The sequence below is a fragment of the Oryzias latipes genome, chromosome 10, assembly GCF_053564925.1.
Source record: "Oryzias latipes strain Hd-rR chromosome 10, Olatipes_Hd-rR_3.1".
Classification (NCBI taxonomy): Eukaryota; Metazoa; Chordata; class Actinopteri; order Beloniformes; family Adrianichthyidae; genus Oryzias; species Oryzias latipes.
This window is the reverse complement of record NC_136246.1, coordinates 8,457,719-8,528,756: the sequence shown is the minus strand read 5'-3', so window position 1 is coordinate 8,528,756 and position 71,038 is coordinate 8,457,719. Positions and strand designations below refer to the sequence as shown.

The 71,038-nt window shown below is 40.8% G+C and overlaps 4 protein-coding genes across 12 annotated transcripts in view; 1 reads left to right on the top strand and 3 right to left on the bottom strand.

Annotated features, from left to right (window-relative positions):
• The window catches only part of fgfrl1a (fibroblast growth factor receptor like 1a), an 85,893-nt gene extending 69,137 nt beyond the window's left edge, over positions 1-16,756 (top strand). For both annotated transcript variants that reach the window (XM_023958961.2, XM_078953496.1), the window contains exons 4-8: positions 2,389-2,466; positions 8,432-8,725; positions 12,271-12,443; positions 12,522-12,702; positions 13,249-16,756. In XM_023958961.2, the coding sequence (XP_023814729.1) occupies positions 2,389-2,466; positions 8,432-8,725; positions 12,271-12,443; positions 12,522-12,702; positions 13,249-13,673 (1,151 nt within the window). In that variant the 3' untranslated portion in view covers positions 13,674-16,756. The remainder of the gene's footprint in view (positions 1-2,388; positions 2,467-8,431; positions 8,726-12,270; positions 12,444-12,521; positions 12,703-13,248) is intronic.
• Positions 16,757-27,044: 10,288 nt separating this feature from the next.
• rnf212 (ring finger protein 212) lies at positions 27,045-38,110 on the bottom strand. 7 transcript variants are annotated; one of them, XM_078953501.1, is made up of 13 exons: positions 38,032-38,110; positions 37,120-37,236; positions 35,922-35,983; positions 35,733-35,807; positions 35,513-35,569; positions 35,301-35,359; positions 35,157-35,216; positions 34,422-34,486; positions 30,930-30,990; positions 30,372-30,414; positions 30,197-30,251; positions 28,521-28,590; positions 27,045-27,386 (listed from the first exon to the last, which is right to left on the bottom strand). In XM_078953501.1, exons 2-13 carry the CDS (start codon positions 37,226-37,228, stop codon positions 27,254-27,256), a joined length of 849 nt encoding a protein of 282 aa, XP_078809627.1. In that variant the 5' UTR covers positions 37,229-37,236; positions 38,032-38,110; the 3' UTR covers positions 27,045-27,253. The 7 variants fall into 7 exon arrangements, with proteins under 7 accessions (XP_078809627.1, XP_020562050.1, XP_011478143.1 ...); XM_020706391.3 differs by having other exon boundaries at positions 37,970-38,083; XM_011479841.4 differs by lacking the exon at positions 38,032-38,110 and adding an exon at positions 37,656-37,824.
• A 1,037-nt stretch (positions 38,111-39,147) lies between these two features.
• LOC101164569 (transmembrane emp24 domain-containing protein 11) lies at positions 39,148-41,980 on the bottom strand. Its single transcript, XM_004073018.5, has 5 exons — positions 41,767-41,980; positions 41,410-41,501; positions 40,308-40,433; positions 40,057-40,203; positions 39,148-39,380 (listed from the first exon to the last, which is right to left on the bottom strand). Exons 1-5 carry the CDS (start codon positions 41,894-41,896, stop codon positions 39,231-39,233), a joined length of 645 nt encoding a protein of 214 aa, XP_004073066.1. The 5' UTR covers positions 41,897-41,980; the 3' UTR covers positions 39,148-39,230.
• A 3,743-nt stretch (positions 41,981-45,723) lies between these two features.
• spon2b (spondin 2b, extracellular matrix protein) lies at positions 45,724-59,089 on the bottom strand. Of its 2 annotated transcripts, none has more exons than XM_004073017.5 (6): positions 58,906-59,089; positions 56,903-57,172; positions 56,006-56,229; positions 52,103-52,294; positions 51,335-51,521; positions 45,724-46,554 (listed from the first exon to the last, which is right to left on the bottom strand). In XM_004073017.5, exons 2-6 carry the CDS (start codon positions 57,135-57,137, stop codon positions 46,376-46,378), a joined length of 1,017 nt encoding a protein of 338 aa, XP_004073065.1. In that variant the 5' UTR covers positions 57,138-57,172; positions 58,906-59,089; the 3' UTR covers positions 45,724-46,375. The 2 variants fall into 2 exon arrangements, with proteins under 2 accessions (XP_004073065.1, XP_020562049.1); XM_020706390.3 differs by having other exon boundaries at positions 56,903-57,193; positions 58,906-59,021.
• Between the last annotated feature and the right edge of the window lie 11,949 nt (positions 59,090-71,038).

Sequence of the window (71,038 nt, the reverse complement as noted above, 5' to 3'; positions counted from 1 at the left end):
ACTTGGTGGTTCAGAGCTCTGGGGGCTGTTTTTATCCAGCCTAAAGCAACAAGATCAGCAGGGTTTATTCAAGAGATAAATGGAGGTGTTTAGATGCTCCATAATGCTGGTTTCTAATCATGTTTTTTCAACCCTGTTAGGACTTTGCACTGGTTTCTGAATCAAGGGTTGATGGGAACATGGTGGGTTTTGACCCACCTTTAGGTATAGTTAGGGTGAGGGGCTAAAAATGAGTAGCAAAGTTCTAAAAAAAAAGTGTAAGTAATCAATTTTATTTGATTAAAATCACCAAGTTACACTATAGTTTTTTGTTTAAACTTCATTTTTGTTCCCAGATTTCAGAAAAGTCTTCTGTTTGGGATCTTCTGCAAGCCATTGGGGCGGGTTCACTTTCCACTAAAGAAAATGCTTAACCTGACCCCCGCCCTGCTTTCAGATCAGAGTCCTATAGCGCTCGGCTTCAAACAGCCTTTTCTCAGAACTGAATGCATAGTCGCAGGGATGAAGGGGGGGGGGGGGGGGGGGGGGGTCCGAAGGAGGATTCTGGTTTGACAGGAACACCTCAAGTTACAGTTTAGGCAAATAATGCCAGACTACATGCACCCACACATGCAGCGACACACCCACGCAGGAATTCACATCACGCACACGACCTGCACCCCATGGCCTGCTGGGATACTATTAATATAACTACTTATAATGCAGATCGGGCCTCATATTTTGCATCTCACATGCATGTTTTATTATTATTATAATTAAAAACTCAACTGTCAGGTGGTCCTGCAAAAAATAGGTGGCCAAAAATAGGAAAAGAGCATTATTTGAAGAAGGAAATCATTAGAAAGTAGTTAAATTATCTGTTAATGCAACAAGTCTACTATACAAGATAAATAATAAAAATATATTAGAATTTAGAAACACAAGCATTCATAAAGGAAAAAATTACTATTATAGAATTACTTCAGAATCAATGTTAAACAGTCCAGTAGTATTTCTTAGCTAGTTTGAATCAAATAGTTAGTATTTTCAAGTTTTAATGTTCATAATTGTGGTTTATTTGAAATACAGTGATCAAAAAAACTAGTGTAATAAGTAGAGATGACTCTTTTTCGAACAGAATGTGAACAAAATCAGAATGGGATCTTAGTACAAGTTAACACATTTTAATAAATCCTCATAACATCTAAAATTAACAGTTATTCTTGGAATATTTTTCCAAATTTAGTGTCAGTCTATGTTGTCATTATTTATTATACTGTAAAATAACATCTTTAAAATTTAACCAAAACTTCAAGTGAAATTTGAGGTTTTTGAAGTCTTCAACCCAGTTTTGCTTTCGTCAAGAGTTTGGGGCAAAACGATTTTGACTTTAATAATCATTTCTAGATCCTAGCTTTTAATGAGACAACAATTCTCAACTGTGCTGATTCAGAGAAAAGCTTGGAAAAGTGAAAAGCAAAGAGAAGTTAAAACGACCTGGTAAAATATGTTGAACATCTCAGAACAAAGTTTTGAATTTTTTCTGGGATCAAATAGTTTGCGGTGTCAATTCCAACAAACATGGGTTTAAGCCCACAATCTAAAGATCTGTTAACTAAAACACCCACAAGCTTTCTTCAGGGGGTCCGTGGGCATTTGATGCCTCATTTATTTTTCCTAAAGCTCTGTCGGGTAGGACTTGAGCCAAATTTATGGCACAGATTTTGAATTATGAACTGCATTTTTTCCAACATTTACTCTTTTTTTTTTCAGTGTGCAGCTGAACACAGACAGCAGCCTAAAATGTCATGAGTCCTTTTTCTTTCAGAAAATATTTTGCTGTTCAGAGTAAACTAGAGACTCTCACACCTTTTAATCGTCAAGCTTTCATGGTCCATCCATTACCCTGTGATGGGATTCTCTAACTTCTGATGTTCCTATTTGAATACTTTTATTCCTTTTTTGACCAAAAAATGCATAAATGTTATCCATCCAACTTTAGTGTCCAGCTTCTGAAGTTTCCAACTTGAAATAAATGTGAGAGTACAAAGATCACAGGCTGATTTTCTTTTTAAACTGAAACTAACCTAACTTCTATTTCAAAAGGCTTCAACTACATCTTAGATAGAACTTCCATGGATCCCACAAAAGGGACATTGATTTGTTACCATATATTCAAAAACAATAAAAAATACAACAGATAAATACAATATATAACACAATGAAGTGTCCAGTGTCTCTGAGGCCTCTGTCTCTCTATCTTCTGCTAGGTGTCAAGACAGACAACATGTGTTTTTGTTCTATTTGTGACATTTCTCATATTTATCTGGTAGGTTTTCATCCGTTGACAGATCGGTCTCTGATTTGCTTGTGTTCACTAACGCCACTGTTATGTCTTTCTCTGATCAGATGACTCCAGCTCTCGAAATGGAGCCGGGCCGGTTCCCGCTGACGGCGAGGACACTCTGGAGCTGGCCGGGAAGCTGGGTGAGCGCTCGCCGCTTCTCCACCCCGTCTCAGAATAGAGACACCTGGTAGTGACACTTGGAAAAGCTGAGGTAGCATTTCAAAAGAAGCAGTAGCAGACGGAACAAACAAGCTGTCAGCGTAGAGAAGCGGAGGATTTATGACCACACACAGACACAGATATGTCGGGACGCCCGTCGCAGCGTGTGTTTGTGTAAGTAATGGCCTCTGACAGAGCAGAGGGCGGTCGGTGTGTGTGAGGTGGGATCTGGACGGACGCATTCCTTCACTTCCTGCCATTCCAGGACCACCTCCACGTGTTGCTTCACCTTTATCCCTTTGCTTGTTATGAAGTCCAGTTTTAGTTTAGCTCAAAGAACAGCAGTTTTTAACTTGATTGCTGCTCTTTTGCCCACACCGACTAAACTCCTCTGTTAGGAGCTTTGAGTTCAGAATCCACTTGCTAGCCTGTATTTTAGGTTTTTTATCACACAATTGTACCAAAATATGGGAAATTTAAATAGGTGCTTCCTAAAATACTTTTCAGACCCGCTTCCTGCCTGTCATAAACTCTAAAATAAGATGTTCATGTAGTATTTATTCAATTAAAGTTCACTCAGCTGGGCTTATAGACCTTTTAATTTAAACTGGTTTTAGATTACAACAAAATTAAACATTTAGCAGTAAAATTGTTACTTCTACATCTAGCTTATTAAGGCATTAGTCAAGACTGCCCTTACGGGGTGGAGACAGGCTGTCTACCAGCTAACCTGCAGGGGCAGATATGCGAGGGAAATATCCAAAAATATCAAGTTAACAGACCGCTCAGTGAGCTCTGTGACGGACTGGACTTTAAACTTCTTCAAGCTTACCCTAAACACAAAAAAAGCTCAGTCCTGTTCAGTGTCAGTCAAGCAGACATAGTTGCTTTACTTTAGGAAACTAATCCAAATATTTTTCCTTCATGATTTTCTTTACGGATGTCTGAAAAGTGTACAATCAGAGGTTTTCTGTCCAGCTGTAATTCTACATTTTCTATCATTATAATTTAAATGTCTGAGGCTTTTTCTTGTGTTTGTACCTCTGATGGCTTTTATTTCGGTGAAAAACACACATCAACAGCTGTTCACAGTTTGAACTGTGACGAAATCCTCTGTTGAATTTAGTAATATTATGCTTCTGATCTAAGCCAACTTCCTTTCTGGTGTTTGATTTGAAACATCAACAACATAGCTTAAAAAAGAACAAAAAAACTTGCAAAATTGTAAATGTCTTTCGGCCCCACAGTTTGTACTTTCAGGGCTTCCGTATAAACATATTAAACAGCTTGAATACAAAAGGCTTGTTTCAGATGTTATGTTTGACTGTCCCGCGCAGTTCCAGAGGCCTGACAAAGAATAGCTGTGAAGGAGTTTTAAAAATGTCTCCAAAGATTAGTGGGTTTTTAGTTGCTGCAAAGCCTCACTCTCCTGTTAATCAACATTTAAACATTTTAAAATAAAGGTAGCTCAAAAATATTCTTGTATTTATGCAGGTGTCCTAGTTTCTTGATTTAGGAAAGTTCATAAAACATGGTGTTTGCTGCTCACTGGGCTGGAGCAGCTCCAAAATGATGATGGCAGTTTTGTGCGCCCCAAATCTCCTAAAAAATGTATTTTTTATGATTTACAAACTCCTTAACATGACTTATACCACTACCTTTCAATCAAAGCATTTATAGCCATAAACTAATCTCGGTTTGTTTGTGTCTGAAAAGATGAAGTCACTTTTTTCAAAGGGCACCAGCCCTCTGAAACCAAACCGACATCAACATTCTAGACGCGCAAACGTCACAAAACATCCATTTGAAAACCAGACACACTTCAGCTCTGATTTTCTGCAGCTTTCACACAATTCAGACAAACTCCAGCCAGATTTCTCACCAATTTGCAGAGTATATCATCATTTTTGAAAAGATTTGGGAGCTTTTAAAATTTGTGTTGTGGCCCTTTAGTCCCAATATACTTACAAATAAACGCATGTGAGTCCTTGGATTTTCTTGACAAGGTGAGCTGCATTTATCTGGATCAAAAAGACTAACACAAGATAGGAAAAAAAAAATATTTCATTGTTTTTTTGTACTGTAGGGCGCACTGGACTATTTTCATAACTTTGTCATATATAAGGCGCCAAGCTAGAAGACGCTTTAAGCGAGAAGAGTCAGAGAAAAGTCAGTCAGTCAGACTTTATTACCTGCATTCTCCAGAACTCTAGAACCTGTTTGTAAAACGCCACACATTAAGTTTGCAGCATGTGAGAAACAGAGTGATACTACTAAAACTACAATTACTGTGACTACGCTAACTCCCAACCTGAACATATAAAAAGAAAAACACTGTCCAACACCAGCGCGTTTGCACTAACACTCAACCTTCTTTGCAACACGTGAAAAACAGACTGATACTACTGAAACAAAAGTTACCATGACAACGCTAACTCCCAAACCCTGTTAGTAACGTGTCCATCGCCGCTACACTTTACATTTGGACAAAGTGCCGTCTGCCTCTCAAAATTGTTTCAACGTCAGGAAACACAACCAGAGATAATCCCGTCGTTCCCTGAAAAAAAAAAAATTGGGCTTTTGAGTGCGCCTTATGGGGCGGTAAATATGGTAAATAAAGAATTTTGATGGATGGTGTCACCACAAAGTCAGTTGAAAAGTCAATTTGTGGACCATGTTTTGAGATGCGTATTGCGTCATGTGAGGAGAAAAGTGACACACCCCAAATATGAAGCCAAATATGGAAACATTTAGGAACTCTCTTGACCTCCGTTCAAAAAGATTCAAAGAGACTTAGAGCACAAAAGTTAACCCTATCAAACGCCATCCGGTGATTGGATCCTGACTGAAATCTTACCTTACAGAACAACTGGAATCCAGATTATTTCATAAGTACCCTGCACTGAAGTGCTCGTGTTAACACAAACTAAAATTAGCTTGGCGGTAAAACTCTCTACTATCTTAGTATGTTAAATCCATGCCGGATTTCTGACGGCCCTCTCAGTAATGCAGCCTCTCCCTCTGGCACAGCGTCTGATCAAAGGCATCAGTCAGAGGGTCAGCAGTATTTTTACACCGTGAAGTGTGGCGTTGAAGTGGCCCCGGAGACCCAGAACAAGCCTGCCCTTTCACTCGCTCTGGCTCCCCTCTTTCGCCACTCTTTTTCTGTTTTCTTTGTGTGTCCTCTCTTTTACCTTCACCCTTATTTTGTACTTGATATCAATCCCTCTTTCAAGATTTCTGCACTCCTTTAGTTCTTTGAGTCCATCATAATTGTGACGCACACGCCTTCTTTTCATGTTAAGGCTGAAAGTCTCCAGTCACCCCTCCTCCATTTCATTTATTCCTGCGTTTTCCTCCTTTTCTCTCCATCAGAGGCATGGACTTTGTCTCGTCACACTTCGCCTGAAGTCCGGTAGCTTTTCCTCAGACTCGGAGGGCAAAAAGGCGAGACTTAAAAGCTTTTTGGCTCTGTTTGTTTTGTCACCCTGCCCAGCTTCCCTCCTATCAGCAGACAGCTATATTCCACCCAGTCATGCAGCTGCAGCGAAATCTCCCCGTTTGAGCACACAAAGCTGTCACATAAGTCTTCTCCCCATTTGTTTACCCAGAGCTAGAATAATAACTGTGTCTGAAGAGAGAGATGCAACTGTTGTATTTCAGGGTGATTTATCGGCCTGGCTGATGGCTATCTGCTGCGGCTGGAACACCAGGGCTATAAAACCAGGCGCTCCTGTGAATGATTTCCTCTCTTCCCTCCCGACTGGGGAGGCTTTTTTTTTGCCTGCTTTGAAAGTTTTCACTGATTTCTGCGCTTTAGAAAAGAAGTGGATATGTGTGGATTTAGATTAGATTGAGTTAGATTGGATCAGGTTAGTTTTTCTTCATTAGAGAGGAGGGAGATGTGATTTTGAGAGGCTGGAAGGAGTTAAGTCCCACATCTGCTTGAATGGTGCGGATGTTTGTGCAGTTAACTAAGCTTTCTGCTGTAAAAACACAGACTTAATCATTTAGAAGGCCAATTCCTAACCTCCATGTAGGTTTTCACATTTTAAAAGGACAATGCAAGAAATTGTCAACAGGACGAAGGGATCCACCGTTTTTCTTATATTGATTTGGATTTGCTTAAGCGGTTAATGCCTTAGTCACAACTGCCCTTACGGGTGGATGTGGGCCATCTGAGGGTGAAAAATTGGCAAACTTGTACGCAGGTGATCCACAGGAAACGTCAAGATCGCAGGCCGCTCGGCATGCTGCAGGCAACAGATCACAGAATGCTTAAAGTCCCACTCCAACTATATTTTTTTCTATTGTAAAATCGTTCCCAGTGGTCTTTTGATTATGATTGAAAACCTGTGTGGATTTGTAAGACATATTTTCTGCACCTCGGCAGATACGCTTTTGGGTTGTGGGCAGGACTGTTGTGCGCTGAAGTTAGCTTAGATCATTTCCCAGCATGCTTTTGTTTACACTCTCTCCCGCTAGCAATGAGCACCTCATAAGCCCAAGCTAACATCAGCATATCTAAAATACGGCGAGCAATATATGAGCCTCGTGGCAGCTCAGAATGAAAACTTGCAGGGATCTCTTTGTCTGCAAATGGATGATTTAGAGTTGGAGCAGAGAAAGCCAGACATTGGCCCCATCATGGCAGTGGCTGCCTCATAAGTCTGAGCTTTTTCAAGCAGCCCGTTTTTATCTGCTCCCGATCCAACATGATTTGAATAAAGAAATACTCCAAAATGCAGTTTTAATCCTTAATTCTTTTATACATGTTCTTTATTATGAGAAAAAGAACATGTTTAAAACATCAACAGCACTATTTTCATTGGGTTTGGTCTTTAAACAACACAAAAGAGTAAATAAGGATATAGGAGCAGGTGCATTGTTCATTATTTTAACCCTGTTAAACGCTGCGCACTACACAAGGATCCCGTTATTGCTGTTCAAATATAATAAGTGCATGCTCCTGGCTGTTAAAAAGGATGAAATTAATCAGGGCTTAGATTGTGTGGGCGTCCTAAAGGGCATCCTGCAGGTGTCCTACAGGCACCTATGTATCACCTGCACACCCTGTGCGAGCAGCATTTGAGGGGCCAGTCCTGGCACCTGACTAACGCCTAGAGTTTGGTGTAAGGACACCAAATGACATCCTTACTCATACATCACAAATGTGCAACTTGCAGTATACCTACAAATACGTCAGGGCACACTTACCACACACACACAACAATGGTACGTTCCATTTTATCGATCAGCTGATTCCCGTTGAACGGTTGAAGAGTTACAGTCAGTAAAGCATCAGACAGACACTTTTTCCTAGCAGCCATACTTGTGCTTGTTTGATGATTCACATTGTTTTATGGTGACTGATGAAAAATAAGGCACCATTAATTGAAATTCAGTTCAAATTTGATTTGATTCGATTTGAAATGGTTTATTTAAAGCAAGAATAATGCAAAAAAAACAATACAATCAGCATTCATGCATTCATTCAAAGACCTGTCAAACTTAGGATAATAATCAAAGATTGCTTGAAAGGGACATCACTGCAGATGTCAGCATTCCTGAACAAAGCTTTCCATCAACAAAGATGTTGGGTTTAATTCCAAAAGAAGAGGGCCTCTCAGATTGCAGTCACACAGTACAAACCAAAGAAGTGACCATTTTCTTACCAAAATGCACTTACCTTATCTACTTAAAAAAACAACATATTATCAGCGTGTTTCATAAACTGTTGACCTGTACTAACCGTTGTTTTCCTCCCCACTTGCTGCTGAATGAAGCACACAGGGTATACATCTTTTTCTACTTACCGGTACATTGTTTTAGCCTACCTCTCTATCCTGTAAGACTATTAAAAGAATTTATAACAAACCTTTGAGTCCCAGGGGTGCGTCTACTCACTGTTTCCCTTCAACCTCTCCGTCTTCTCCACACCTGCAGTTCGTCCACGTTTCACCGAGCCAGCAAAGATGAGGAAGCGCGTGATTGCGCGGCCCGAGGGCAGTTCTGTGCGGCTGAAGTGCACGGCGAGCGGCAACCCTCGTCCGGACATCGTCTGGCTGAAGGACAGCAGGCCCCTGGTTGACGAGGACAGTGGAGCGGGAGGCGAGGGCAGGAAGAAGAAGTGGACTCTGATCCTGAAGAACCTGTTGCCCGAACACAGTGGGAAGTACACCTGCCAGGTGTCCAACAGAGCCGGGGAGATCAACGCCACCTACAAGGTGGAAGTCATCCGTGAGTGACCAGAACTATGGCCTCAAACCTTCAACCTTTAAGCATGTTTTGTTTTAATAAGCTAAAACCATCCATGCAAGAAATCAACATTGAGTATTAAAATCTTGATTCTAATGCAGTAGATGTAGTTTTGACAGTGTTTTATGCAGAGGGGCTGTTTTTACTGGAAACCAAGCATTTAAACTGCATCATGTAAATAAGGAAACTCCTCAGTCACAAATTGTGTTTACACGCGATTCATTATTTGTGCGATTCATTATTTATGAATTAAACCACTTTCCTCCGCCGCCGCAGAGCAAGGTCGGTGCATGCTCTGTAGCCGTTACCATGACAACTCGTCTTTCTGCGTATCAAATAATTCCTTTTTTGGGAAATGTATTAAAACTTGGACATACTACATGAGTAAAGTACTAATATTTGACTTAGTATTTATTTCTTTTGTAAGTGACCATTTTATAAGCGGGACAAGGAACTTTGAGGTGTCCATTATCAGAAATTAACGGACTTTGTGAAATGAACTGTCTGAGGCCTCAGCTTCGTCCTTTAAGTTCTGATAACCGACACCTTGATGGGCATTATCCCTTCATAATAGTTAAAAAATAAAGTGCAGCTTTTCAGAATTGGAGCGCCAACAGTTTCACTCACCCAGTAAATATTATTTGAATAAAAATGAGATAAACACGATTTAAAAAAATAAGACACTAATTTGTCTGTGATTAATTTAATGAAATAAATTGTTAGCTCTAGTCAGAAATATTAACTGTGTAAGTGAAACTGTTGGCGGCCCAATGTCTTATTTTGAAAAGCTGCTGTTACATTTTCCTTCATGATTTTAGGTTGGCTTTCATGTCACACTAAAACAGTTGCTACTCAAAGTTATACTTTGTGGAAATTTAAGTGACTCCATGTTTTCGTTTTTTAAATGTAAAATTCTACATTTTTTTACAATCATATGTCCAATTGGTAAGCAAAATCAAAAACGACGACAAAGAAATAGCTAAATCGACTTTCACGTAATTTAATTGATAATAGATCTATTGATAATTTAAATGTACTTCTGCCGTCTGGAGTAAAAACAAGAAACTATAAGCGTTTCTTTGTCTCTGTTTCTGGCTACAAACGTAGCAGAATCAGCTCATTGTGATTTCTAAACGTGCCACCTGAGCTGCACATTGCCCCTGTGGCCTGAAAGACTGATAAAGACGTGGTTCACAGCAGCTGCTGCCTGGGGGTGGGGGGGACACAAAAATCATCTGAATGTTCAATGATTTAGCTCATGCATTTACATGAAACAAAAGGAAAACAATAATGAGGCTGTGAACCATATGCTTTATTCAATTCCAGCCCCACTCTATCAATTTCATGCTGTTGCAATGCCACATGTTAAAATTCTCTAAAGAGGTCATTATTAAATGATAATACACACTCTTGTGTATATTATAAGTTAATAGGTAGCAGGCACAAGCGTTTTTAGATCGGTTAGGACCGCTCACTCTCATGATTATTTTAAATGCATTTCTTTTTCTTTGCCATTAAAAGCCCTCAACTGATGTCCCATCAGAGTAAATCTCTGGTATTGAGCAAATCTTTGCTTGAAACTAAAGGAAAAGGAAAAAAAATTGTGAAAGAACAAAGGAGAATCTGAATTTGAGTTGGGGGCCTTAGAACATTTTAGAAAATTGGGAACTGACAAGGATGAGAAAACAGGAAGAAAGGAGCAATAGTTGAAGTAAATGGAGCATTTTGAAAATGCTCAAAACGAATCAAGCAAAGAAGAAAATAAGGCAGAAAATGTGGTAATTTAGGGAAGGAAATAAAAAAGGAAAGCGTAATTTAATTAGATCAGCAATGGAGAAATATGTAGGTAAAACTGTATTTAAGTTTATTTCTGTTTTGTATAAAGAGAGTGTTATATCTGGACCTGATCTTCTGTCTCCTGCCCCTGTTCGCCTGCCTCGACCTATGTCTGGATTTTGACCATCTTATCTCTTCTCTGATGAACGTATTGCCCGTCATCAACTCCTGCCTGCTCACCCTGATTTGGCTTTGTGGACTTTTAGCTGACCTAATGAACCTGCTGCTTTTGGATCCAACCATCTGCCTGTTCTTGTAACAATTTTCATGAAATAGCTCATTTGCATTTAATATTATATGGTTTCAAAGAATGCAGTTGGCCTTCACACACATTCACCTCATCTAATCCGGCCCTCTTTGCAAACTGGACACCCCTGAGTGAGACTGTTGGAAGCCTTAGTTCAGCTACATTTATTGACCATAGTGGGTGAGGTATGCTGTGATAGTGAGCGAGCCAGCGGTTTTAGGTTTTAAGTGGTGCGCGCTGTTATAAGCTGTGAGTGGTAGTGCATTTGTAAGGCTGAATAACGTCTTATTCAGGTTAGGTGAAGAGTTTGTGTTAAATTTGTGTTCATGCACAAAGCTGTTAAAGCAGATGTTCTGGCTCCACCCGCCTCATCTGCTCCATCTTACACCACAGCTGTAGTTTCACCCACTGTCAATCACAGTTGTGCACATCCTCCCAAACGGAGAAGACATCACGCTCAAGCTGGCTCTTGTTAGGAATTTTTTTTCTTATCAGCAGATGTTCAGCATGTTGTCAATCTTTCACAGCTATTTGGAAAAAAAGCCATAAAAAATATCGTAGCTCAGAAAATAATGGAAGATAAAGTTAGTTAAAAGATTATAGTGTTAATAGTAAAAAATCATTTGGGAGTGTTGAGTTCTTGGAGCAGGAGTTTAAATAATATTATACCATGGTCCGGGTGAATACTCGATTCTGATTGGCTGCTGGGAGTGCATTAAAAAGTGATAACCACACACCCCAAAAAGAAGTAGCTTAAATCTTCTGTATCACTGCGCCGGCTTCTTTAAAACAACCCTTAGCTTCATCATCTGGACAAAAACAAGCAGTAAGAGGTGAACTTTCTCTCTGAACGGATGCTTTATTCAATCCATCGGGATGATCAGCATATATATAATGGCTTTATATCGCCTGCAGCCTTTACTGCAGTGGTGGTGCGGCCGCACCACGTAATAAATAGTCTGCTTTTTGTGAAAAGTGCAATCCAAATCGGGGAAAAAACAAGATTTAAGGACTAAAAACTGGTTAATATTTATTTTAAGTGAGCATGGTATAAGCGGGTTAATGATCTTCGAAGTATGCATCATCACTTTTGGTCATTATCCCTTACTTAATGTTTAGAAGCACTACATTTTTATTATTTTATTTTTAAAGTGCAACCTTTGATGTAAAAAAAAACTTACTTTAAAGATAATACAAGCATTTAATATCACAAAAATAAAAAAAAGTTGCTTGTTCAAAGATGTGTAGATTCTGCTCAACTTTTTTTTTATTTTATTCTTTTATATTTTTTACAAAGATTTCCACTGAATGTTTGTAACAAAAAATAAACTAAAACTTGCCAATAAATGTTTACCAGAAGCCAGACATTTTTCTTTAATTATAAAAAAAAATAGAAAAAGGAATAAATCCTGGTTTGATTGTGTTTGTCTATACCTTTCGACAGAGCGTACCAACTGTAAACCCATCCTGACTGGCACTCACCCCGTCAACACTACCGTGGACTACGGAGGAAGCACGTCCTTTCAGTGCAAAGTCCGTAGCGACGTCAAGCCGGTGATCCAGTGGCTGAAACGCCTGGACCCTGGTGATGAGAACAAATTTAACTCCACCCTAGAGGTACAGCTGTGAAGACACAGTTCCCTAAAATGAGTGGCATTTACAGTCATTTGTAACGTTGTACTGCTTCATCTGTAGGTCGGAGATGATCGTTTTGTAGTGTTGCCTGCAGGAGAAGTTTGGTCCAGACCTGACGGCTCCTACCTCAACAAGCTGCTGATAACCAGAGCCAAGGAGGACGATGCTGGCATGTACATCTGCCTGGGTGCCAACACAATGGGCTACAACTTCAGGAGTGCTTTCCTTACAGTTCTACCAGGTCAGAGACAACACTGAGTTCACAGAAGTTAGGCTCAAACATGCATGTGTCGGTGTGAACAACACAAAACAATGCAGAACAGATTCCCTTTCTGCTTTAGGTAAAGCAGGGAAATTAAGGCCAGTTGATGTCATCCTAAACTGATGCAGAGCTCCATAAGTGTTCTCTTATTTTGTTGATGTCAACTTTCACGTTTGTTCAAACTAAAAGCCTACTGCAAAGTTCTTTTGGTTGTGTGAAGTCATTGTAAACTGTGAAAATAGAAAAAAAGTAAAAACTCAATGTTTTGCACAGCTTGGAGGAGATGAAAGAGCAAGTGTGCAAGTGTTTCAAGGAATTTACATTTCTTGCAAATTTACTCCAAAGCTAGATGGTGAACTCTGATGTCCAGTTTAAACTCAGCAAAAGGTTGATCATTTTGTGCTGCCTGTACTAAAGATGTCTTCATTCCCTAAGTCCAGAAACTCAAGAAATGATTCTAGAATGTAAAAGTTCAAATGAAAGCGGATTTACTCGTGCTCTCCTGTTGTCCTGTCTCCAATCCAGATCGAAAGACACTGCTGGACTTTGTACCTGCCGCGCCGCCACCGAGCCTTCTCTGGCCTGTCATCATCGGAATACCAGCAGGAGTGGCCTTCATCCTGTGCACTGCCCTCCTCTGGTTCTGTAGATCGAAGCGCAGCTGCTCCTCCTCCTCATCGTCTTCGTCTGCCCTGCCTGCCGCTCAGCGTCTGCCTGTGGCCAGTCGTGAGCGAGCCTGCCCCGCTCTCCCTCCTCCGTCAGCCAACGGGGACAAGGATTGCCACTCATACGAGGACTACGTTGCCCACCAGCAGCTGCTTCTAGCTCAGGCAGGCACCGGATTGGCCACCAAGGTCTACCCAAAGATCTACACGGACATCCACACACACACACATTCACACGTGGATGGCAAGGTGCACCAGCATCAGCACATTCACTACCAGTGTTAGCGGAGAGGTGAGCAGGTTTTGGAGAATCGCATCTAGTTCTTTCATGGACACGGCCCTTCAGCACAGCCTTCATCCCTAAAGCTGATGTACAGAGGAGAGAACCTCCAAACCACTCTGCAAACTCATGAAGCCGGACATTGCTCGTATGTGCTGCAGCCACGTGCTTGCAAACAGACTCCTTCCAGGTATGAGTTAAAAGGAACGTCAAGAGAAGAAGTTTTCATTTCAGTGATTTGGACGGCAGTGCAGCAGGATATATGAGAGGAAAATCTCTGAATAGTTTCAACTTTTATTACACGCGTAAAAAAGAACATCTGTCTCCAACCCCCCTTTAGACTTCAGTGAGTTAGTGTTAGTGTATGAACTGTTTGTCTGAGGTTCATTTCAGAGTTCATCTCAGGCATCAGCTCAACTGAGCCATAACACCAATCCCATCTCTGCTGCTGTTTGCTTTTAGCACCTATCCGCTTTCTGGGTGTGAAACCGCCAAAGGCCTGACCTCAGTGTCAGATCTGGGCTCCTAAAAAACTCTTCTGTTTTTTTTTTTTTACCAAATCTTTACCGACTTTTGGTTTTGCTGTCTTAAGCTGCGTTCACACCAACTGTACTTTCTGCGGTGGAAACAAGTAGTTTTAATGTTAAGTCAATTTACAGACAAGATCAGAGGTCCTGAGGCACAACGGCCTGCCAACACAACAATTCACGCGGCGCAACAACGTAGCAAAAATTCTTGCGTGCAGGGAATATTTGACCACGTGAATTCAAAAATCTGAAATTTGGTAAAGAATTTCCATCTTGTTAACTAATCAGGAACTCACCTCAGGAGCTTTGGCCCCTGAGGTGTTGATGACACGATCAGTGGGTGGAGTCCAAAACCAACAAGGAGGAAAATCTGATCGCTCTCCTCCTGACCTTTAAGACATTTTCCTTAGTGCAACGAGCCAATAATAAAAAAAGATCTTCAAATTTTATTGTTGTCTTTATTTTTCCTCCTTGGACTAATGTGGGACAGCAAACTGGGTCACAGAGGGACAGAAGTACTCTATGGTGAACCTCACTGTACTGGGAAACTTCTGAATGTTCTCATGAATCCCGACATGGAGACGTGGTTACCGATAAACCTGATCTCTCCACACAATCTGTATCTTCCATCCATTGTAAATGAGATATACAGTTAATGTCTCCATGTTCTGATGAGGCTAAAGACTTTGGACAGTAGCTCCTCCCACTCGCGTCAAAGCCATCTAGTTTACGGACATTTTCAGACAAGCGTCCAGCAGCAAATTCGCAGTGCGTCTAAACCGAGGCAGAATATTGCCGCACAAATTGCGTTTGGTGTGAACGCAGACCATTCTACTCAGCAGCTACTGTTAACCAGTCAGAAAATAAGCAAAAATAAGGTTTATCAATAAGCTCACTTGTGCTGAAGAATTTTGTTAATAACACATTGTTATGAAACAGTAACTGCGAAAGTAACATAATCACCTTTTTAAAGTGAGATTTTCTTTTTTAGAAACTGAATTTTTTGTCTTGTATTTCATAATTTAGATGAGGGATTTTCCGCTTCAGTCTAGATTTTGATGTTTTCCAGGTTACTCTGCTAAACCCACCTGATCTGACTCATCATTGATCATAAAGCAGAGAAACAGAGAAAATACAAGTACTGTTACAGACCGCTTTGTTTGTTATGTCTCTTTTTATGCATTGGAACATTTGAGCTTTATTTGCTCCTGCTGCATGATGGGATGTTTTCTAACTTCATGATGTGAATCAAACGATAAAAGCAGATGCAGCAGAGCTCCACACAGGCCTTTTTTTTTTTTTCTTTTCAAAGTTCATGCCTCTGTGTGTGCTCATGAATCTGAGCAAACATTCAGGAAAAAGATTTGGGATGGGATAGAAGATGGATGAGGTTTTAGCTTGTTTCCATGACAGCGCTCCCTTCGAATGGCCTGTTTGGTCATTTATGTCAGGAGCACAGGGACAGATTTTTCCAGGTTTAGACATAAAATGTAAAATCTGTCAAACGTTTTGATGTGAAAAACGAATCAGACTCAACAGGAACTTGACAAGCGTCTCCATGCATCCCTTCCTGTGACAGGAAGCAGTGATGGAAATCATCTGGCAACGTTTAGTTTTTGTTTTTTTTTACATTTATTTTGCACATAAATCTTTAAACTAGAGAAGGACTATGTATGAATATATTTTTATAAAGAAGTTCTGTACTCCTTTTATTGTCATGCTAATCCCTGGTTACTGCATCAGCTCGTGGATGCAGGGCAGAAAAGGTTAAGCCTTGACTTGTTTGAGTTCTAACCCTGTGGAGTTTTTCTGTCCCACTGATTCAGCTGAGATAAAAACATCGTGGTCAGCAATTACTGAAAACACCCTCCTGTGATCCTCTCTACAATTACACTCAGAGTTAGATGTTATTCTGCCGTTTTAATGATTGTGGTGCTCTTTGCCTGCAAGAGTCGGGAAAAATTTCTTTTTTTTTTCTATACATTTTTCTTTTCTCAAGTCATCTTCTTGGAAAGTGTATTCCTTGTACTAAAAATTTTTTCAGGGTTTGAAGAATGAATTTTCTTTTTAGGGAAAGTTGTTTCTCATCAGGATAGGCCTTTTTATTTTTCCTATCAAAGCTAACAGACTGCCATTAAAGAAACTGTGTATTTGTGCACCAACCACTCGTATGTTCATAAAGTGACATTATCGTTGTAGGATGTCATAAAGTCAGAGTGTTTTGGACCATACGCAAGCTCTAACACAAAAACCTTGTAAATGCATACATTTTATTGAGTGAAATAAAAGGTGTGTTTCTAATTTATTTTATTTCTTACATGTTTATTTTTTCCATATAATTGGGCATTAAACTGCATGAATTAATTTGGTGTTACAGTCATGTTGTAATCTATGTAGCAAATGTCATGTATGATATTGTATATGTGCTGTCCAAACATACAAATCTTATCAGTTATCTGTGTCGACAATCTTGTACAGTCTGTCTTCATTTAGATTTTTTTTTTGAATGTCTCCTTTTTTGTAGACATATTATCAGTGCCATTAAAAAGGACAAATGTGAATTATGGAGTGTTTGTTCCAAATGATTTGCTATCATCGATGCTTAGATGAATCCAGATGAATTCTTTCTAGTGGTACCTTATTTCGTTTGGCACAAACCACATGATGCTCTGCTTTTTTCTGGGAAATCTAACACAAATACCGTACAAGGTCATTCCTCTAGGAACATCACATATTTAAAACAGTTTTTAGCACATCTTGCTATATTTGAGCAGTTTTAACACCTTAGCAGATTCAAACTAGCTCCAAAATACAATTAATAAAAAGTAAACTCATATTTGATACACTTCATATTTATTGGATTAAATGTGTATTCATCATACTTATTCATTATATGCATACAAGTACAAATATGTCTTTATGATTAGTAATTATGACAATTTATATACATATGTGGATGTATATATACGTATATACATATAAATATGCTATGTGTTTATTTTCACATAGCATATTTATATATATATATTTTTTTTTTCCAATGAAGTTATGATTGATCATCCAACGTTTGATGTGTACTTTTGCAATCACCGGCCTTTTATTATTAGATAAATTTTGCAATAACCGGGTTGGACCCCCTTTTGCTTTCAGATCTGCCTTAATTCTTGGATGCATTGATTCAACAAGGAAACATTCCTCAGAGTTTGGTTCATATTGACATGATAGCATCACACAGTTGATGCAGATTCGTCGCTGAACATTCATGATGCCAATCTCCAGCACATCCCAAAGGTGATCTATTGGGTTGAGATCTGGTGACTGTGGAGGCCATTTGAGGACAGTGAACTCATTGTCATGTTCAAGAAATCAGTCTGAGATGATTCCAGCTTTATGGCATGGTGCCTTATCCTGCTGGAAGGAGACATGAGAAGATGCTACACTGAGGTCGTAAAGGGATGGACATGGTCACCAACAATACTTAGGTATGCTGGTGTTGGAACCATGCTTACTTGGTACTAAGGGGCCCAAAGTGTGCCAAGAAAATATCCCCACACCATTACATCACCACCACCCACCTGAACCATTGATAAAAGGCAGGATGGATCCATGCTTTCGTGTTGCTGACACTAAATTCTGACTCTACCATCTAAATGGCAGCAGAAATGGAGACTCATCAGACCAGACAATGTTTTTAAAATCTTGTCCAGTTTTGGTGAATCTGTGTGAATTGTAGCTTCAGTTTCCTGTTTTTAGCCAACAGGAGTGGCACCAGGTGTGGTGTCCTGCTGCTGTAGTCCATCTGCATCAAGGTTGGATGTGTTGTACATTCAGAGATGATATTCTGCAGACCTCAGTTGTAACCAGTGGTTATTGAGTTCCTGTTGCCTTTCAATCAGCTGGAACCAGTCTGGACATTCTCATCTGACCTCTGGCATCAACAAGACATTTCAGGCCACAGAACTCACTCCACTCCCTTGGACATTTTTTCTTTTTCATTCTCTTTAAACCCTTGAGATGGTTGTGGGTGAAAATCCCCATAGATCAGCATTTTCTGAAACACTCAGACCAGCCCGTCGACAGCAACAACCATGCTGCGTTCAGTCACTTCATTCACCTTTCTTCCTCATTGTGATGCTCGGTTTGAACTGCAGCAGATCTTCTTGACCATGTCTACAAACCTAAATGCATTAGGTTGCTGCCATGTGATTGGCTAATTAGGAATTTGAGTTAACGAGCTGTTGGACAGGCGTGCTTAATGAAGTTGCCGGTGAGAACATCTCCTTTATGTGTCGTCTTTAGAATTTTTTAAAATATTTTTACCGTTTTAAATAAAACCTATTTTAAATCCAATCAAACTTATTCAAAATATGAATATGTTTTTTCCAGAATTAGATTCATGTTTCTTTTATTCACTATTCAAGAGCTGGGAAAAAAGAATGCTCTAGCAGTACAAAAACTGAATAAGAAATTAGGGAAATGTGTGCATCAACCAAGTTAGTCTCTAAAGTTTTTTCTAATTGTTTTTGAGTAGCAGCCGTAGATCTGTGACTTTTGAACATTTTTGCAGTTCTGCTCCCTATTTGTGAAAATCAGAATTCTGATTAAACCAGCTTTACTCGATAAAACAAGTGGGAAGCAGAGTTAAACCTAGCTAATTAGTCATTCACCCCTAATTTAATAATTAATTAACGTATTTGTCTTATTTGTGGGCTTTTTTGAATAAAGTTTGATCTTTTTTTACTCATGTTCAATTAAATGTTGTATGCAGTGTACCAAGGGATCATGGGCCCCCTTTTGCGGTGTCGAGCCAGCTTGGAACTTCCTCTTTTAGGGGAACAAACCTGGAGAGAGGAGGACAAGCTTGAGTGGAGGGCAGCTCCCTGCAGCAGCGTTACTTTGTGAACTCTTCTCTAAATAGTGCTTTCATTGAGGGAGCTGCAGTCAGCGTTTCATCTGTCAGCGAGCCTTTCGGCAAGGATGACAGATGGACAAGCGTTGCGTGCAGATGGAGGGTGTGAAGGCACAATGTCTCTCTTCTCTCTGACTCATTTAGGAGAGAAAGATGACGAAAGAAAGCACTAGAAAGGACAGGCCATTGCCAGAAGGTTTAAAGGCAGGTTACAGGCTAGGAGCAGGATGGTACAAAAAGCTCCAACTGACCAAATACTTTTCAAATATACTCATGTGGATGGGTTTTTTTTGGTCATATCTTCTTTTTAAGTGAAGATGTTCTTCAAATTAACTGAAATGTCTCACTTGTCTACGGTGGCAAAGGAGGACAAATCACTCAAAGCAAAAGCATTTAAAAGATCGCAACGACAATTAAAAAAGCAAAATAATTTTTAAAACGGTTACATTTTACAATTGAAAACACAATTCCTGAAGCTATTTCCAAAAATAAATATTAAAAAAAAACCACACAACTAAAAGAAAAGATATAAATAAAAAGGAAAGATTGGAAACAATGATCAACTTTATGCCAAAGAGTTGTGGCACTGCAGGAGGCAAATAGTGATCCCACCAGATTCTGCCCAGTTTTCTGAGTCCACAGACACAGACACCTCACAGGTGGGATAGATTATCTCAGCAAAAGAGAAGTGCTCTCTATCACAGATTTAAGAACAATATTTAAAAGAAATGGTTATTTTGTGTTTGAAGAAAATGTTTCAGCTCTTCCATTGTCTCTATACCCGCATATATTTAGATCCTAACCCTAATTACGTGCGAATATTCACTTCCTACATTTTTTTTGCTTTCTCTCAAGGGTGTAACCCTTGTGCTATCTTATGGTTAATGCAAGGGTTAATGCTTTAAAAGTCCAGTTTTTGCCAATTTGTGAACTGATTTCAACATGTTATTGAGGAGAATGTGAGTTTTGCTGCTCTAAATCTACTACATCTATATCTGTGGCCCATGCCCGGTGCTTTGGTCACTGCCCTGTGCTCTCTGCTGGAGGGGGGTTGGGGTTCTGCTGTGTTTAGTTGGCTGGTTAAAAGGGTGTGAACCAATTGGAAGAGATTCCTGTGCGCTTAAGTCAACAGCAGCTGTGGTTGGTGATGAAGAGAAGCTGTCCAAAAGGATTTTTTTTTTTACCATCAACTCCCTTTTCAGTGAGAAAGAAGCACTCAGGTGAAAGAAGTCAGTGACCATGAAGGGCTCAACACACACAAACGCACACACGCACGCACACACACACACCTGCAAGAGGACGTAAACACATGAGTTCAGAGAAAGCAGAAAAACACATGCCAGTAATCACCAGGATAAGAGATATTTCAATTAACTGCACGTGCAACAGTGCAGTTATTGGGCACCAAAACACACATGCATGCATGACACGTTCCAGAACACAACACCTGCACTGTAGCACTCTCTGCATCTCCTTCTTTTCCTTCTTCACACAGCATCAAAGACATTAAAACTAAGGAAACAAAACACACAAACAGGGGCAACAGGCGGCTTCCATCTTTCTTCCACTCTTCCTCCAAAAGCTCTGCAGCAAATGTTTACCTTACCCTCGTGAGAAGAGAGGGATGTGGACAGACAGGGTGAGAAAAGAAAGAAACCTGGCTTCAGGGAAGGGAACTAAAGTCTCTAAAGTCTGCAACAGAGCCGTGACAAAAGCCTCATAATCTCAGTGTTGTCTTTCTGTGATATTTTTCTTCCTGCATCGCCTGCCAAGTTTGTGTCTGGATGTACAGACTGACAGGAAGAAATGCTCTTCAAAGACTACAATGAAAATTGTGTTTTTAATATGTTCTTGTGGCATTTTTCTGAAGATCATAGAAGACGTATGTAAAGTAAAAATCAAGATTAAAACTGCATTTCTGAGTATTTCTGTAGTCAAATCTTTGGTAATACAGGCGGCGACAAAAAGCTTGCACTTGTTACGTAAAAACTACAATCAGCAAGCCACAAGCTTCCTGCTCGCTCTGTTCTGATGCATCCACTGTCAGACAAATAGATCCATGTACGTCTTTGTTATCCTCATCTGAGCTGGAACCTGGATCGAAACTGTACGGCTGGATAGCTTCAATGTTGCTCGCCATCTTTATTGCACCGGTAATGTTAGCTTCGGTGTGAGGAGCAGGAGGGAGTGTAAAAAAAAGCATGATGGGAAATGAGTGAAAGCTTACTCCCCACCACAACTTTGAGGAATGAACTCCTGCTCTGCAGGAACTATGTCCTGACAGGGTGGTACGTGCTTGAATGGGATTGGGTCTGATAAGGAGGTGAGCGTGCGCGACAGGAAAGAAATCTTTCCACAGCTGAGCTGACTTCACTCAGACTTAAGGGAGGAAGACCCCTTTTCAAAGGCTGAGGCCTGCCATCACATGTGGGACGCCTGTGTTTTTGTGTGTTGAAGGAATCTGCGAGAGCTCAGGTCACCGATCCTCACCTGTTCCTCTTTGACTCACAAGCCGCCCCCATTCTGCTCTGTCCCACTGAGCTGCTACAAAACCACCTTGAGTGGTGTTTGCTGGTGCAGGTATGTGCACGCGCGCCTCAACTGCATCCTTTTCACGCTCTACAAAAGCAAAGCATTTGAACAGGTGTGCGTGAAGTGAGACAGACATTAGGTACACAGTCACACTAAGAGGCTGACTTGAATCTTTGGGAATATTCCCCTGCATTTGGGCAGTCCACTCCACTATTATGGCAATCCTTCGAATTGTTTGAGAAATGACATTTATTGTTTTTTATTTTGGACCCTCTTTCCCAAAAAGCGTGCTCAGAAAATTATATTTATGAATGTAAGACAGGGCTGCACTGTAAGGTAGTGGCTAGCACTCACAGTGAAAAGGCTCTGGTTCAAATCCCAGCTGGCTCCGTTCTGTGTAGAGTCTGCATGTTCTCCACATGCATATGTGAGTTTTCTCTGGGCAATCTGGTTTCCATGCTTCATTGGTTAATTAGTGATTCCAAATTACCCCTAGGTGGGGTGGGTGTGTGAGTGTCATTGTGCGATCCTGTGGTGGACTGGCAACCTGTTCCTGGTTCCTTCACCAAAGTTACCCAAGAGATTCATTCAGTGGGTTCAGAAGATGGCTGGATGGATAGGTAAATGTAAGACATAACAGGTCTTGCACTTATTGAATTTGCACTTTTTTAAAAATAAATGTATATGATCGATACCTACTGTACCTGACTCATTCATTTGAGCTACTTTTGTTTTCCGAATGCAGTTTAATCACCTCAGATTCCATCATTAAATGTTTGTGACATACACCTAGAGGGTGGCTTGTGGTTTGGATGGTTTCTGTGACCTGCTACTGGCTGCTGTTTTCATCATTTTTTCTTTTTTGTGAAGACCTTTTTATGCTACAGATATCAAGTGCAGTGTAAACACAGTCATGAACTAATCTTGCGGCTCTGCTACCGCTCTTATGATAAAAAAAGAATATTTTTGCAGAAGTCGAACGTAGTTGTCAACAATTTTAAATTGATTGCCTGTATATGAGAACTGGACTGAGTGACCCCTCCCTCTTGGCGTTCCAAACAGGAGGTATCCGCTGGCTCCAAAAGACAAAATCCCATAGACTTCTATAGAGAAATAAACAGCTGTTACTCAGTCATTCTATTGGTCAGGAAAACCATTTGTCCTCTGATACATTTTTATTAACATGTTCTTGATAATCCTCTTTTTTTTGTCACGATAATTTTTTTCTTCTTTATAGCAAGTTTTTTAAGTCATAGACTGACTAATCACATGCTTCAACAAAAGCAGGTTGTCTTACGCCAAACGTTCGAAATGTTTGATTGACAGATTCTCCTTTAAACTGGCTTTTAAGAAGTAGGGGTGTGGACTTCCAATAAGCTCATTCCTGATTTGTAAGTGTTGTTGGCATAGTAACGACTGATTTGGACCAATCTATGCTGACTGATGTAATCTGGTTTCAACACGGTGGCGTCCGTATTTGATAAAAGTAGTAACTGAATTGACTTCATTTTGTTGAAGCTAAAAGAAAGCCATTTTCTATGGGTGATGTCACACTCACTGGCTCCACTTGTCTTATACAGTCAATTGTTGAACTTGAAAGATTTTTAAAGCTTAAATCAAACCCTTTCACTGAGATCTCATAACTAATCAGGTAAATGGAAAGAATAACTTATTGTCTAAGAATTTAGTCAAATGTTGTATCCTGTGAAATTTGGTTGAAAGAGATTATTTATTATTTTATTTTTCTGTGTGGAGTTTGCATGTTCTCCCCGTGCATGCGTGGGTTTTCTCCGGGATCTCCGGCTTCCTCCCACTGTCCAAAAAACATGCTTCGTAGGTTGATTGGCAACTCTAAATTGTCCAATAAGTGTGAGTGTGAGAGTGAATGGATGTGTGATTGAGGATATTCTACCCTGCGACAGACTGGCGACCAGTCCAGGGCATCCCTTGCCTACGCCCAAGTGGCCGGGATAGGCTCCGGCAACCCTGTGACCCCGAAAGGGAATAAACGGTCAAGAAGATGAATGACTGAATGAATGAGATTATTTATTTAGTTTGTTTTTAAGGAAGTGGTTTGGTTTTAGTTTGTGAAAACATCTACATCTTGAGGTGACAGTCCATGGGAGCGTTCGAAAAACGCGTCGAGCTGCTGCAAAGAGTAAAAGTGATGGGGATCACAGGTTGGGCCTCATGGGCGTAAGAACCAAACGCGTTTTGTTCGCCTCGGAAAGACAAATAGCTCTGGCGTGAAATCATTTAGCTCATGTCATGTCTTGCCTAAAGGGGATTACAGTAACAGCACCAAAGGTACAAGTCTAAAATACGGAGTGACAAAGTGTGAAGTCTGGATCAGATTAAGCGAGAAGCTTTTCCTTCTCTTAAACACACACATGCACGCACACACAAAGGACGGATGGGCATGAAGGGGCTGGGAGAGCAGGGAGGGGTGGACAGTCTGGTGAGTAATTACCGCTGACATAAAAATAGTTTTCTTCAGCTCTCTGAAGTGGCAGAGCTCATTTGTACAGCCTAGAGGCATTCAGAAATGTGCGAGTGCAAAAGAGGAAGCATGAGAATTTACAGTATATGCAGCAACATTTGCACATCAATACCTTCCTTGTTAAAGTGTCAGAGTAACAGCTCAAGCTTTGACCTGGTGTGCATCTTCATTTGTGCATAAGGGAGAGATTACGCTGATTTAGTCTTCTCCCTGTCAGCGTGTGACACCATGACAGCCCAGGCTGCCCCAGGCAGTCGTTTCTCTCTAAGTGGGCCTTAAAAGACAGGAAACGACTTTAAATCCCGCTGGAGCAAAGGAGAGGATCAGGCCCACTGGCTTCGCACAAAACCTCACACATGCACGCACACAATGCCTTGGCACAGGCCCTTTCAGGGTCTGGGTGTTGCGTGCACAGGCCAGGGGAGCAGGCAGTCCCACCTGAGCCCTCTCAAACATACATTATTCAGCACCCTGACAACCGCTGACAATAGAGGCAGAAACGCAGGCCTGCAAAGAAAGAAGCGGCCTGTCTGAACACATCGGGCGTCCTCGCTGCCCGCTTCACTGCAGGAGCTTCTTCTTGCTGAGATGACTTCAGATGATATCATGTTGCTTTCTGGATACACTAGTCTATGCCTTCACTTGCAGCTGTTTTGTAACAGATTTGAGGGTGAAATAACAAGTCGTGCAACTGAAGTTCCATCGGAAAGGGCGGAGACGTAGGAGCAGATGTCCAAAGTTAACAGTTTTGCTTTAAGTGTTTTGTTATCGGGGCATCTTCCCCGTCTTCTTTATGTCCGGTCCTGTATGAGCCAGTAAATCAAGGCGTTCTTTTATCCCACATTATCCCGGCTTATCTTTGTGAATGTAAAAGGTGTTGTTGCAGAGCAACCAGTGCAGACCTTTGAAATCCCAAGGACACTTGCGCCATAACTCAGCGTGAGCTCTGAGCTCCTGTTTAGATAAGGAATCCACAAAGAATGTAATAAAAGGCATCCGTTTATGTACAGTTTTGGATTCTTTTGTCGTTGTGTCTCTGCACTGTTGAAGAAACCTTCCATGCTGAAGGTCACAGATCCGTGCAGAGCAATGAAGTGGTTCTTTATAAAGCACTATTTATCGACAAAATCACAAAGTGTTTCACAACGTACAAATAAAATGTATAAATCCAACAAAATAAGTAAGATACAATAACATTTTCAAACAAAGACAAGGCAGGTACAGTAGTTGCAAAATGAACTAGCTTGTCTGGATAGGATTGTTTTAGGAACCCTTGTGCTATCCTAGGCACTTTAACGTTGGGAGTTGGGTCATCTAGACCCACTAGACAGTGCTCTGAACCTTTTTTCTTCAATGATTTGTGATCTTCACTGGTGTCCATAGATTACATGAAATCTTTCCACCTTTATCCACCTTTGTCATGGTAGGGAGAACACGTCAATGTAAGGGTGGGGTCATCTGAGATAGCACAAGGGTTACAGGCAGGGCAGAGGGAGTCTAACCGTGACACTGCTTGGAAGGACAGAACCTTTAAACAGGGTTCTCAGGAGGTACTCGCCCGACGACTGTTAGAAGCGACCAGAGGTGTAGGAAGTCAGCAATTCTGAATTATATTTGGGGGCCCTGTCCATTTAAAGCTCTATAAGTTCAAGCTAAAATGCTGAAATGAATTCTAAACGTGTCCTGTAGCCAATGCGAAGAGAAGGAAACTGGAGTGATATGTGCCCTGTGTGCCCTGTGTGCCCTGTGTGCCCTGTGAGCCCTGTGAGGACGTAAACTTGATGTCAACGGTAAATGGTGTAAACCTCTTGTTACCAACAGGCAGGCAGACGGCTGGATCCAAGTGCAGCAGCTTTACTGGACAGATGGGTTGACAGAGCAGGCGTCAAACACAACTATGCCTCCATAGAGCTAAGGCAGGGTCAAACACAAGCATAGGGGTTTCAGAGGTCAGGCTTTGGTTATTGAGGGTCAGGCCGTAGACAATCAGAGTCAAGGTAGAATCAGGGTCAGGTAAATCCACATAGAAACACTCAATAACGTAGGCTGAAAGACACAAACAATACTTCTGCGCAGGTGGATAATTGTCAATGGGATTCAGGTGAACAGCATCCGGGGACTACGCGCTGAGGCGGCTGGGAGATGTAGTCAGTCAATAGTCTGGGGGTGGCTTCCGTTGGCGACCAGAGGGGGACACAGAGCTCTGACTCCTGACACTTCTATAACACTTTTCTACCTTCCTTTAAGGCCCAAAGTCCTTCACACTGACCGATGCACAAACACAATGATGGCAGCTCCACTGCTGGACACTGGTGCCAACCTAAAACCACCAGGAGCCATGTGGAGTTTAGTGTCTTGCCCAAGGACACTGTGACTCGGGAAGGCAAGGCAGGAACCGAGCCTTCAGTCCCTCCATTAGGTGGTTGACTGATCATGTGCATCTGAATTTGCAGTTTAAACTAATACTAACTTGTTTTTCTAGTTTACAACAATGAATAGCTTTATTAGAATATTTGGTTGTAAACTATTATTATTACTATCAATATTTTAGAAAAAATTCTACCCCATCTCTAAAAACAAATAACAGAACAGCAAATAAAGTCAAGTATTAAGCTTTCAGTAGTTGAACTGGTGTGTTGGCGCACATCTTGAATAGTACAATGACTCAAACTCATAGGGAGTGAGAGTCTCTGTGTGTTCTGTATTGTGATCAATTGTGACAGAGCACTTTGAAGTCAGAATACCTGCTCGCCATTACAGAGGCGCTCGGGTTGGCAGGTCCGGACACATCAGGATGGGCCTTTAGCTAACAGCTTGTAGAGCTTTGTGTTTCAAAGCCACTTGGTTTCTGTGGATTACTGGAGGACTTGCCCTGGATTTTAGAAAGCAAACTTTACAAAGAACTTGATCTTTCTCCATCAAATAATCATTTAATTAGAAATAATTCTTCTCAGAATATATGCAGACTGGTATAATACATTCATAGACAGTGCTTTGACCATACATTTCAGGGGTCTAGCTGAACACGTTAAAGGGAGATTAGGACCAACACACAGACGGAGAATGGGGGGAAAATCATGAACATCTGCAAACCTCCTGACAGTTACTGAGTGTTTGTCAGGGAGATGGACAGACTAGAGACGACATGGAGCCTCTGAAGGAGGATGAAGGCTTGAAGATGGGAGACGTCCATGCAGACCTGTGGTTGAATGCTGACAGCTCTGGGGTTAAAGGGGCTCCCTGAAAGCGACTGAGAGAGGACATCTGTTGCAAATATGACTGACACTGACAATCACAAGAGAATAAATGCTAACCTCTACCGAAAAATACATATCAGTTTTGTGTACTAACCTTTTGATTTGAGACGATTATTAAACATTCTCCAGAAAACAAGTGAATTAAATATAAAAGTATAAATATTTATGAAAAAGCCTAAAGATGCCTTAAAATCCTGTTCATTGATGGTGCTTCCATGTGTTGGAGCAACATTTGTGTTGTGTTTATGTCTCTCAGCATCTACTGAATAATTCCTTAGTGTCAGAGGATGTTCGGGACCATTGACTACATATGAGAACTGGAGTGAATGAGTGTGACATCATCCAGAGAAAAAGACTCACTTCCAGTTCCAACGAAATTAAGTCAATTCAGTTGCCATTTTTCCACATTACAAACGACCCCCCCTGTTGGAACCAGTAAGTAGTGAGTGGTCTAATTTGGTCTGTGTCACAGTTTCTATAAAATACACTCCCACCAATCAGGAGTGAGCTTGTTAAAAGTACCCCCCCCCCCTACAACTTGAAAGCTGGCTTGGGACAATTGGTCATACGGTTTAAAACATTCAACCTGGCAACCTGAGAACTTCAAATGAGGCATCTGATTGGCCAGGTTATAAATTGGACAACTTGCAACAAAGAAAAAATGTTATGTGAGAAATTAAAATTAGCAAGAAAGTGTTAAAAAAAAAGTATCAGATCAAGATTGTTCTTTTTTATAAAAAATAGAATGATTGAGTAATAGCTGTTTAATTCTCAATAGAAGTCGATGGGATTTTGGCTTCTTGGAGCCAGCGGGTACTTCCTGTTTGGAACACCAGGGGAAGGGGTCACTCAGTCCAGTTCTTCTATACAGTCAATGGTAGTTGACTGTTGCTCAGTCAGAGAAGTTACCAGCCACTCTTTCCTGCATTACGTTGCTTTTCACAAGCTCAAATCTTCTAAATCAAACCACATCTTTTTGTCAGTATCGAGTTTACTGAACTGTATGAAAAGGATATTTTCTGTCCAAGGCCATGTCTTCCTTGAGACACGATGGGAATATTAGCTAGCTAGCATGTAAGTGTAATCAGTCCTACGTCTTTAAAAACGAGGTAAAAAGAGTTTGTCACCTGACTGAGGGGGATTGGCTGCTGTGGAAGCCCGGCATGTTTTGGCTGGACGGTCTGCTGGAGACGGCGCCTGGGCAAAAACATCAGATGAATCCATGTTTACGTTTAACACAAGTAAAAAATCATACAGACATAACCTTACATCTTTTATTAACATATTCTACAATAATGTCACAGCTAAATGTCAAGTGCTTACAAAAAGCTACAGATGTTTATATTTTAGCTATGAATAAAACCACCTGATCACAAAAGAACTGTTTCGTTTAAGAGTTTAAAAAAACAAAAACTCATGCAGCTCTATCAGGTCCATCAAAACAAATAAAAGCATCTAACTTTTTAAAAATCAAACTTTGATGAAAACATTGTTTTAATGGCAGCTGTTCATCTGACTGCACATTCAGAAACACTAACATGCATCGATCAAATCTGGACCTGTACAGTTTGATGAAGCTCTTCCGCTTCTCAGTCTGACCTTCTGATGAACTCGCCATGACATCGGGCCTTGAATGTTTTATTTCACTGTGGCGATGGACTCCTAATAACTCACATGTAACCTCCTTTATTGTGCTGGGACACAGTTGAGTGTTCCAGTCCAGAAAACTATGCTATCATTACTTTCAAATCATATTCAGTGATTATCACGCAGCTTCTCCTTCTTGCGTGTTTTTTAAAAATGGCAACAACAAAAAAAAATGTAAACATGCTCTTTCTATATTTTGGATTTGCTTTTGTAAAGTAAAAAGGAGTCCGTTTTGTGTCACTTCTTTATCAGAATTTGTACTTGCAGGAAATGACTTCAATGATGGATGATTTTTGCAGGTAAAGTCATAGAAATGAAATAGAAAATCATGAATATTTTAATATTGTTGAAACTAAACCAAAAACACAGACTTAAGAACAGAGAGTGGAAACCCAGCATCAAGTGTAAAAAACATTGACTGTATACGAGAACTGGACTGAGTGACCCCTCCTCACTGGCATTCTGCCAGGGACTTCTATAGAGAAAGGGGTGTGGCCTTCCAACATGCTCACTCTCTCTCCTGATTGGCGAGAGGGGTTTTCATAGAAATGATGACTTGCTTGCTGACATTGGTGATTACCCTCACAGCAATAAGGCCCAACGGGGGACCTGTCTGTGTGGAGTTTGCATGTTCTCCCTGTGCAGCGTGGATTTAGGGGCATTCAGCTTCCTCCCACCGTTACTAGCATTGGTCACTCTAAATTGTCCCTAGGTGTGAATGTGAGAGTGTGTGATTTGTGGCCCTGCGACAGAGTGGCGACCTGTCCAGGGTGTCCCCTGCCTTCGCCCATGTGTGGCCGGGATAGGCTCCAGCAGCCTCGTGACCCCGAAAGGAAAACACTGGCTTAGAAGATGAATGCTTTGTGACACTGTCTGGCTCCAACATGCTGGAATCCATTTAGCAAAAAATGCAACTAAATTGATTTAATTTGATTGGAGCCAGAAGTAAACCTTTTTTGGTGAGTGACCTCATACTCACTCGCTCCAGTTCAGTCAATGACAAAATCTTATTATCTTTAAATAAAAATCACCTTTTTTGAATAAATTCCTAAAAACATTCAGCAAATTTAGTTTTAAAGTAGTTCAAATATTGACTTTGAAGTTGCAGAAAACTTCCAGAAGCCATGTTTGTTTTTTGGCAGAGCGGATCTCGTACCCATTCGTCCATCCTGGGGGGGCTTGTTAACTGACAGTCTGGAAACAGAGTTGGGCTGAAACACAGAAAGGGTCAAATAATGACATATGAACCTCTATCTCAACACTTTCCTTCCCTGTGTGATAAAACCTGATAGATAAAACCAGGAGAATGTGAAGCATCGGTTCCCACTCACTTTCCTGAACAGACTCATTTCATCCACTTCAGTGTTTTCATGGCTGTGAGACATAAAAACACCAGATTCGTTTCTGTTAGAGTCACCTGGACTGTTGCCTTCTAAGGAATCAGCTTTGTTTTTGCATGCAGAAGTTCTATTCTGATACAGACGACACTTTTCTTCAACACAAAGAGAGAACCCCTGATTCCGAGTGTGGCTCTTAAGACCTGAAGTGACGGTTCAGCCATAAAAAGAAAATGTCAGTTCTCGTTTTTATCTTGTCAAACTGCAACTAACCCTGCAGATTTTACCTGAACTGCTCGGACTCACATAAAACAACACTAGGAATGGTGAAAGTAATCCTGCAGAGGGACTGGGATTCTTAACAGAAGACAGTCATTTTTCACCATCTGCAATCTTGCACTTTAATTTATTTTTGTCCCTTGAGATCTGCAGTACAGTAAGTGTCAGTATAGTGAGAGTAGTGATGTGAGGTATAGTACATAGGGAATCACGTCATGACATGCGAAGATGAGGAGGGTTAATGACGTGAAGAAGACGAGGGATGGTACTTACATGTTAGTTGCTGGGAAGTGTCGTAGGAGGGGAGCTGGGGAGTTGTATGGAATCTGCAGGGCTAGAAGCCGGTTGGAGGAGGAAACACACCTATGTTTACCATACAGTCATAGTGAAAAAGACATGCACATCCGTATTTCCAATAGGAATGGTTGAAACCAAATGTCCCTGCTTTTTAGTTGTTCTTAAAAGACTAAAGGGGGGGGGGTCTCCATTTACCCTTAATAAAATGTTTGACTGATACAAAAAACTGTACATAAAACGCTGCATGTTAGGAGTAAAGTTCTTCTCACAGTTAAAAGGTTGCTAGGCGATTCTATGATATTGATTTTGGAAATCTTTCACCCCTCATGTTGTCATCCAACAGTGAACGTGTCTTACATTTTGCTTTTGATCCGTTAGAACAGTGTTTTTCAACCAGTGTGCCGCGGCACACTAGTGTGCCGTGGGAGATGGTCAAGTGTGCCGTGGAAAATTGCCCTCATTAACTGATCTAAAAACATTTCCCATCTCCAGGAAATCAGCTCTCTGTTCATCCAAACAGGCCCTGATAAAACACTGAGGAGTTAGGAATGTAAAAGATCATAAAAAACTTTTTCTTTGCGTTTATTTTATTTTATTAAAGACATTTTGATAAGAATGACGTACTGCGATTCAGCTGCACCTTCGGAAGTATTTTGGAAAAGTCCCGTACCTTTAACAGTCTCCACCAATCATTCTTGGGGGGGTTAATCACATGTCATCGGTCTGACCAATCAGAAGTGCTTAAAGTCTTCACTTCCTTGTCCCGATTTAGCTCGTAAAGTCGCTCAGTTCTAACAGAAATACCAGCTAAAGCTCGTCTTTAGGGGTGTAGCTTTCCACAGAATCCGGTATCAGACCGTGGAACAAGTGAACAAAACAATGAAGCTCCGAAAACCGATCTCCGGCCGTTTTATGCACTACATCTCCCATGATGCATTGGGTTGTGAGAGTGACAGCGCAAAAGGAGATCTGTTGTTAAACGTCTTGAAACCAACGAACACACAAACTGTTTTTAAATCTTCTAACTTAACTTTTATTGCATCTTCTAGAAAAAAAACAGCTGCAGTTTCCAGCTTTCTCTGTAACAATTATCTCAAAAATGCATGTGAGATTGTGGAGGGGCTGTAGATCAATACAGACTATGAGTTTCTCCTTTTTTTTTAATTTTTGGATGCTGGTGTGCCGCGGGATTTTTTTTAAGGTTAAAGTGTGCCGTGGCTCAGAAAAGGTTGAAAAACACTGCGTTAGACCTTTATCTAACTATCCACTCATCCATCTTCAGAACCCGCTGAATCCCTTTGGGGGTCACATGGCGGCTGAAGCAAGCCCAGTTACTTAAGTGAAGCTGGAGTAAACCTGAACAGGTCACCAGCCACATAATCGCACACTCCAACATGCAAACCAAGAGGCCACATGCAGAGACACCAATGACCCTTCCAGGTGGGATTTTTGGACTAAACTGGAGATGAACGGGGAGAACATCAAACTCCACACAGAAAGGTCTCAGCAGGGATTCGAACCAGAGTCTTCTTGTTGTGAGGAAGCGTGCCAACCTCAGAAAACGGTGTGGTAAATAATTGGGTTTCCAGACAGATGTGGTTCTGGTTCTGAAGTTTCATGGCTTGTGGGGGGAGTTACCTTTTTGAAATGGAACCAAAATGTGAGGAAGTGACCCTAAATTACACCAGACCTAAATAAGCAACACACTCTAGTGGTGGTTTTGAACATTGTAACGTAATGTGTGTTACCATGTGAAAGAAGCAGGATCAGGATCCAGAAGCAGCATGGATATGGACTGATGAGGAGTGATTGAAAAACCTCAAAAGTATTTTAAAAATCATTGTTTGCTGTTAAATGTCTGAAATATGACGTCCCTGAAAGGAAAAATTAAGAGGCGTCCTCTGTTCAATCGTTTTGAAATGTGATTTCAAGCTAGAAAAGAAACATAATCATTTAACAAAAACACAATTACAGATTATGTGATGCCCTCTACTCAGCTAGAAATCATTTGGAAGCAGTAAAACGACCCCCCCTCCAAATAAAATCTGTGTTTTCTATCTTCCTATGATGAAAAAAGCTGCAGTTTAAACATGTTCGCAGGGATTTCTGTTTAAATGTTCCTTTCTTAAGACTTAGACATCTTAAACCAGGGGTCGGCAACCTGAACCTCTCAAAGAGCCATTTGGATCAGTTTCCCACGGAGATTAAAGGAACAGGGAGCCGCAACACCAGATGTGTTAGAAAAAATGGTTTTACCGATATATCCCAATCGTTCATTTGGCAATACTTGTATTGATTCGGTATGTTATCTGGACATTTATTTAATTATTTAATCTAATTATTTTTATTATTTATGAGTGTGACGTTTCCTTTGATCTTTTGTCCATTTTCCACAACCTTGAATAGACTTTTCTGTCTGTCAAAACAAATTCACTTTGATGCAGACTCCTTTCTATTTTTTTTTCTTTAAATCCAGTAAACCCAATAAATTATATTAATTTTATGGATGACAACTATTTTTTATTAGGAAGCAGCTGTTAGTTTGTCAGGAATCATAAGCGGTGAGTCTAAGCCCCGCCCCCGCCTCTCTACATGTTCGTTGTTTCCCCCACGTGCAACTCCAGCTTGTATTACACAGACTGTGCAACATACGGTCATCGTAGCACCAAGGTGACAGGATAGTAGGGGCGCCTAAACGCAAATTTAATTAATTTCACGCGTTAATAGTTGGTTTTAGTCTTTTGGGGCTTTCATGTGTCTCCTACGAAATCGCCACTGACTGTCTTTCCAGAAGAACTTTCCATCTCATAACAGACTCTGGTCGGCGCTCATAGCTGCCCCCTCCTCACATTCACACTTCTCTCTTCCTCCTGCCCGCTCGCCCTCCCCGATGGTGTTAAAGGCATCACGACAATCTGAGAACATGATAGTTATTTTACGAAAACACAGAGATCCGCAGCACAGGGAGGACAGAGACGCATGCAGCTCCAGAGCCGCCGGTTGCCGACCCCTGTCTTAAAGCTTTAAGGAACCACTGGTGAGTCTGCTACCAGCTCAGTGGCCTTGTGGTAGAGTGTCCGCCCTGTGACTGGAAGGTCGTGTGTTCAAATCCAGGCCAAGTCTAAAAATGGGACCCAGTGCCTCCCTGCTTGACACTCAGCATTAAGGGGTTGGATTAGGGGGTTAAATCCACCAAATGGTTCCCAAGTGCGGCTGTGTCTGTCCCCCTGGGGATGGGTCAAATGCAGGGAACAAATGTCACACACCTAGCTGCGTGACAGCTAATGGTACTTTAACGTTACTCTGGATACAGAGTAAAAACTCACAGAATACTCGAGTACACTATAACAAACAATTCTTTCATTATTTTTGAACTGATAGATCAGAATATGGATCTAGCAGGAACAGTGGTGACTGGATGACAGCCTTAAAACACAAAGTGTGGTATTAAATTATGAGACGGTTCACCCGGTTTTTGCACGTGTGCAGAGTAGGAGGCGCGGCTCATCTGTGACACAGGCGGCGCCATGGCGCTGTGAGAGAAAGGAAAGAAGCTCAGCAGATTTTTAGCAACACAGATACACTGAAGACTTTTGCAGCTGCAAAAATGAAATCCTTTCTGTTTCTGACCAGTTCAAACAGAGAGGATAGGCAGAGCTCCTAAAAGCCTAGTTTTTTAGATTTGATTGAGGTTTTCATCCATTTTTGTGAGGAAAACCTTTGAAATGTTACTTTGCAGTTCTCATAAAGGTCTTGAAAAAAAGTTGCAGGAAACTGAATTAAAAGTTTTCAGAATCAGAACCAAGTTTTGTCTTTTATGAGAAACTTAAAGAAAGGTGTTTAATCATTTGACATCCACATTTACGAATGCTTTAAAATGCATTTTGCTTCAGTATTTGTTGAGAATAAGCATAACTGATTTAAAAAATTGAGTCAACTCTTTGTTTAAAACCCCTTTTTTTGTGTGTGAAAAAGTTTGGCATGAAACTTTTTGCTCCAAATTATTTTACTTTCTCCGCACACATGAGTCAATGGTGACATCTAGTGAGAGGTGAAAAAATGTTTGGAGTCATTAGTGCTGCCAAATGACTTAAACACGATAGTTTAATCCAAAGCTTTGCAGCTTTCAGATCTGTTTCTACTGAGAAAACACTGAGCTCCAGCGCTGCTGATACATTGCAGAAACAAAGGATGGAGCTGCACCTTTGATGCTGAAGGGACTTTTCCATCTTAGCAATGTAGACACTCTGTTCATTCAGCTTCCTTTAAAGAAGAAAGTTTGTTTTAATGCAGTTTAGAAACAAAAACTTCACATAGAAAGAAAAGGTTGTCTTGGTTTTAGCTCACTTTGCCATCTTCTGCATTTCTTGCTTCATTTTCACGAATGTTTCTTCCAGTTTTTCATTCTGAAATTAAAGCCATAGAGAAGCCGCTGGTTGTTTTCAGTACTATACACGTCTTTTTTTTTCATAAAAATATCAGAAAACATTCAAACTATAAGCCAACAGACATGTAAATATAAACAGGCTGGGCTTTAAAGGATGAAAAAACCCTCGTACTCTTTTCTTGTAGTGAGTCAGCAGCTTTCTCTGGTGTCTTGACTGGAACGATATCACCTGCAACAAAAGAGGAACACGCTGTGAATCTGTTAATCGAACATGAATCTCTTTCAAATGTCTCATTCCAAAGCGGATGAAGTCAGATTATTCAATGGATCGGCTAATGGCGGATGCTGCTGCTGTGAGCTGCAGCTGCTGTGCATCAAGACGCTGAACAAACTTTGCTGATTTCCGTCAAGTGCTTAGTCGTCACGACGTTGATGTCTGAGAACAAAGTCTTCACTTCAGAGCTGCTCTGCAACAAACACACGTGGAATCATTTTTACAGTGACTTCTAAGCTGAAGTGGCTTTAGAGACGTCATCTCATATATGGCTGTTTCAAATGTAGCAGGAAAAAAAGTGACTTACTTTGTCAGAAAGTGGGGATATTTGGCACTGGCTGCTGCATATTAAACAGTTTTTTTGTTTGCCTAAAAAAAAAAGGTCACATTTGTTAGTGTTTTGTGTAAATTTCAGTTCTGACTCATTTACTGAAGACTGATCATGTTTCTGCCCAGGAGCTAAGTATGTAGCATATGATCCTAAAGTAGGACCGTCACTACATTAGGGCACATCAGCATCTTTACGTGATTAGAGATGAAGAGTCTTGCTTTATTTTTGGCTAGGTCAAGGGTCATTGTCCTGTTCTATGTTCAAACCCAGCCTAACCTTGGGGTTTCTAACACATAAAATCACATCACAACTTGACTTTGTAGCTGCAGAAGAAGCCCATTTTGTCCACATTTCACTGCCATGCTTAAAGTCCCATTCTAATCATCTCTTAATCTATTGTAAAAGCGTTCCCAGAAGTCTTTTAATTATGATTATCCCATTTTTTTTAAACAAAAAAACAACTGAACAAGAACATTTCTGCAGAGCGACAGTAGATCATCAGAAATTGGCCTCTGATGTGTAGAGGGACAGGTTTCCCATCATCCCTTTGTTTACAGGCTCTCATGCTATCTTACAGCCTATCACACCCCCAACCTAACATTACAAAAATGTTGAGCAATAACAGAGCTATCCAGCCGAACAGTTCTGAGCCAAATTCCAGCTTATACCAGGAAAACAAAGACGTACATGGATCTAGTCGTCTACAAGCGGATGCAAAAGAATGGAGCAGAGCCTATAGCACAGATATAAGATTTTTTTTTTTTTAAAGACATGGTTTAGTCTGCTCCTGATTCACAACCATTTAAACAACAATTTTGAAATGATGCGTTAAGCTGAATTTTCTTTATCTATGTCGTTCATTGTGCTACAAGAACATTAAGTGATGGTTCTTGTAAATCTAGGTCAAACAACATAAATGTGATTTTGTCTCTTAAGTTATGAATGGACGGAAGGAAAATCAGAACGCCAAAGCTTTGATGGAAGGGTGATGATCAATAATCCTCTTCATTTTCACTTTTAAGGGTGCAATCTTTTCTTCTAAAGGAACGCCTTTCACTTTCTGTCATGACTCCTCGTGTCCAACAGGCGCCTCTGTCCGATCAGTTGAGGTATTGCAGTAGGGATGCATGGATAACACAGTGCGTGTTTGTGTTCGTGCGTCATGTTTGTCCACCTTTCTGGTAGCAGACACTGCAGATGACATGACCACAGGTGGTGACGGCCAGCTGACGGTCAGCAGCGGCGGAGAGAAAGCAGGAGTTACAGTAGACCCAAAACGACATCTCAATACCTGCAAAGAAACAAGCGGTGCCGTTATTATTTACCGCTTTGATCACAGATATGTCTGCGCAGATCTCGAAACACACATTTGAATCTATCTAGTTGATCATGCTACCTGTATTTAGTACAGCTGATAAGGGGGAAATGTTGATAAAATCTTCTCGGTGTTTAGCTAACATGTGGCGTGTGTTTGGAGACGAATTGTTTGTTCGATTTTTGTTACACTTAGTCTTCTGTACAAAATAACTGGTGATTAATTTAAAAAAAATTCCCCACTAGATAAAACATTTTAGACCTAAAATAACGCATTTGTAAACTTGCAATAGCCCTAAAAAGGCGGATTTTCCCTTCTAGCTAGCTTAATTAGCTAGCCGATTAAGCACCAACTAATAAACGCAATTTATTAGTTAATCCTGGAAAGTCTTTTACCTTAATGCGTTCATTTGACACCAGAGGCATTCCTTAATGATAATAATATTAATAATAATAACAATAGTGTCGTTTTTTCCCTTCCAAATAGCTATGTGTGATGTACAATGGTTCAGTCCTGAGGTGGAGGTCTTTTTTGGGGTAAAGGTGTTGCGAAATCTGCCTGATTAAAAAAACAAAGTAGTTGTGCCTATTATGCCTAAATGATAGGGGCGTAACAATTTATTTTAACAGTTGTTCATTTTCGATATTTTTGGGTGTCACTTTCAATTTTGTTTAATGTAAAACGATCCCTTCCGATCCGATTCACTGACCTGATACCGATCCAGGACATTTGTAGCCCAAACTTGAACTAGTGGGACTAAGAGAGAAATACCTGAACAGTGCAGAAGATCATCATTCCTTGATTTTCTTGCTAGATGATCAAGTGTAATTTAAGTATGTCTTAAACAAGCAAGTAAACAAGAATTAATGTCAAATCCATTCGCAAGTTGTTTTTATGTTATAGTAAAATAAACCTACCATGTCTTAATTAAAATGGTATTTTCCGATTTTCCTTTCAATTATCAATTTCGCTCATTTTGAAATGTGTTTTTATGGTATTGGTCGATTTAACCAACCTGGTTCGATCCTAGTAATATAAATCAAATATTTGGTTAATTGTTAGACCCCTACTAAACTATGTCACACTAAACAGTAGTTTCTTATTTTATTAAAGACAGGTAAAATATCCGTGTTGGGTGAGGGGGCTATAGGGTAGTGTGTGTGTGGGGGGGGTACGGGTGGAGCTGTGGTTGCGTCGTGATCTTTGTGCTGCTTGGGTTGGGCGCAGTGGCTGGCCTGCGATAAGGAGGCCCCGGCTGGGTGGAGAGCAGCTCCTGGGTCCTCTGGGTCCTGGCTCCATCTTTGGCCCGCGTCTCGGTCTCAGCACCCGATGGCCCAATGGCTGCCGCCGGGTACGGCGGAGCGTGCCTGTCCTGTGGCCTTGGGGCCCTGTCACCAGGGTCGCCTATGCTCCCAGGTGCCGGAGGGGCCTCCTCTGCACCTGCCCGGGTCGGTGGGCAAGGCCCCCCGCTCTGTGTCAGACTTTTTAGTCTTGGATGTTGCATTTGTCTTTCCAGCAGATCTAGTATAAATGTTAGGAAGCTTAAAATCATAACCTACTCAAATTAGATAGTTAGCACTTGTATCCCCTTAATTTCTCCCCCCTCTCTTTTTTCTTCCACCCCCCCCTTTCACACTTTTCCCCTATATATTTTAAACATCAAATGTAATAAATAAATAGAAAATAATAAACAACATAAGCAAAAAGGGGTTAACCAATTATACACCCTGGCTATCCAAAGATGCATAACCCCCTTATTGTAATAGTAAAACCTGTCCAACACAAAAGACCTTCAGCTCTCATCTGTTTGCTCAGTCGTGGGTCAGGACAAGTTTAAAAAAAAAAAAGACAGGTAAAACATCAAGCAGCTGTCATGGCAACCACAGCTCACAAGAGCAGCAACCTGCACGCCCAGGTCACACATTTTTATTTCATGGTACTGAATATACACGTGCAGAGCTGGTTGGTCGTCACACCAGCTTCTTGGCGATGAAAAAGTCTTTGAGCCGCTTCATCTGCCAGAAACCCACACAGAGCAGTAGTGAGGTCTGGACCACGGCCCACCACACCACTTTGCTGTTGGTGTCCTCACTGATCTGCCGGAACAGCTCCTCCTTTTCCTAAGTTATGCACAGTGTAAAAAAAACCAAAAAGGTTATTGAAATAAAGTCAGGCATTCAATAAAACAGCATTCCTAATGTTAGATATTAATGAAAACAGGTTAGAAAACATTTAATTGTTTGTTGATTGTGTGACTTCTTCATCCATGATCAGACTATGGTGGCCCTGAGGTGCAAATCACACCAACAACTCACTCAACGCTAAAACATACTAAATTTCAGGACAAATAAAAACGCAAAGCAATAATAACAAAACAACATTACATTTTTGAAATCAAAAGAAAACTCCAGACTGCAGTTCCAAAAGAATTAAACAAAATAATAATGAAACGTTTCAGAAAACAAAAGTAATTTCCAGAAATTAGAATTAAATATTAAAAAAGAAATACAAACCTGAAAGTGCAGGTACTATGGGACATCACTGATTGGAGGATGAAGGGATTTTTGACTCTTATTTATTTATTTTTTTAATTTGTCTTAAATTTCCACATGCTCATAAAAGTTTAGTACAGGTCATATCCAGTATTGCTGTTATCTGATCAGCATTTAAAATGAAGTGTTTGAAATGCAATATTTCATTTTCTTTTTTATTTGTCGTTGTGATCTTCATCATGATGATGAGGATTTGTAGTTCAGGGCCACCGTACCACCTTCTCTTGAAGTGAAGCTAACCTACCCTCTGGTACTCCTGCTGCCTGCTGATGTACGTCATCTGTTCCCTCATGTGCATGAGGCTCTCCTCGAGTACTTCTAAGTTGTCTTTGGTCATTTGAACACTGGGGTCAATGGAGTGCTCTCCCATCTGGACATCCAGATGCAGCTTCTATAAATACATGTGGAGATTTTTAGAAAACATTCAAATATTATCAGAGGGTGTAAAACAGGCGTTTTTTGAAGATATTATTCCTGTTTGTCTTTAAGTCTTACCATCTTTTCTGCCGCAAAAACAGAGAATCTGGTGGAGTTGGTTTGGAAACAGAGGTAGTGCTGACCCGACATGTGAGCTGTGAAGGTAAATTTCCCTAATTTTCCATAACGCTTGGACATCACAACCTAATGAGGAGGAAAGACAAAAAAAAACCGTATATTTCCACTTATTTTCTTTGATATTAGAATAATAGTTTACTTCATACGACCCACATTCACTAAAGAATGAATCCCAATCATTGACTGTATATGAGAACTGGATTGAGTGACCCCTCCCTTTTGGCGTCCCAAACAAGAAGTACTGCTTCCAAAAAATCCCACATACTTCTATAGAGAAATAAACTGTTATTCTATTGGTCAGAATAACCATCTTGCTCTGATACTTTTTTTTTTAACATGTTCTTGATAATCCTAATTTTTTCATGACATTTATTCTAATTATAAGTTAAACGGGCCAATCAGATGTCTCAACAAAAGTGGGTGGTCTCACATTGAAGGTTGATTGACAGATGCGCTTTCAGTGGTAGGGGTCTGAACTTTCAATAAGCTCACTTCTGATCAGAGAGACTGGTTGCCATAGAAACAAGAACTCAGACGGACTCGGCTACCCCGATTGGTACCCTGCATGCGCAAAAAACGTCTGCTTCCGCTAGAGTATTTGACAGCACTTGTCCATCAGAGTAGCTCTTGAGAAGAGAACAGTCATACTGCTTAAAATGTTAAAATAACTAAAACGTTTATTTTAATTTAGAAAAAACACATTTCTAAAAAGTTATGCATCAGGACTGCACAGTCCGTACTGCACATGTGCAAAGTTGGACGGCATTTTCACTAGCCAGCTGATAGGTACCATGAATGCGCAAAAGGTGTTCACTCCCCAAAGCATTTCACCGACATTGCAGCATCGATATTGCAAAAAAACGAAAAAAAGTGGTGACTGAACGGACTTCATTTCATTGAATCTGGAAGTAAACCATTTACTATAGATGACATCACACTCACCTAGTCCAGTTCTCATAATCAGACAATGATCCCAGCAGGAACTAAAGCTCGACATGTTTGTGTGATCTCTGGCAGAGCAGCTAGCAGAAGCCTGCAGTACCTTCTGGTTTTGGTCTTTGACTGTCACCGTGACGCCCAGGTGAGGGGAGTGGCTAGGCATGTTCGGGTTCCATGGCACCAACAAGAAGTGACCTAAAGGTGAGACGGGCACAAAGCCTTAGACGTTAGGCCAACAGCTTGGAGCATTCACAGAACACACCTATTGGATTGCGCATTACTGGGTCAAATGTGAAGAAAGCAGATTTAAAACAGATTTATAGTTTCATGTAATTGAATAAGCTTCACCTTAGTGTTGACTGATTAAAATCCTACAATATTACAGGATGGCTTCACCTGTAATCTCACTCTGCGCTCATGGTTGCAGATCGTCACGGAAACGATTGCTCCAGCAACTCACCCTTCACCAGTGTGTCTTCAGGGATCTCCTCGATGATGCATTTTTCTTCCTGCTCTCCGAGTTGAAAGTACATGGCCGCTGACAGCATCAGGTAGGACAGCAGCACAAAGCCGGTGGCCGGCAAAGCCATTTTACGAGGATCTCTGTGGGGTTAGAATGTGGCTGAAGGCTGGAGGACTGACGATGGCGTGACTGTGGGAAACTCCCAGGTGCTGCTTGTGTGACACGGCCGTGTGGTTGTTTTGTGATTGGTAGTTCCAAGAAGCCCAACACTTTTACCTAATGTCCAGCCTTTTTAAATGTTCTGTGACATTCAGCGAAGGAGTAAGGAATGTAAAACTTAGCATCTAAAGGGATCGTTTGAAATCCTTCAACATTGTTCTTTGTTGCTTGAGTTGTATGATTTAGTGTGTGTTTGTTGTCATATTTGGAGAGGGTCATTTAAAGTGTAAACATAGAGAGAACCCCTGGCATATTCAGCATCAGCTAAAACCAATACTCCCGTGTCTTTCTACACTCACACTGAGAGTGACAGAATGAAGCCACAGCGCCAGCTGAACCTGTCACTTCAGTGTCTGTCCGAATATTTGATTAAATATTACGATTAGGGCTGCACGATATGAGGAAAACTCGCAAAATGCGATATTAGAGATTAATATTGTGATAACAATATAATTTGCGGTATACAAACAAATGGCAAAATAACCAAAAACATCAATCCCATTTCATTGCAACAGTTTAAAAATGACACTCCAAATGACCGACATAGGTGAAAAACATCTAACATCATAGGCCTCCATCTGATTGGTCAACATCGTGAAGGCGTCCATCCAATTGGTCAAATCCATAAAGGGATTTATTTAATTCATTAAATGCCTCAAGCTACCATAAGATTGTTTTAACACATTTTAAGGTTTAGGATTTATTGCGATTAGTGCCGTCTTTTGCGATATGGACATTGCTGAGCTGGATATTGCGATAACGATAAATTTGCGGTATGTTGTGCTGGCCTAGTTACGATTATTTGCAGATGGTCTGATCCTTAAATCATCGGCCTATTAGGCTTATTACAATTTTAGTCTGAGGTCAGCCTAGAAGAGGAGGACATTTGATTTAGTGGTGGAAATACTTGGAAAAAGTCACCCACCAAAAAGTTTTTCTGTGCCACCCTTAGCTTTGATTACAGCTTGCTTTAATAATGTTGGTGTTTATTACGTAAAAGGACATGTTCTGTAAGCAAAACAAGGGCTGCTCTGTCCCGAATGGTTTACTGCACAAAAACCTAGTTCTGGACTCTGATGGATTTTTTCTTCTACGTTTAAAAATCACTAATTGCCTTTTTTCCTGCAAAGCAAAATAAAAATAAAGTGGGGGCAAAAACAGAGGCAGAATGAACACAATCCACGTCAGATTTTTTATGTCATCTGTTTTTTGCTTAAATGGTTTTTACATTTTTACATTCTGTGATTTAGCCAAAAACCTGAAAGGCATCTTTGTCCTTATTGATAATTAAATCACAACAAAGTTAAAGACCCACTCCAATGAAAATCACGTTTTTGGCGTTTCTAATATGTTTTTGTGGCATTTTTCTCATGATGAAGCACATAGATAAAGTAAATTAAGATTAAAATAGGTTTTCTAAGTATTTCTTTATTTAGATTGTGGTGAATTAGGAGCAAACGAAAAAATGTTATCAGTGTCAACAGTGAGGCTGTAAGCTAGCAGGAGAGTGTATAAAGGAAGGGATGATGGGAAATAAGAGCAGACCTACTCCACGCCAACAGTCTGGGACACAGCTCAGAAGTGAATTTCTATTGCAGTGTTTTGCAACCTTTTTTGAGCCAAAGCACACTTTATCCTTGACAAAAATGGCCACTTCTCCTTAATCCTCTTTCTTAAATATTTTATTTCTTCTTCTTAAATTAACATATAAAATAATCCAGATCTTATTAGAAAAGTGTTTCAGTTAGAAAGATGACTTGGACCAAACTCTGGGATGTTTGGCTGTTAATAAACACAAACCTTGAAGGAGAACTAAACTGTTGACCTCTGATTTCATCAAGAAGATTTAAAAACTGTTTGATGGTGGTTCGTTGTGGTTTCAAGACATTTAACAGGGACGACTCATTGTACACTCAGACGCTGTCACTTTAACCCAATGCATCATGGGAGATGTAGTGCATTAATTGCCACCGAGGGCAGACAGACTCTCTTCTCTGAGCTTCATGGTTTTGTTCACTTGTTCCACGGTCTGATACCGGATTCTGTGGAAAGCTACGCCACTAAAGATGAGCTTTAGCTGGTATTTTTGTTGGAACTGAGAGACTTTATGAGCAGAATCGAAACAAGGAAGTGAAGACTTTAACCTCTTCTGATTGGTCAGACTGATGACATGTGATTAAGCCTCCAAGAATGATTGGTGGAGACATTTAAAGAAGCTGGACTTTTCTGAAAACAGAGCTGAAGCTGCAGCTAAATCACAGTACCATCATTCTTATCAAAATGTCTTTAATATAATCAAATAAACACAAAGAAAAAAGTATTTTATGATCTTTAATATTCCTAACTACTCAGTGTTTTATCAGGGCCTGTTTGGATGAACACAGAGCTGATATCCTGGAGACGGAAAATGGTTTTAGATCAGTGAAAATGTAACAATTTCCCACGGTACACTAGAATGCTCTGGAGAAAACATGTCCTAAAAAAAAACCAACAGGTTTTTCGATTTGGACTAAAACGGCATAATCTTAATTAAAAGACCACTGGGAACGGTTTTTACAATAGATCAAAAGCTGACTGGAGCGGGACTCTGAGCCTTAGTCTACTGTTTCCCAACCCTGGTCCTGCGTGTTTTCCATGCTGCCCTGCACACCTGATTCCGCTCAAAATCAGGCTTTACAGAAGTCTGACGATGACGGTCACCAACAGCAGATGTGTTTGAGCAGGGGTTGGATAAAAAAAAATGCAGAACAGTCTTCCTCAAGGACCAGCGCATGGAAACCCAGGTGCATTTGGGGTATCTGCGGGCAAAAAATGGGCAAAATGATCCAGATCCTTGTCAGCTTGGTGAGCCGGTTAGTGAAAATGTTTATGAATGTTTTTTCTACATGAATGCTGTGGGTGACAGGTCGTAGCAGTAGCAGTCGTAAATAAGGGTGAAGTCGGTGACATGCAGGCGTGTTGTTGGGATGCTTCATTTTAAATTCCTCCAAATCCTGCACACTATGTAAGGGGCCCGTTAGTGCTGTACAAGTGATAAGTGCATGTGCGGAGTGTAGTTGGTGTGGGCATCTATGGGCACTTATCACCTACACACCCTGTGCGTGCAGCACCAGATTAGTAAGGAGCCATCGCTTGTACCTTACTGATGACCACAGTGTGGTGGAAGGGCGCCATAAGACAGCATTACCCGTACGTCATGAAGGCGTGTATCTTACATTATCCTTACAGATACTGTAAGGATTGCTGGTTTAGCTTCCATGACTTCTCTTATTCCTTGTGCTATCCTATGGGGTCCAGATGACCCAGTCCTTACATTGACGTGTTCTCCCTACCATGACAAAGGTGGATAAAGGTGGAAAGATTTCATGTAATCCATGGACACCAGTGAAGATCACAAATCATTGAAGAAAAAAGGTTCAGAACACTGTGTAGTGGGTCTAGATGACCCAACTCCCAATGTTAAAGTACCTAGGATAGCACAAGGGTTACGGTCAGCGTAGAAACCTCAAGGGAACTGCAAGACACACCTGCGTGTTTCTTAAGATCCGGCTGCACTTCTTTATGACCTCCTACGAGTTCATGCAATTAAGGCTTAACATCGGTCCAAAACAGACACTTGAATTCTGATTTCTAGCTACAAAAAAGAAAAAACACGATAAATTCAAATTATGTAAGGTTGTCTGTAAAACAGATTAATCAGTCTGAAATCCAAAAATCACCAATGTCCCAAATTAGTTTCAGATATTTACACTTTATTGAGGCTATACAAACATTTTACATAAATATATATTTAGGTTAAAGTATTTGTGCTTTTAAAAAAGAAGACTTTTGTTTTACAAATGCGTCCTAATATTATACAGGAATACATATTATTTTCAGATTTCACTGACTGTACACAACAGGCAAAATCCTGTCAATAAATACTTGTGTTGAACGGAAATCAACCACTATTTTTTTTTTTATAAAAACTCAGTGGGTCAGCTGTCTGTTTGTGCTGATTCTACCTTTATTATACTCATTCATCATTATTTGAAGTCACATCATTCAAAATATTAGTGTGGCCATTCAGAATTGACCAGTCAAATCGTAACCACCTTATGTTTTGAGTTCAGGTTTATTTTTCTGCATAATCTGCTACACTGTCTGGGCTGGTCTGCTACAAAACATCCCCATCTATTTGTGGAACTTAGAAATGACATTTTCTCCATGTTTGACAGAGAAAATCAGTGTCTTACTTAATTCTACAGACAGGGGGCGTCTCACACGGATGTCTCGCGGACCTTTTGGTGTTTTTAGACTTTCGCCCCTTCCTTCTTTCCCTGGACTTCCTGTCGTTCTTCTTTCTCCTTTTCTTCCTCTCCTTCTTCTCCCGCCTGTCCTGGCTTAGTCATAAACAGTTGTCTGGGATGCACTTTCTCTCCTCCTCCAGCAGGGGGCAGGCGACGCCATTATTGGCAGGGTGCATAATGACGTAGCGGGTGCGGTGTTGCACTCCAGACTCTCCACATTTGCCCTTGCACAAGCCCCACGGAGACCACACCGACACCTCGCAGTCCAGAGGGGTATCTATGGGAACAGGAGGGGAGGATTCAGGTGCTCTGTCCTTCTGCCAAACTGTTCGCCTCAGCCGCTGTTGACACACTGCTTCTCATTTTCGGAAGTGAAGACTTTGCAAGTTAAAGTTGGAGAAAATGACTGTGCTTCAAGTAGAATTTGCCTCTAAACCAGGCCTATAAAGCAATGAATGGGACTTACAGTAAATACTGGCATTCAACAAAGATTCTTATAAAAGCTCCTTATAAAAACCTCCAGCTTCTCGTTATGAATTCTTGGCACTTTCTGCACGCTTGGAGTTACTTTTTATTTCACTTCATCTATTTATTGAGTACATTTCTGCTGACTGGTTGCTTCTTGGCAGTATAAGCCTGCCTCACTGTAAACAATAGCTTTGAGCTAAATGTTACCTCCACTGTTACAGATGGAAAACAACTCAACTTTATCTCCTATATCGGTTCATTTAAAATGCACTTTCACTACTTTTTTGTCTCCCATTGTCGCCACTTCTGCTGTTGACAACAGAACTGTAAACTGATATGTACTCATCTTTACATTGCAGTTGTGGTTAAAAGGTGATAATGATGTTAAAGGCTGCACTGACGGAGGTTTTAGACATGCAGATCATCTCCATTCCTTACTTTTTATTGGCACAGCAAAAAAATTCAGTATTAAATGTCAATTTCACAGCTAATTGCTAAAGATTTACATCGGTGTTGACTTTATAGCTCAGTGTGTGTGTGTGTGTGTGTGTGTGGCGGGGGGGGGGTGGTGGTGGGGGGGTGGGGGGGGGGTTGGTTTGAAGAGAGGATTTATGGGAAAATGGAAAGATAAACATTGGAAGGGCAGGGTGGAGGGTTTGGAACTGGTCAGGAAACCCCAACAGATTTGTGTTGTTTTTTAACGGGTCGTCATGGCAACAGCACTGAATTTAAGGACTCATGTTGACTTTTTCCAAACTTTAAAAAAAAAACTGCTTTTTTTTCATTTTGTGTTGTTTGTTGTTAGTTAAGCAAAAACATAATTCTGTTTCTTCTACTCTGATAGTTTCAATCAGTTTCTTTCCTGTCTAGAAGCTGAGATTCAGTAACTCAACTCAAAGTCCTCTTACACGTACCTAACGGTGACCTACTTGGTGTCCGAATCTGAATTTGCTTCCTTTGATTCCATCACCGTTTTCCTCCACAGTTTCTCCACTTCTTCCATCTTTTAAATTCGGTCAGGTTGGTTCGCCTGAAGCCAGATGTGTCCTTGGCGTTTTCTTCCAGCTTCTCTGGTTTCTTCTAGCAGTAATTATGGCCCGCAGCAGTCATAGACTGCAAGGACCATATTGTAACTGGTACGAGGGTCGAACACTCAAAAAGTCCAAAACGTCAAAAAAACGCGTCAAAACGCCAAAAAATGGGGTCAAAAGTCGCCCAAAGCACACAACGAGACGACAATTGTGTAACGCAACAAAAATACACACACACACGCACAACACCAACGCAAAAACGTAAAAATTGTAGTCGCAAAAATGACGACAAAAACCCCAAAAAGCCCCCAAAAGCCCTCAAAAGACGGGTTTAAAGCCAAAAAGACATGCCCAGCCTATAGTAAAAGACAGGCCGCATTGAAATACATAGGCCACCTGACTGCAAAAACTTCTATATTGTTTTTCGAATGTTTTTTTATTATTATTATTATTATTATTGTTTCTAACGGCGTCTTTGAGCTCAAATTTGACCCCCGCCACATACCCGAAAACTCACCAAAATTGGCACACATCTGGGATAAATTGAAAATGAATTTTCGGCAAAGAAAACGTCAACCCCCCCACGACGATGACATCACGGCGAGCGTTCTCGTAAAAAAAATGAATGGGCCGAAAATCGCTTATGGGGCCAAAAAAAAATATTTTGGAATACAGTTACGAACCCAAAACACGCGTGTTGGAGATATCCCAAAGAAGTTATGAAATCATTATGGGATGGCCACACGACCTACGGCTTGGCGGCCATTTTGTGGCGAACTCAGAGAAATGGCGATTTTCGTGTTTTTTGACAATATGGGAAAACTACCCTTTTGTTCAAGCGATTTTCACGAAATTTCATACACATGCCACAAACACGATTCTACAACTACCAAAGAAGTTTTGTTGACCTTTGACCTTGGGAAGGGGCGGCCATCTTGAATTTTCATAAAAAAGCACCTTTAGTAACGTATACAAACGAAAACTCGTCCTAGGGATTTTTATCGATCTTTTTGAAACTTCTCAGGCATCAATGGCAAGCTACTGTGGACAAAATGTTGGAATTAGAAGTTGTAGAATTTGAAACGCGTGCGCGTGGCGAATTCGCAACCGTCGCCATTTTAGCTAGCTCGCACATATTTTATCGGAATAGCCTGAAACTGAAATATGCGATACCCTGGCCCACACTGAACAAAACGATGTCACATACGACAAAATCGATAAAGGAATGTGGCCGTGGTAAACAAAAAACCGTCGCAAAAAAAAGTGCTGACTCGGCAAAAAAAAAAAATTTCGGATTTTATTTTTAAGAATCGGCTAACGAAACCCAGATAACTTTGTCGGGTATATCCAAAGAAAGTTTTGAAATCATTACGTGATGGCCACACGACCTACGGTTTGGCGGCCATTTTGTGCCAAAATCTGCCATTTTGAGTTTTTCGCGTTTTTACACGATATGGAAAAATGAACTTTTTTTCGAGCGATTTTCACGAAATTTGACTCGCATGTCCCTAGCGTAAGTCTACAATCATCTTTGGAGTTTCGTCGACCTTTGACCTCGGGAAAAGGCGGCCATCTTGAATTTTCTATAAAAAACACCTTAACCACCAGATTCAAACGTAAACTTGTCGTTGGAATTTTCTTCGATCGTCTCAAAACTTTTTGGGCATCAATGGCAAGCTACTGTGTAAAAAATGTTGGAATTAGAAGTTGTAGATTTTGAACGGCGTGCGCGTGGCAAGCTAGCAAAGTGGCGCACTGTTATAACTCCCATGCATTTCAATACAATACAGTGAAAATTGAATGCATGCATTAATGCCTGAAACTGAATACATTGAAAAACACTGGATATGGACATATAAGGAATGTGGGCGTGGTTAGCATAAAACCACTGTTGCTAAGGACGACAAAAAGTTTACTTCTACCGATTTGTCCGAAACTGACGTCAATCTGTTCGTCCTCCCGAGGGGACCAAAACATAAAATGGTTGCTATGGAGATAAAATCAACAGAAAAGCCGCCATTTTGGAAAAAGTGGGCTTTTTAGCAACTTATGACATATAACTCTCACCAATGGAGGAATGTGTTTTTCTGAGTCAGTTGATGATGCTGATCGCTATGCTAGCACTTTTAGCCACATTAGCATAGCTAGCATAGTTAGCATTTTAGGTAATGTGTTTTTCTGAGTCAGTTGATGATGCTGATCGCTATGCTAGCAATTTTAGCTATGTTAGCATAGCTAGCATAGTTAGCATAATTAGCATTTTAAGTAATGTGTTTTTCTGAGTCAGTTGATGATGCTGATCGCTATGCTAGCACTTTTAGCTATATTAGCATAACTAGCATAGCATAATTAGCATTTTAGGTAATGTTTTTTTCTGAGTAAGTTGAAGATGCTGATCGCAATGGTAGCACTTTTAGCCACATTAGCATAGCTAGCATAGTTAGCATAGTTAGCATTGTAGGTAATGTGTTTTTCTGAGAGAGTTGATTATGCTAATCGCTATGCTAGGACTTTTAGTCACATTAGCATAGTTAGCATAGTTAGCATTATTAGCAAATCCAGCCTTGACTAGCTTTTAATTTGTGGGCGGTGAGGGCGGTGAGGGCGGAGAGGGCCGCGGTGTTGCGTAGAATTGGGCGTGGAAGGCGGGTTGCGTCTGCGGGCCATACAACGCCGCTTGCGGCTTTAATTGAGTTTGTGTGTGGTCTATAATGTTTCCCAAATGCTCGTCCTCATTTTGTAGAACCTGCAGGCTCCTGTCTTTTTCTTACGCTCTTGTTTTAATGTTTAGAAAATCATGTGGATGCACTGATCACTGCCCATTGTTTGTGTTTTGGACATTGAGTGTACATGAGAACTGGACTAGGTGTGACGTCATCCATAGAAAATTGCTTATTCCCGGCTTCAACCATATGTAACCAATTCAGTCGGATTCATAGGTTCTCTGGGAAACACTCTAGCCAATCAGGAGTAAGCTTGTTTGAAGTCCACACCCCTACCACTGCAAACAGGCTACACAAAATCTGTCCATCAAATGTTTTGAACGTTTGATGTGAGACCACATACTTTTACTAAGGTATTTGATTTGTCATTTTATAACTTCAATAACTCACAGTAAAGAATTTTTTAAAATAAAAATTGGATTATCAAGAACTTTAAAAAATGTATCAGAATAAGAAGAGTTATTCTGACGAATAGAATGACTGAAAAACAGCTGTTTTATTTCTGTATAAAGGTCTGTGGGATTTCAGCTTTTTGGAACCAGTGGGCACTTCCTGTTTGGAGTGTGAGGGGGAGGAGTCACTCAGTCCAGTTCTCATATACAGTCAATGATTTTGAAATGTGTTTCAAATCACTTTTTAAGTTATTTCTGCCACTCCACACACTGTTGCTGAGTACTTCCTGTGTTTGTTGCTTTAAACTGAACTGATTTACCTTTTGAAACAAATGTGAATGCATCTTTTAATTAGCAAAGTATAAAACGTTTTTGGCATTTTAAAGCATAACTTTTTATTTCTTTAATTATCTAGGTGAGCTAATATTGTTCGTCAGACTTACTTATGAGCGTCTCTTCGATCTCATTTCCTGTCGGCAGGAGGTTGGACTGCGTGGGCTCCATCGGCAGGCTGATGATCTGATTGGTTTTCTTTATTTTGGTCAGCTTGACCTTGGCAATGGGGGGTAGGTGCTTCAGACGGGGGTAGAAGAAGGAGTTGGCGGGGTGACTGGGATAGGAGGAGGTGATCTATGGATAAGCAAAAATGAACAAAAGCACACTCAGAGACATCTTGATTTCCTATTGAATCGTGTTGAGATTCTTTGTGCTAAAATGACTGAGGAAGATGCCACAGTAAGGGAAAACCTGTAATGTTTTAGTGTAGCATTTTGACTTTAAATTATTTATCCAGACTGTTGGTGGCTTTCAGATGTTATTAAAGGAAAGCAGTCCCCAGACTCCACTGTCCCGCATGTTTTCCTGCACAAACATACTAGTTTAATGACTTTTAATGACTTATCCGGCCTCTGCACCATTTCATGTTGACCTGCATCAGGTGTGTTAGCAGGGTTTCGTGGAAATGATGCAGAACATTGGACCCTCGGGACCTAGTTGTGGATCGCAGCTTTAAACCACTTTCTAAACACGTTTTGCTTTTGTACTTCAGAGGTAGAACACCTCAACTTCTGCTCTAGGATTTTCCTGATGGTTAAACTCTAAAAGGAAGACAGATTATTTCAGAGTTCGATCATGTGTTTGAAAGATGTCAAAGTTGTGTATGACCTTTTGTGTTTTTGTTGTTTGAGTCTTGGCTGCTGTGCTTTGCTCACCTGTGTGATCCTGTCCTGAGGGATGGTTTCAAAGTTTGGAGAGGAGAAGGTGAATCCGCTGTCAGTTCCTGCGTCATATGGGAAAAGCTCCAGTGTCACGCTCTCCTTCCACTTGTCGCCATTGCACAGGTTAATACTGTCCACGCCCACAAACCAGTCTGGACTTGGAATGATGCGCACCATGAATGACATCTGCAGATGGAGGAAGCATAAAATAGGGATGGGGGTGGGCGATGGAGAGTAGAAGAAGAAAACAGGTGGAAAAATGGAGATTAAAAAAGAGAAGAAACACAGAATGGGGAAAGAGTTATGGTATTCCACATGTTTGGTTTATTCACAGCTAAAGCTTTGAGTCACACAGGAGAAGTTTATTTATGTTTAGAATTGATATTTGCCAAGAAAGCTACAAGCTGCTCTAGTTTATTTTGTGCTTGTTCCCTGATGGATTGAGTTTTCCCACAGTTTTATATTAATCCTTGTAAATAAAGTGATAATAAGTGGCAAATAAAGGGAATTAGGTTTCCCTTTAAGTAAGAATGATTGGGCGGAACAAGATAAACATCAGTATTCAGTTGAGCAACCAGGTGTGACATAGTAACAATAATGGGAAATTGTTCTTAAAGTGCATGAAAGTTGTTAGAGAAATGACTTGTGAAAGTTTTAAGAAAACGTGAAATAGCGTAAAAAGTTTAATTGGTTTGAAAGCTAACTTAATTTAGCAACTTTTCCGCTAAGATGGCAACAGTTCTACACACATAAAAGGTGGAAAATGAGGATCTGGTGGAAAATCTGTCACTTTTTCACTGCGGTGTGTGTCTGCCTAAGAAATGATGTTAACAGTACAGTTAAAGTGAGAGGTATTTCCTTTTAAAACATAAACATAGTCCGCATGTACCAGAAGAAGGAGTTTGATTAATGTTATGGAAGAGTTCTGGAGAGTATCACGAGTCTGAAGATGGAAGTTGATGGTGTGATGGTAAATGTTAGTGGTTACGCTAGGGTTGGGCGATGTCCCTTAAATTGGCCGTTGACGATGTTTGCTGTCAACCATCGGGATGGACGATGACATCGTCGGGGGGGTATTTTTACATTTTTCGTTCTTATATAACTGCTATTCGTTTTTTTGCTTTTTTCATTTTATTTCCCAACTAGTGACTAATCCACGATGATCCAGTATAAACTGAGGGAAGTGACTTTAACAAAAAAAGTTACAAACAAAATAGAAAAGGAGTAGTCCGCTCCCGCACTTCACTAGTGAAGTGGACCGGCGGAGCGCGGACTTACAGCTTTGTGTTTGAGGGGAAGGGGGGGGGGTGCTTTGTTACATGAGCGGTATGTGGGAGATTTAAGACTGCGATCCGTCCCGCAGCTCTAGGGATACAAGCAACCGAACTCAGAACCGGGTCTAAAAGTGTGTGTCTGAGCACAGCTCGAATCGTCAGCACACACAGCGGTTTGAGCTTCAAAGCAGAAATGTCGCTCAGTCCTTAGAAAACATTCAAACAATCACATGGATTTGTGTTTCCAGTCGTGTCCCGACTAAATAAAGGCTGATGTTATTCTTACATGTTTACGTGCAGCCAGCAAGCAGCACCACCCAAAGCTAATGTTGTTAGCCCGTGTTAGCATACTGCTAATCCTGGCTTCGTTCAGAAAAAGCACTGACCACACGGATTAAAATTAAAATGATGAGCGAACAGGCGCTTCATAATAACCGTAAAGGCCCGTACACACCGGGACGAATATTCGCCAGGCGTTATTCGCCAGCGTTTTTCGCCACGTTTTTGTGTTCACACCCAGGCGATTTTCGCTGACGATGAGCCGAGCGAACATGCAATTTCATTCCCTGACATTAGATGGCGCTTAATGTAAACAGAAATACTCCTGAACACAAGGTGGCGCTGCGCAACTTTAGGCTTCTTAAAGTCGCTTTTCACTCAGAAGAAGAGAGCAAGTATTTACACGCTTGTCAGAATCATACAAAGAAAACATGAATATTTCAAGCACCAGTAGCTCCAACTGGTGCTTGGTTCGGGGATATTTTAGAATGTCCGTCATTATTTCTTCGCTGCTGTGTAGACGCTACACGGCGTCCATCTTCTTCGCTGGTATGTGTGCTCAGAAAGGTAGTTTTGTGTTTGAGCGCCCCCAAGTTGTGTTTTACTGTAACTTCAGAAGCTCCAGACACGTGTGCAAAAGCGCCATTCTCATTGGTCGAATAGATTTCGACGCGACGCGTCGAAAAAAAAAAACGAACCCGAGGCGTTTTTTTTTTTTGACGCTCTGACGCGTGGCGTTTTTTCGCGTCGGTGTGCACACTCTCATTGGGGCCCTTTGTTTAGTCACGAGGCGTTAAAAGTCGGCGAAAATCGCCGGCGAAATTCGTCCCGGTGTGAACAGGCCTTAACATTATTAAAAGCACGTTTAGAAGATCATCTCGTATTTTACCGAGCTGACATGTCAATGTATATAGCCGCTCGGCGCTGTTTAACATTGTTTTGTATTGAATTGTTACATTCAATAAAGTTTGAAAAAAAAAAGCAGCTCGGCGGAATTTATATCCTTCCGGTTTTCAAACCCTACTGCGCATGTGCGAATGATTTATTCCGACGGAAAGTGTGACCTTAGTGAACGTTTTTATATTCTGAAAACATTTTTTCTGGGCCCATGTACACGGTTGGATTCTAATCCGACCGTTGATCCCATCAAGATATTTTGTAAATGTAACCGCGGCTTATGGTGTCGACGCGCAACGTGGCGGGGGCGTGGCATCACGATGGTGGTCTCTCCATCGGGATGTCAGTCACCCATCACGATGGACGATGATATCGTCCATCGGCACAACCCTAGGTTACGCCTCCTAGTTAGGATGTGATCTAGAGAAGAAGTAGACATTGTGGAGGTAGATGGATAAAGAGATGCAGTGGTGTCAAAATCCAGGCCTCAAGGACCGGCCTTCTGCTGGTTTTCCAGAAACCTGCCATATCTGTTGTTGATCACCTGGATCAGGTGTGTTTAGCTAATAAGGAGCTTCAATGGCAGGATGGTTGGAACACATTTGGGACACCGGCCCTCGAAGCCTGGATTGTGACACCCGCGCCTTAGAGGGAAGAGACTGGCGATGTGGACAGACTTCGTGGACATATAGGGCTGGATTCTTGTCGTCCTCCCTCTGTAGCTTGCTACTCTTTTGTGTGTATGTTCTGGTTTTAAAATTAATGACTGTATGGGCCAAAACTAACACAGTGCTAACACAAAACCTTTAAGATGGGTTGGAGCCTGCAATAACATCAAGAGAAGATCCAATTTCACTTTCTTCTTTAGGGACCTGGAAAAGGCTTACCCAGACCACTGAATAGTATTGATCCAGTCCTATTTGTTAAAAACATTTAATAACTTGGTTTAACCAATCTTAACCCATCTCATAATTGCTTTATATTAGTCAGTAGTTGTTGTAAAATCCCATTTCCACAAAGCACTGTGCATGTTGTTAAAGGAATTCGTTTTATAATAGTAGTAGAGTTTTTGCCTTGAATTGGATTTAAAGAAGGAATGTCTATTGAAATTTGATTTGGGTGTGTCATATCTGGATCAATCGCTGACATGACCATTACCTGTTTAACTGCATCCATTGGTCTGTTGTGTTAATCATAAAAATCTGTTTTGTACATACTAAACAAGTTTTTGATTGTCTGTTGTTTTGTTGTTCCGGTTTGTCTGTAAATTTTCTGCTACTTTTTCTTTGATTAACAGCAACAGTTTGACAGTACCAGATGAAAATGAAACTTTTAGCAATGAAAGCCCTGTGACTTCTAGAATGTCTATAGTACTGCCATTGGAAAGGTCTTCCTGTACTCAGTGGCCTGACCTACACTGAAAGGAGCCAGTTGTTGAGAGACTTACTAGGGAGTGTCTGGCAAAGACCTCAAACTCGGTGTCCATCTGGCCCGTGCCTCCCACCACAGCAGGAGCAGAGAGGATCCCGTAAACGCTCTGGATGCGTTCGCCGGCCGTCTCAACTTCCTTCATGAGTGTCCACGCCTCGCTTTTTTCCGCAAACTCCCTCACTCCGTTGCTGGCAAACTCATTACGTTGCCACATGTGGTAGTCCAAGCTGTGGGTGACTCCTAAACCAGAGGCAGGAGGAAGAGCGATGACCGAAGTGATTGATGTTGCAGGTGTTGGTCTACAATATTCACTTAATCTACTGTGTAAATGAAGCAGATACAAACTTGGAACAACAGAGCATAGTAAATCATGTCATTATTCAAAAAAACGTCAACTCAAAATGTGGAAGCAGATCTCAAGAACGACTCATAACCAGATATGAGCATATAACCAGCCTTGCTGTTGTAGAATAAAGTGTACACTAATTTTACCACTCAGTAATAGCTTGTTGAAATCTGCAAGCAAATGTTTAATGTAGCTCTCCAAAGGTCCCATCAAACCACATCCATCACATAGAGGTCTGGGCTTTGACTGGACCATCAGAGCAGTTTTTAAGTTGATTTGTTGTTTCTGGGACAGTCATCCTGTTGCATAACCTTGTCTTTGAGGAAACTTCAGCTGCTGGACAGATGGTACCATATTTAACTTTTGCATTATTTTTTCTGAAATGTCTTTGTGTACTGCATTTTAAGTTGAAATGTAATTTGCTGAATCCAGCTGTCCGAATCTACCAATCTGCATATCAAATGATCCCATTCTAATTTTTAGAATTAAAAGGATACCAAATTTTATATTCATACTGTAAACTCAAATAAAGGTAAAACACGAAACATCCTTGCTTGGCTCACTCACCGATAAGGTTTGACCACTGTGCAGGTGGACGGTACACTGGATACTGCTTGGGGAAAGCTGCCCGTGTCCATTTTCCTGAAAACGTCAGGCTGTATTGAGCTGGTTCGGAGGCCGTGCACATGGGGAGGTCAGTTGGCACAGGCACCGAATGAACACCCTGACTCAGGCCTATCATCAGGACCAACAAGTGACAGAGGGCCCCAGAGAGGAAGAGAGCAGTCATAGCAGTTTCCATGGTGGGTGCAGATCTGGGTGGGATGCAAGAAAGACCTGGAAGAGTTGCAGAAAGCACTAAGAAAAAGATAATGATAGGAATCAGTTTTTTTCTCTGGATGAAATGCATGTGAAGGTGCTGACTCAACACATGTTCCTGTGTCTGATGGTGAGTATCATGAGAGCCAAAATGCTTATAAGTTCTGAAAAGGCAAACATCCTGCCTATATCAAATAATGAACATTTCTTAATTAACCTGCAGTTCATCTGCAAGGTTTTTTGGAGTTTACTTTATCCCTTTTGTTTGCCTATCGTGTTATTCATCCTACCTATATTATCATTAACCTTATCCTTCAACCTTGTCCAGGGATGTTGACAACAGTCCCTGAAACCACTTACATAAAAATAGCAGGCCCTTTAGAAATAAGTCAAAAATTATTTTCCTATTGGCAGATTTTCTTAAAATGAACAAAAAAATTTGCTATGGCGAAAGAAAAATGGTTTAACCAAGGATTCTTTTTTTTTAAACATCTAAAACTATAGAAAAATTTTAAAACTAAGACATGTTTTCTCAAAATAAGATATTTCTATTGAAAAACATTCCAGATAAATTTTTTTTCTTCCAAGACAATTAATGAGACATTTTTTCTCGAAACAAATCAAGTCTTTTTACTTTCCTAAGATTCAGTTTTTGCTGTGTACAGAAACTCCAAACATCTTGGAGATCATCTTATAGACTTTATCATTGACATGCTGGTCTAGGATTGTCTTTTATAGTCTCCTGATATAACTTTCTGTGATCCATGTAGCACACATCACATCTCCAAACAGTCAAATGACAAATGGTCACTTTGAAGACAAGCTTATTGGAATTGGAGTTTTTTTTCTAGTGATACCACATTTTTTTCTGCTATGTTTTATTGGTGGCTTTTTTATTTTCAGAATTGTGCTGGAGAACATTTCAAAGCAACATCTGACTTAAATTTGTTTTCCTTTCATTTTTGTACTGTTGTCTGTTCAAGTTGATTCAGTGACCCATGTGGGGTTTCTTTCATTAAAAGAGAAATAACAACATTTGTATTTATGTGTAAATATGTACTAACCCTACAAACAATGACAATTTTGCTGGAGTTATTTCCTGGTTACCCTCGGTAACCAAAGTAACAGACTTAATAGGCGTCTTCCTCACTGCAGAAGCAGCTGCTGACTAATCAGTGCTTGTGAGTCTGAGTGGTATTGTCCGTGGTATTGTCCATGAACTGAGGGTTTGGCACAAACTCAATTCACAGCAGGAAGACAGCTTTTTACATTTTTTGGGTGATTTTTTTTGTGTTGCAAAAAGTAATGGAAACCCTGTATGAGAAAAGTCACCGAGGTCTCTATGCACCATTAACACTGGAGTATAGTGAGACTTTCTACACATCATATCAGTAACACTAACTGATCTCAGCTCTTAGTCTGATAACCTTTCTTGCAGCCCAATTTGGCCAAAAAAACAAAATTGCCTTTCGTGTTAGCTTTGGATTTTGCTTGTTTAATTGACTTGTTACACAGACTTGCTTTTGATGCTTTGATATTCAGCGCTACACCTTTCATGCCTACACCTCAGTCACCTACAGGATTACTGCATCAAAAATAAGTTAGTACTTTGCATAGAAAACTGGTTTTATGTTTGAGTTGTCGTGTTTGCAGTCCGCATGCTTGTTTCATCACATGCAACAGCTCCTCAGATGACTCACTGCATGTTTCTGGTGAAGCAGGGTGATGGTGTAGTGTCAGAAGTTACTCACTGATTTCGTCTGGGGTCCCAGCAGAATAGAGGTTTGCTGCAGATGGAGTGAAGAGGAGGGCTAAAGGGGAAGAAAGAGGGATAGGAGAGGAGTGGATGTGGCTGTCAGAGACGAGTGACTGCAAGGCTTCAAGTCTTCTCTCATCCTTTTATATCCTTTTTGGAGGTTCAACCCCTCTTTCCCTTTCTTCTTCTTCTTCATTTGCCATTTCTCTCCTCCCTCCTTCTACCACCTTAACTCCACTTCGCTCTTCAATTTTCTCCACACTTGTCCATCCTCTCTGCTTGCCAGAGACTTCCCTGCCTCCTCCACGCTCCCTGACTTTGACTCCCTTCCCTCGATCCTTTTCTCTTTTGCTCTAGAGATCCAGATGTTCACCACAAAGTGCTGTGGAGCTTTGTGTAATGTCATTCTCCACACCTAATAAAGATTATCATGTCTCTAATTATCTTTGTCTCGTGGTTATTCTTGTGAGGATCTTTGTCTTGCATTGGGTTTGACTCTATTCGCCTTCTGTTTCTGGTCACCTGTCACCATCTCTGTCATCTCCTTTAATGATTCCAGTGGGTTTAAATCAATTTTGTCACTCTTGTCACTTTGGTTTCTCCCACAGTGCTATGTTTAGATTAGTTCTTTGTTATTTTTAACATTGGTTTGAGTTTGTTTGAAAAAAGTAATTTAATTTCCATCATTTTATCAATGATCTCATAAGCCCTGGTTTTTTGGTTCCTTCAGACCAAACGCTGTTGCGTGCGGTTTATTTTTGATCCATAACTTATTCGTTTTTGTTCTTACCTGGCTTTCTAAATTAAAGAGTAAGGCCAAATCCAGATTCATTCCCTACCATAACATCATTTTTCTACCCCTACATTTACTACCACTCAATGACGTCAACAATAACCGCTGGTCATCTTTGTTAGCGCAAAAGCTGCCAGTGCTCGGAAAATACATTACACCGGTTGTTTAACTTTAAAAAGTTGTGCAAAAAAAAGTTATTACTTACTTATTTAAACTTTTGTACTTAAGACCACACCCACATGAAGACATGTGTTTCTCCTCACCCCACCAGCAGAGGGATACCCAGCCCCAAGTCACTACAGCTCCTCCTAAAAAAAAAAAAACAAGTTCAGACACCTCGAAAGCTCCAAATGCCCCTACAATTGGAGCAATAGGGCGGAGCCGGAGGGGCAGGGGATGAATTTGGATTTGGCCTAACTGAATTTGATAAAAGATATATTTTTACTTCTTCTTTACTTTTTACTTCTTAACGTCCCACTCCAATCTGATCTTTTGATGCATTTCGAAAGTGGTCCCAGTGGTCTTTTAGTCATAATTTTAATCAGTCTTTTAATTATGATTATGCCATTTGTAGCCAAAATTTTAAAAAAAAAAGGAAAAAAACTGTCATTTTCTAGAACATAGTTTTTCCAGAGTGGCAATAGTTGATTAGAAATTCCCCACAGAGTTGTGGATGAGACCGTTGGTATGGGATACCCCTGCCGCCCACCCCGTTGCAAAGCAGAGGGAGCAGCTTGTGGCCCGTCAAGCGTTATTTTTGTAAAAAAAATAAGCTGCTGATTCATTCCCTTCCTTAATATCCTTTATGAAGGTTTTCCGTCATTAAAAAAATGCAACAGCATGTTAAAAACAGCAAAGTTGGGTCTTTGAAGCGATTGAAACTGTCACCAGTATACAGCCATTCTCTGCCAACAACATAGCAGAGAAACAGTTTGGTTTTGTTTTTTTTACTTCTGTTCTGACATTTCAAACAGGGGTGAAGGACGCTTTTCTCATATCGATGTGCTTAAATAGGTTGAAAGTTTGTGCTTTCATGCGATGCTCCATTTATTAAACGTAGGAGTGACAAACCCACACACTCACGTGCAAACACACAAATATGCAAGCACAGGCTGAATGAGCCCACATCCAATGATTTCCATATGCTCACGTTTTGTACAAAAACAAAACACCTACACATAGACAGACCACATGCTCTCACTTTCCAGGTTCAGCTGTTTGAGCTGCAGAGTTTAGTCTACTTTGAGACCTTTAAAAGAGGAAACTTAACTCATTCCCACCTTCATCACTCATGCAGGCATAATTGTGGTACATTGGGTTTGTACTCATCCAGGGTACTAAATCACAGTTTCTGAAATCTAGGTTTATGGAACAAGCAGAAGGGCTGTTTTAGGTAATGTAACACGTTCATATATGTAGAAATGCAGGGCCAAACTTCACATTTCACCATTTAAATAGTTTTATAGACCTTTGGGTCATTTTATATCTTGCGTCATCTTTCACTGCTGAACTTTTATTTCAGTAAAACATTGAATCCAGACAGGAAGTTTTGATCTATCTTAATAGAAAAATGTGACTTAGTATGGGTGAAATTAGACTCCTTTTTTCTTTCTTACATTCTTTATTTTTTATGTGAATGGAGCTCAATGTAAAAAAACTCACCTTACTTTCACCTTACAATTTTACATACAATATTCAGTAAAATGAACTTTGTATTTTTAATTATCTGAATTTCTGCTAACCAACAATCACAAAAACAATACTTAAAATGATAAATTATTCTGAAAGTACTGCATGATAATAGAAACTGTGAAAAGACAAAATAATTGATATTAAAATAAACTAGAGATTTAGCTGGAAATACAGAAATTACAACAAATAAAGACTTGTATCTTTTACAACAACCAATATCAAATTTATATTTATTACTTGTGCAAATATGATTGAAATGTTGAATATATAATGCTAAACAGTTGAAAGGAGGAACCGTATATTGTAGCATATAAAGTAAATTATGATCTTTGCGCAATTTAGACTCCAGAATATACGGCATTGCTCATCAGCAAGCCCACTTCAATCCTGGATGACTTTTTTTCTCCTACTTTCCTTTTCCAAAAGTAATTAAAGTTCTCTTAGAGATGAAACAAGAGGAGACATTTGACCGTGTGACCTTGGATTATTTGATCGAGGGGTGACTTTCAAAAGAAGCATTGTTTGTCAACAGTGTTTTGAAAAAGTCCTAATTATTTTAATGGGTTCTGATTCGGGGATTCTAATAGGAGTTTAATAAGTTGACAGCAAATGTGTATTTCTTGTTTATTTCTTGCTAAGCACTCTGAATTGCTTCTGTGCATGAAAAAGGTGCTATACAAATAAAACGGCCTTGCCTTTTACCTACTCCAGGTTTACTACTTATCCTTAGCTGCACCCAAAAGCCTCCCCAACGTCTCATATCAGCAAAGAGTCTGACACAGGTTTGGTCATTTAATGAGGCATAAACATTCATTGCTGAGAAACATCATCCAACAGCCTTTACAACCTGGAATTGATTTTTCTGCCAAACGCCATCATTAAACTTTCTACCAGAAACCATGTAGACCATTGATTTAAAGGGCTGGGTGAATGTCAAAATTGGAAAGGTCATTTTAAGACCACCATATTTCAGCCCAATGGGTTGGACAGCCTGTAAACATAGTAACAGTGTAAGCTGTTGTGAAGTTGCTGGCCAGGGTCTCTATGGTGAAAGGATGTGAGGTCATTGTTTTGACTTGGCCATCATGAAAGACAGTCTCAGAATTTTTTAATGCGCTTTTGTAAATACTGATAAACACAAGTGTTCACATGGACTTAAATGCATGCAGGAACATGTGCACAGAACTGCACACGTGCATGAAATGTGCATGCAAAGCTGTACTGTAAACAACAACAACCAGGTCACACCAGCTTTTCATTAGAAATCAGTCCACCTCTCCACTCTTTTCCTTCTCCCCTTCCATAAACATTTAACAATGGTGCATTCCCCGTACCACATGTGGACACCAAATCTCACAGCATAGCCATTTTACATTGTACTTTTAAATACAGCACCAAAAAATGTTTAAATGTACCAGATACTTCAAGGCAGAAGGACTCAAGAAAAAGACGACCGTGGGGCGCACTGGATTATGGGGCGCAGTTTCAATTATCAGTGATTTTCGGTATTTAACACGTACAATAGGTGCACCGGGTTTTAAGGCACAGACACGTTAAAACATACCGGTGAAACGTGTGCTAGGGCAGTTCATTAAAAATCAGTCACACAAAAAAAAAAATCCCTCATAATGTTCAACGGACTGTCCCTCCCTTGCGCAGGAGGATGCAGGGTTTTTCCCCCATAAGCCCTTGAAGTTTGAACACAGGACTTGCAGAAAAAGTTTTTAAAAAAGTGCGGTGATTCAATTCAATTCCATTTTATCTGTATAGCCCAAATTCACAACAGTCGTCTCAATGGGCTTCGTACAGGTAGTTCTAAAGGCCCGTACACACCGGGACGAATATTCGCTAGCCGTTATTCGCCAGCGTTTTTCAACACGTTTTTTGTGTTCACACCCAGGCGATTTTCGCTGATGATTAGCCGAGCGAACATCCAGTTTCATTCCCTGACATTAGATGGCGCTTAATGTAAACAGAAATACCCCCTGTACACAAAGTGGCGCTGCGCAACTTTACGCTTCTTAAACTCGCTTTTCATTCAGAAGAAGAGAGCAAGTATTTACGCGCTTGTCAGAATCATACAAAGAAAACATGAATGTTTCAAGCACCAGTAGCTCCAGCTCCAGTTCCAGCGATGAAGAAATTATTGTTCTGTTGAATGATGAAAGATGCCGGAAAAGACATCGATTTTGGGTACATCCCATAGTTACGAGAAGACAACAACATGGGGAGTTTTATCGACTGGTACAAGAGCTGAAAATGTATCATGAGCGTTTTCGGGGATATTTTAGAATGTCCGTCAGTGAGTGCATCTTCTTCGTCTTATTTCTTCGCGGCAGTGTAGACGCTACATGGCGTATATCTTCTTCGCCGTGACGTATGTGTGCTCAGGAAGGCAGTTTTGTGTTTGAGCGCCCCCAAGTTGTGTTTTGCAGTAACTTCAGAAGCTCCAGACACGTGTGCGAAAGCGCCATTCTCATTGGTCGTATAGTTTTTGACGCGGAACGTCAAACCAAAAACACGAACCCGAGGCATTTTTAAAAAAAATGGCTTTGACGCGTGGCGTTTTTCGCGTCGGTGTGCACACTCACATTGGTGCCCTTTGTTTAGTCACGAGGAGTTAAACGTTGGCAAATATCGCGCGCGAAATTTGTCCCGGTGTACGGGCCTTAAGGTAAACATACATTCATAAAAGGATCATAAATGCATAGAATTCAATAGGATAATACTAAACTTTAACTAAATAGACTAAACTAAACTGGCATCCCTGCCCTTAGACCCCCCTTCGCGGTAAGGAAAAACTCCTAAAAAAAACACGGATTCCGGAAAAAACGGAGAAACCTCAGGGGTGTCCACATGAAGGAGGGATCCTCCCCCAGGATGGACAGGCGATGACCAGAACTCATAGAGAAGAATTAGCTTATCTAACCCTACAACTACATGTCTAAAGTCCAGCAAATGATCTTCATCCAGATGAAGTTGGGGGACGGAGTTGGGGGACGGCTGGGGGCGCAAGACAAGCCGAAGACGGGATCCACAGCCAGGTGTAGAAGCAGGAGCAGAGGTGAGCCAGAGACGAGGTACACGGTCAGGTACAGGAGCATGGATAAGCCAACTGGAATCAGGAAGCACTCCCACTCCCCAGGAGGGGAGAGGGATAGGGACAATACATGAATCACACTGCACCAAACAGAGGGAACTAAATGATGAATAATGATTAAGAAGAGAGGAGAGAAGGAGGGTAGAAGTAGATGAGAGTAGAGGACAGAACCCCAGTGCACCATAGCTACCCTAGCTTCAAACTTCTAGCAGCCTACTAACAACTTTATTGTAATTGTTAAGTTTAATTTAAAAACAATAGCAGTAAGTTAAATAATCTCTGAATACTAGCTAGTCTGACAATAAGCCTGTCTAAAGAGGAACGTTTTCAGTCTAACTTTGAATGTAGAAACTGAGTCGGCCTCTCTTACATGAGCTGGGAGTTTATTCCATAAGACAGGGCCTTGGTGGCTAAACGCTCTACCTCCAACCGTACTTTTACTAATTCTAGGAACCACAAGCAGTCCTGCATTTTGCGAGCAAAGTGTTCTCATTGGATAGTAAGGGACTATGAGGTCCTTAATATAGGACGGGGCCATACCATGTGAGGCCTTATAGGTTAGCAGGAGGATTTTGAACTTGATTCTTGAATCAACTGGGAACACAGGAGTGATGTGATCTCTTTTGCTAGTTCCTGCTAACAATTTAGCTGCTGCATTTTGGACAAGCTAAAGACTTCTTAAGGAACTCTTAGGACACGTTGCTAACAAAGAGTTTTTAGGGTGATGAATCATCACCACGGTGATGCGGTTATCGTCACACCCCTAACTACAACCTGTCGCCTATAAATACAATGTGCATGAACATTTTGATGCTATGGGCTCACAGAGTGGTCTATGCCCTTGATATTTTGTATTGGCCACCTGTGTTGCCTATTTTACGCCACAGACACCTTTAAGGGCAGTTGTGACTCAGGCTGCTGGTGAAGCTGGGATTGTTGTGGGAGTATTTTGAACACTTATCCACGTCACAATGTGAGAACCAGCTCGTTTTCATGAATTGGGAGGGGCTGGTGCTTAGAATGAAGGTTTTTATTGGAATACTCAGAAATGCACGAATGGATCAAAATACTGCTTTGGGGTTGCTTTATAGAGAAGAATCAGAAGCAATATACGAAATATGAGGCGAAGAAACTCAAGCTATGGATCTTATCTTGCTTGTCCCAATGCTTTTCTTTTGGTCATAAATCTACCTTGAAGGATTTTTTTCATCTCTCCCATAAACCCTGTTATTGTGTTTTTGAATCTAACTAAAATTGTCTTCTTATTGTGATTTGCTTGACGTTAACTGTATCACTCGATCTACCTGACCTGCCTGAACTATGTGATGAATCTTTGTGTGGGTGCTGAGATTTGGCCTCAAAGAAATGGAGTGTTTGCATATTAACTTACTTTGGTGAATGTCTGTGCCATTAGTCGTTAAACCCCACCACAGTCTCACAAGAAAGTATTAGAGGTTATGGCCAAGGCAGATTATGGGGAGATATGGAAGAATCATGGATCCGTTCTGTTCTGTGGTGTTGGGTGACTGTAGAGTACTAAAACACAGCACATATAAATTCACTTTCAGAAAAACAGCTGCTGACTCAGCGCCTCTAGCTGTCCTTTACTCTGAGTTTGCAATGGTTTGTCTAAATGTTAAAGCAAAATGTGATGCTTTTTTTGAAGTAAAAACAGAACTTGTGGGTCAGGGTTTGGTGACAGAACTGGCACTTTCCAAATCTCAAAAATTCTTCCAGTCAAAGAAAACAAATTACAAAGTGGCTTGACACGCTTGGCACATGTTTTACAGTCTTTGGGAAAAACTAAGCCCAACTTTTTACTCTAACCTTACTTGGATTTCAAAAAGATTTCTGCTAGAATATTTGTGTTTAATGAAAAAAAACAACTCTGGTAAAAGATCCACGGTAACCATAATCCCACACTTCAAAACTGACAAGCTAATCGTTCGGTTGCACAGAGAAACAGTTTGTGACAAATTTTAAACAGCATTAGTCAGAGCGTCTCCAACATTTTTCAAAACATTTGCTTGCAGTCTCGATTTTCTTATGAGAGTGACAGTGCCTCATTGTCTGCCACAGCGTTGAGGTTTTTGGTTTTCTAAAGGCTTGTTCACACCGGGATGAATTTCGCGCGTGATATTCGCCGACGTTTAACGCCTGGTGACTAAACAAAGGGCACCAATGTGAGTGTGCACACGCAAAAAACGCCACGCGTAAAAGCGTCATTTTTTTTAAAAACGCCTCGGGTTCGTTTTTTTGGTTTGACGTGCCGCGTCAAAAACTATACGACCAAGGAGAATGGCGCTTTTGCACACGTGTCTGGAGCTTCTGAAGTTACAGTAAAAAAACAACTTGGGGACGCTCAAACACAAAACTGTCTTGCTTAGCACACATACGTCACGGCGAAGAAGATATACGCCATGTAGCGTCTACACTGCCACGAAGAAATAAGACGAAGAAGATGCACTCACTGACGGACATTCTAAAATATCCCCGAAAACGCTCATGATACATTTTCAGCTCTTGTACCAGTCGATAAAACTCCCCATGTTCTTCTCTTCTCGTAACTATGGGATGTACCCAAAATCGACGTCTTTCATCATTCAACAGAACAATAATTTCTTCATCGCTGGAACTGGAGCTAGAGCTACTGATGCTTGAAATATTCATGTTTTCTTTGTATTATTCTGACAAGCGTGTAAATACTTGCTCTCTTCTTCTGAGTGAAAAGCGACTTTAAGAAGCGTAAAGTTGCGCAGCGCCACTTTGTGTACAGGGGGTATTTCAGTAAATCTCGGCGAAAATCGCCTGGGTGTGAACACAAAAAACGTGTTGAAAAACGCTGGCGAATAACGTGTGCCGATATTCGTCCCGGTGTGTACGGGCCTTAAGACCTTATCTGGTTTCTCTGCTGTGGCTCTTCCTTGTTGGGTTCCTTTCAGTCCCCTCATTTTGCAGTAGAGAAGCACACAGCTGCCCACACGTATGTTAAATGTTATTCATATTTAACGACCCTTCTCTCTGTTTTCAGGTTTGAGACTGGATTTAAAATGTCATGGCTCTAACCTTTCTGCTGCAGATTCCTTGGTGTTTATCACTCACACTATCATGTTGGTACACTCTAGAGATGTCCAAATATTTTAGTCTGATTGTCTTCAATAAGGTCTATGAAAGTCCAGCATTACTGATTGGATGCAAAACAAAAATTTTGAGCGCACGCTCAGGGTTGCTACCCCGTATGAACTAATGGGATTCCTAATTTTATGCTTCATTGAATGGAATTTTTTTTTGACTAAAATCATCATTAGGTCAGTTAAGTAAGGGTTAATGGCCGACGAAGTGTGCGTTATTACTTTTTAACGCACGCCGTGGAAGCCTGAACCGGTTGCTTCCGCGAAATGCGTTAAAAAGTAATAACGCACACTTCAAAGGCCATTAACCCGCTTAAACCATGGTCACTTACAAAAGCAATACATATCAACCAGTTTTTAGTCCTTAATTCTCGTTTTTTTCTGATTTGGATCGCTTTGATGCGCCGCATCACGTAACACACAGTCTGCGTCGCGCCGCATCACCGCTGCAGTCAAGATTCGGCGATATATATATGCTGATCGCCCCGATGGGTTGAATAAAGCATCAGTTCAGAGAGAAAGTTCACCTCTTACTGCTTGTTTTTGTCCAAATGAAGAAGCAAAAGGTTGTTTAAAAGAAGCCGGCGCAGTCATACAAAACATTTAAGCTAGGTGACCGGAACTTCTTTTTTCACCGTGCGGTTATCAGGTTTTAATGCACATCCAGCAGCCAATCAGAATTGAGTATTCACCCGGACCATGGTATAAAGAATGTAGTATTAGTGTTCCTTAACCCTTTAATCCTTAAACATCATAGATGTCGCCTTCAACCTTTAAATAACACACGCTCTTTGTGTCCTGTAACTCCTCGACTGTTTACACAATCGACGTGAATCCGCTGATTCTGACAGGGAGAAAAGCAGTTTTTCACATGAACTTTGTGCTGATATGCAACACATTAAAAGTGTTGCATAACGGCACAAAACCCCTTTTTCTTGTGACAGGATCAGTTGATTTACATTGACTGCGGCTGAAGAGGTGTTGTAGTCGAAAGGATGTTAACTCTTGAGCTTAAGCTGCGGTTTTAAATGGTTACCAGCAGTGCCGTCACCAGTGACACCTTAGTAACCCACGCGCTTCGAGTTCATACACAATTAACGCTTTTGATTGTGTAAAGGGTTGAAGAGTTTAGGAATGTTTTAGCTCAGAGATTAAGGGATCAACAAATCTAAGAAAGTCATATTATCAAAGCAAATAGTTAACTAATAATTTTGAGTAGTGGATAAATGATTTCTTATAGTAAAAATAGGTAGAGCTTGTAAATAGTCTTTTTTAGGTTCCTCTACATAGAACTGATGACAAGGAATTAGCTTCAGTGATTTTAGAAGTTCTTTTTACAGTTTCTGCCAGTAAATCTTCTCTTTTTTGTGAATTTATTGAATAATTTCCCCCCCTGTGGCCTCTCTCTCCTCAGCTCCTCCTGCTGCCTTTGCAGTCCCTCTGTCTCATTTTCTCTTTTCTTCAAACCCACTGTAGTGATATCCTGTCGTGTTTTCTCCATCATGCACTCCTCCCACCCTGTGGCGAGGCGGTGAACCCCCGGCCGGAGGTATAAAGTGCATGATTTAAGGGACCCCTTTGCGTAGAGAAGGGCTTAAATAAGAGATCAGTTTTCCAGCACACTGACTGGCCTTTCGCTACAGTGCAGATCTCATTCTGAAAGACTGCCTTGAAATGCAGCAGCACTAGTCATAACAGAGTGTGGTCCAAGTTTGTCAAGTTGCTAAAGTGCCAAAATGTGTTTTCACGGGAGAGTAAGTGAGTGATAAAGCTGGCTTGGCTTTCTCCACATGTTCTGTGATGTGTGGCTGGAGGAGCTCGGCTGCACCGACGCATTGTAAAGCTGCTCTTTGGGAGAAAAACATGTCATTTGCACTCACTTTACATCCCATTAGCCACACCGACATGCATGAACATAGAAATCTAAAGAGTTATCTGAACTATGTGCTGGGACAAAGCTGCAGCTTGGAATAATCTGGAGACGCCATATATTCATGTTTGAATTGTCTTGTTTAACGGCTTAGTGTGGCACACATCCATTAGGAAAAGTTTGAAAAGGTTTTTAACTTGTGACCCTAAAACCTTTCTGCATTGGCGTTGCAAAAAACGTGGAATTTTTTTAGCACTGCAGCAAAATGGAAGAACCTGAAACCGTGTGTTTGAAACGTTGTGGTTGCAACCTGATTTATTTGAGTTGGCCTGATTAGGAAAACTACTTCAGCCTCATTGAAGAGACGGGTCTGTGCTTTTAAACTGCAAATAGTTGTAAGACAGCAAAAGAAAGAACAATTGTGGAATCTAGTTCTGTACTTTTTTCTCAGCCTTTAGCGGTTTTAAAACATTCTAAAGATGTGGACACTTATTGTATTTAAACATGTTTCGTAAAAAACATCAATTCATTTTAAACCAGATATGTACTTGTTTATTCCTGGTTTGTGTATTTTCAGTAAAACACAATAGTTTATAAAACCTCTGAGGAGAACTCAACCTTTACTTCAAATTGTGTTGTGTCAGAAATCATTTGTGAAGTTATTTGGGGTTTTAAGCATTAGACTTGTTGGTAAAAAAAAAAAAAACATTGACTGTTCATGAGAAGTGGACTGAGTGACCTCTCCCCCTTGCGTGCCAAACAGGAAGTACGCGCTGGTTCCAAGAATCCAAAATCCCATAGAATTCTATAAAGAAACAAACAGCTGTTACTCAGTCAATCCATTGGTCAGAGGGCAGCAGTGGCTAAGGCGGTTGAGCAGGTTGTCCAATGATCGAAGGCTCAGCGGTTCGATCCCCGCTCCCACCAGCCAACTGTCGTTGTGTCCTTGGGCAAGACACTTCACCCTCCCTGCCTCCAGTGTGGCTCCACTGGTGTGTGAATGTGTATAAATGTCCCGGTGATGGTCAGAGGGGCCGTAGGCGCGAACTGGCAGCCACGACTCTGTCAGTCTGCCCCAGGGCAGCTGTCGCTACAACAGTAGTTACCATCACCAAGTATGAATGAGGGGTGAATGAATAATGGACACACTGTAAGCGCTTTGAGCGTCTGGAAAAGCGCAGAAAAAACTAATCCATTATTATAATTATTAACAACCAGTTTTGCTCTATCTTTTTTTAACATGTCCTCGCTTATTCAACTTATAAACTGGCCAATCAGATGCCTCAGTAAAAGTTTGCAGTACCTTCTGGCCCTACTGGTCGAACGTTATAAACATTCGATTGATAGATTTCTGACCAATCACTGCTCACTGACCACGTCTGGTTCCAACATGGTGGCATCTGTATCGCGGAAAAATGGCGACTGAATCATTTTTTTCATTTTGCTGGAGCTTTAAGTAAGCCATTTCCTATGATTATGTCCCTATCACTCAGTCCAGTTCTCTTATACAGTCAACGAGAAAAGATCTCTGATTAACAGATT

Excerpts from the sequence above, each read along its gene's own strand:
- LOC101164569 (XM_004073018.5), bottom strand. The coding sequence starts at position 41,896 with ATGGCTTTGCCGGCCACCGGCTTTGTGCTGCTGTCCTACCTGATGCTG. Across the intron at positions 40,434-41,409 it reads TCAAAGACCAAAACCAGAAG|GTTGTGATGTCCAAGCGTTA; the intron begins GTACTGCAGGCT and ends CCTCCTCATTAG. Across the intron at positions 40,204-40,307 it reads TTTTTGCGGCAGAAAAGATG|AAGCTGCATCTGGATGTCCA; the intron begins GTAAGACTTAAA and ends ATGTATTTATAG.
- spon2b (XM_020706390.3), bottom strand. Across the intron at positions 56,230-56,902 it reads ACAGTGGTCAAACCTTATCG|GAGTCACCCACAGCTTGGAC; the intron begins GTGAGTGAGCCA and ends CCTCTGGTTTAG. Across the intron at positions 46,555-51,334 it reads GATCGAAGAGACGCTCATAA|ATACCCCTCTGGACTGCGAG; the intron begins GTAAGTCTGACG and ends CTGTTCCCATAG.
- rnf212 (XM_078953505.1), bottom strand. The coding sequence starts at position 37,405 with ATGTTAGCTAAACACCGAGAAGATTTTATCAACATTTCCCCCTTATCA. Across the intron at positions 37,237-37,341 it reads ATCAGCTGTACTAAATACAG|GTATTGAGATGTCGTTTTGG; the intron begins GTAGCATGATCA and ends GTTTCTTTGCAG. Across the intron at positions 35,984-37,119 it reads CAGTGTCTGCTACCAGAAAG|GCAAACAAAAAAACTGTTTA; the intron begins GTGGACAAACAT and ends TTTTTTTTTTAG.